At 28.7% G+C, this 70,046-nt stretch overlaps 1 protein-coding gene and 2 pseudogenes across 1 annotated transcript; all 3 read left to right on the forward strand.

Annotated features, from left to right (window-relative positions):
• The first annotated feature begins 8,340 nt into the window (after positions 1–8,340).
• Positions 8,341–30,397, forward strand: LOC132254266 (receptor-like protein 13; annotated as a pseudogene).
• A 151-nt stretch (positions 30,398–30,548) lies between these two features.
• On the forward strand, positions 30,549–32,255 carry LOC132254267 (cuscuta receptor 1-like). Its single transcript, XM_059739556.1, has one exon. The coding sequence runs from the start codon at positions 30,549–30,551 to the stop codon at positions 32,253–32,255; it is 1,707 nt and encodes a 568-aa protein (XP_059595539.1).
• A 2,672-nt stretch (positions 32,256–34,927) lies between these two features.
• On the forward strand, positions 34,928–38,024 carry LOC100244621 (uncharacterized; annotated as a pseudogene).
• The last annotated feature ends 32,022 nt before the right edge of the window (positions 38,025–70,046 follow it).

The raw sequence follows: 70,046 nt of genomic DNA on the forward strand, positions 1-70,046 counted from the left end.
GCATGGTTTTCGAACCACGTTAAAACCTTATGTACCGTTTGTGTCGAATTTTTTTATCTTTATTTTCTTGATTAATGAAGTTTGCATCAAAGCTTCCGTCAACGGAACAAACTTGTATCAAAGCTTGGGTTAAAGATTTCTGGAAGAGTAAAAGATCACAAAGCACACAAGATGAAACCAAAAGGATTTTTTAGTGAAAATGGAGTCGATTGCTCTCTTGTGGTGATATGATATAAAAAGTTTGTCTCATGGAAAGTTTGAAGATTGACTTCATGGAATTTGGTCCAAAATGGAGATTGTTAATAAGTGTCCCAAATTCCTAATTAGTATAGATTTTTTTTTTTTTTGTAAAGAATATTGTATAGAATATTTCTAGGTTGATATATTATTGTAATATTAGACTTTCTTATAGAATAAGGAAGGTTGTTGAAAATATCTTTATAAATATTCTAGGTCATGAGGAAAAAAAGTTATGAGATGAAGATGGGCCTGTAAAAACTATATGAGGTGGATAGAGATGTGAGGAAGAACGGGAGGTACTCAATGGAATGAGAGGGCTCGTGGTAGGGTATGGATACAAAGAGTGGGGAAATATGGGATGTTTTGGGAACCTAATAGTTGTATCTGGTTCTGTCATCTATAATGTTCTAGTTACGTCCTCTATAATGCTCTCTATTGTATAGTGGAATGATTCTCTTTCATCCATGGACGTAAGCATGGTTGTCGAACCACGTTAAAACCTCATGTACTGTTTGTGTTATTATTCTTTAAATTTTTTAATATTTGTTTCTTGATTAATGATGTGTGCATCAAAGCTTCCACCTACATAACAAACTGGTATCAGAGCTTGGGTTGAAGATTTTTGGAATAGTAAAAGATCACAAAGCACACAAGATGAAAACAAAAGGAATTTTTAGTGAATGTGGAGTCAATTGTTTTCTCGTGGTGATATGATACAAAAAGTTTGTGTCATGGAGGGTTTAATGATTGACTCCGTGAAATTTGGTCCAAGGTAGAGATTGTTAGGAAGTGTCCCAAATTCCTAATTAATATAAATTCCTCTTTGTAAAGAATATTGTATAGAATATTTCTAGGTTGATATATTATTGTAATATTAGACTTCCTTATAGAATAAAGAAGGTTGTTGGAAATATTTTCATAAATATTTTAAGTCATGAGGGAAAAAAGTTATGAGATGAAGATGGGCCTATAAAGACCATACGAGATGGATAGAGATGTGAGGAAGAATCGAAGGTACCCAGTGGAGCGAGAGGGCTCATGGTAGGACATGAATATGAAGAGTGGGGAAACATGGGATGTTTTGGGAACCCAATAGTTGTATCTAGTTCTGTCATCTATAATGTTCTAATTCTGTCATCTATAATGTTCTGGTTTTGTCCTCTGTAATGTTCTTTATTGTATAGTGGAATTATTCTCCCTCATCTGTGTAGGCAAGTTGTTAAACCACGTTAAAACCTCGAATACCATTTGTGTTGATTTTTTTTTAGTTTTGTGTTCTTGATTAACAATGCTTGCATCAAAGCTTCTACCAACGTAACAATGTGCAACATATTTGATATAACTTATATTTTCTTAAGTAATTGAACACTTTTTTTCTATAAATTTACTTGATTATCAATGAATACCTACATATGCGGTATTGACATAGTTTGATAAATATTTTAAAATAGTATTAGAATGGCTTTTCTTTTTCCCAATTAAAAAATTTATCAAATATATACATACACACACACACACACAATACTCATTAGTATGTCTTTTATGAAAAAACTATATTTGTTTATTTGAATTTAGTAGCCATTTAACTCCTTAGTTACTCATAAACTTTATATCACCTTCTTAAAGTCAAGTCATTTACAATTATTTCTATCTAGCCTTCTCCATTATGACAACTTTATAAGATAGTGATTGACTGGAAAAATCTACATGCCTTTGTTGATAGGATAATTGTTTTTCTTTTTTTCGTATTCAAAGAATCTTGCTTTTGTTATTGAGACTTTCAAATCCTTTATGTCTAGTGGTCTTATAATTCCCTATTCATTGGTCTTTCATATTACCAATCATTTTGCAAATGAGTTAATTTCATTCACATCCTCTGAGATTTGATGTAAATTCGCTTAGTTACCAATGATTTCAAATTTCATTAATTAGTACCCCTATAGATGTAATTTGTGTACAAAATTTATTTTTTAAAAGAATTTAGGTAAAAATATTTTAGGTTTATGTCTTTAACAATTCTCTAAAATAAATTTTACTTGCTAAAAAATAACTTATATAGATAGAATACATCTACAGGAGTTCTAACTGACGAAATTTAAAACTAATGGTGGTTTAGTGTATTTAAACTAAACATTAAGAAGGGTGACTGAAATTAACCCTCTAGGTATATATGTTTAACAAAATTTTTATTGTTTATTTTTCATTTAATGTTTGCATTTTTCAATAAACATTGAAAAGGAATTGTTTTTCCATATGTTAACAAAAAGAAATTTGAGCACCTATAAAAATGAAATCTTGTAGTAAAATTGAAGTTACATTATCAAACTTTTAACGAGTGTTTATGTTTAGAAAGGCCAATTAAAGCAAGCATGCATCTAGAAATTATAACTTAGATGCATCAAACATGAGCAACATATTTGATATAACTAATAGTTTCTTAAGTAACTAAACACTTCTTTTTCTATAAATTTACTTGATTATCGATGAATACTTACATATATTTACATAGTTTGATAAATATTTTAAAATAATATTAGAATAACTTTTTTTTTCTCAATTATATTAGAAAATAATATAAAGTTACTTATAAACTTTATATCATTTTCTCAAAGTCAAGTCATTTACAATTATTTCTATTTAGCCTTCTCCATTAGGACAACTTTTATATGATAGTCGTTGATTGGAAGAATCTACATGTCTTTTTTGATAGGATAGTTGTTTTTATTTTTTTTATTTTTTTTATTCCAAAAATTTGCTTCTATCATTGAAACTTTCAAATCTTTTATGTATATTACCAATCATTTTACAAGTGAGTTAATTTCACTTAGGGTAGATATACTTAGCCACACCCCTATAGATGTAATTTGTGTTTAAATTTTATTTTTTATTCAGGTAAAAATATCTTAGGTATATGTGTTCAACAATTCTCTAAAAAATAAATTTTCTTATCTAAAAGTTTATATAGACAAAATACATCTGTAGAAGTCCTAACTAATGAAATTTAAAATCAATGGTTGTTTAGTGTATTTACATTAAACCTTATGGGGTATGATTGAAATTAACTCTCTTACAAGCACTTGTAGCTAATATGTTTGTAGTTGTAGTGTTGGAAATTGATCATTTTCTTGAAGGCCTCTAAGATATTGGAAATATTGCCATAGTTTTAGACTTTTTTTTATTACACCTAATAAAAAATATTATTAATTTAACATATATATTCTTGACTTAAAAGTAAAGTCTCTCCATATTGTATAAGCCCTTAGGTGACAATATTAGGTGAAGTTTTTCTTTCGTTTATTAAAAAATATAAATAATTTATTATTGTATGATAAAATTTTATGTAATATATTTTTATAGATGTAAAATTATTAATTGGGTTTTATTTTATTTTTTTACTAAATTGTCATTTCAATATATAAAACTTATTTGTAAAAAGACAATTATAAACTATATGAAATTGAAAAACATTTAGTTTTTTTATTTAATTTATAATTTTGTTTGGATTAATAATTGATATTTGTAAGATTTTTTAATATTAAAAAAAGTTAGCATACTTAAGAAAGATATTCAAGATCGGGAGTGTTTGATATTGGATTAATTTCCTTATTTTCTCTATTTTAATAAATTTTCATGTCCATTACAAAATTTTTGTTGTTTATATTTTACTTCAATATTTTTATTTTGTAATAGACATTTGAAAAGATTTTTTCCTACATGTTAAAAAAAAAAAATGAACACTCCTAAAAAAGAAATATTGCAATAAAATTAAAGTTTACACTGTAGGACTATTAGCAAGTGCTATATACTTAAAATAGACCAATTAAAGTAGAAATACTTCTAAAATTTTAATTTAGGTAACAATAATATAAAAAGATAATATTTTTGAAACAATAGTTCTCTTGGAGTTTTGGGTACGATGGACTAGACTTTATGTAACAATAGATATATGAACTTTCCATTAACATCTTGAGAGACATGATGAGGAGCAAAGTCATCCTAGAAGGTACCATAGAGGTACCTTAGCTCCATTCATCTAGACTACATAATGTTTAAAGATCAAATTCAATGACTAGATTTCAAAAATCAATATAAGCTTTCTCATATTCTACTCTATATAAGACAATGGTATGATACATCTCTTGTGTCGTAGAATGCACCATGAAAACCTTATCATTTTAACATCAGTTTGAAACTTAAAAGTCACTTAGCACATTCTAGTTATTAATGTAAGAACATTAAAAGAAAATATAAAAAAAGTTACTTTATTCTTGTGATTTTGATCTAGGACTTTTAATGATATTAAAAAAAAAAAAAAAAAACAGAAAAATAAATGGAAATAAAATCAACAAATTAAACAATTGAATTAAGTTAGTTTAATTTTTGCATCGTTAAATGGGTAAATAAAGACTCTTAGATTTGATATTAATATGAACATCATGACTTTAGTGAATCTTACAAGAAAATTTTAGTTTGAAAGACTTCATTCATTAAACGTGTGGCACATATTAAAGTAAAACTAAGTCTTCTCTATAATTTGTACCTATCATAGTTTCTTTCCTCATAAATAGCCTTTTTTGAATATAATATAGACTTCAACATGTATGGTGGGGCCGATCAAACTACTAGTCAAGACAACTCATGGGCAACAACGATGTACCAACTATATTAAATACTCTTCATCTATTTGCATATCAAGAGTAATTTAGTAGTGTCTTTCTTATGTACCTCGTATCTAGACTTTCAATGGAGAGTTCTTCATCTAAAAATTTGACTTGGGTTTTCATATTAGTTTTGGTTTAGACATATGGATGCAAAGGTTGCATCAAAGAAGAGAAGTAGGCTAAATCATCTTACAAATTTTCAAGTTCAAATTAGATGCACCAAACATATGCAATATATTTGATATAACTAATATTTTCTTAAGTAATTGAATACAATTTTTTTTATTTTATAAATTTACTTGATTATTAATGAATAACTACTTGTATGATATTGACACAACTTGATAAAACTTTTAAAATAATATTAGAATAACTTTGCTAAAAAAAAGTAAAAATAAAAATAAAAATATGTCTATATATATAAAATTAAATAAAATTAAAAATTAAAAAAGAATATATATATATATATATATATTGTGTGTGTGTGTGTGTGTGCATGGTCCCACAACTCATTAGCTACTCATAAGCTTTATATCACTTTCTCAAAGTCAAGTCATTTTGTAATTATTTCTATCTAGCCTTCTCCATTACGACAACTGTATAAGATATTGATGGGTTGGAAAAATCTTCATGTCTTTTTTAATAAGATAGTTTTATTATTATTATTATTATTATTATTATTATTATTATTCAAAGAATTTGATTTTATTATTGAAACTTTCAAATCCTTTATGCCTAGTGGTCCTACAATTCCCTATTCATTGGTATTTCATATTACCAATCATTTTACAAATAAGTTTATTTCACCCGGTAAATATACTTAACTACTAATGGTTTCAAATTTAATTGATTAACACACTTATAGATGTAATTTGTTTTTAAATTTTATTTTTTTAGAAGAATTGTAGGTAAAAATATTTTAGGAATATGCGTTCAATAATTCTCTAAAAACAATTTATATAGATGGAATACATTCATGGAAGTTCCAACTAATGAAATTTAAAACCAACGACGATTTAATGTATTCTCACTAAATCTTAGGGGAGGTGTACTAAAACTAGCCTTTTTACAAATATTTGTAGCTAGTATATTTGTAGTTATGGTGTTGGAAGTTGATCATTTTCTTAAAGGCCTCTATGATATTGGAAATATCGCCAAAGTTTTGAACTTTTTGTTTCATCTAAAAAAAATATCATTAATTTAATATATATACTCTTTGCTTGAAAGTATAGTTTCTTCATATAGTATGAAGTTGTAGCTAGGTGACAATATTAGGTGAAATTTTTTTGGTTTACTACAAAATATAAATAATATATTTATTATATGATAAAATTTTGTAAAATATATTATTATAGATGCAAAATTATTAATGGAGTTTTATTTTTTACTAAATTATCATTTCAATAATAAGAACTTATTTGTTAAAAGAAAATTATAAAATATATGCAGTTGAAAAAATTTTAATTTTTTTATTTAATTTGGTATTTTATTTGAATTAATAATTGATATTTGTAAGATATTTTAATATTAAAAGAAGTTAACATACTTAAAAAAGACATTCAAAATCAAGAGAGTATTTGATATGAAATTAATTTATTTATTTTTTCTATTTAAATAAATTTTTACATCCATTAAAAAAATTTTATTGTTTATTTTTCACTTCAATATTTTTATTTTGTAAAAGAAATAGAAATAAAATCAACAAATTAAACAATTGAATTAAGTTAGTTTAATTTTGCCACCGTTAAATTGGTAAATGAAGACTCTTATATTTGATATTAACATGAACATCATGACTTCATTGAATCTCACAAGAAAATTTTAGTTTGAAAGATTTTATTCTTTAATCATGTGGCACATATTAAAGTGAGACCAAGTCTTCCCTATAATTTGTATCTATCACAATTTCTTTCCTAATGAATAGCCTTTTTGAATAGAAAATAGACTTTAGCATGCATGGTGGGGCCTAGCTATCAAACTACTAGTCAAAGCAACTCATGGGCAAGAATGATGTACCAACTAGATTAAGTATTCTCCATCTAGTTGCATATCAAGAGTAATTTAGTAGTATCTTTCTTGTGTACCTCATTTCTAGACTTTCAATGGAGAGTTTTTTATCTTAAAATTTGATGTGGGTTTTCATACTAGTCTTGGTTCAGATATGTGAATGCAAAGGTTGCATCGAAGAAGAGAAGTAGGCTAAGTCATCTTACAAATTTTCAAGTTCAAATTAGATGCATCAAACATGTGCAACATATTTGATATAACTAATATTTTACCAAGCAACTAAATACTTTATATATATATATATATATATATATAAATTTATTGATGATCAATGAATACACATGTATGGTATTGACACGGTTTGATAAATCTTTTAAAATAGTATTAGAATAACTTTGCTAAAAAAAGTAAAAATAAAAATAAAAATACATATATATATATATATATAAAATAAAAAATTTTAAAAGAATATATATATATTAGTGGTCCCACAACTCATTAGCTACTCATAAGCTTTATATCATTTTCTTAAAGTCAAGTCATTTACAATTATTTCTATCTAGCCTTCTCCGTTGCGACAACTGTACAAGATATTAATTGATTGAAAAAATCATCATGTCTTTTTTGATAGGATAGTTTTTTTTTTTATTCAAAGAACTTTCAAATCCTTTATGTCTAGTGGTCCTACAATTCCTTATTCATTGGTATTTCATATTACCAATCATTTTACAAATAAGTTAATTTCACTCGGTAAATATACTTAACCACCAATGGTTTCCAATTTGTAACACTCTTATAGATGTAGTTTGTTTTTAAATTTGATTTTTTAGAAGAATTGTAGGTAAAAATATTTTAGCTATATATGTTCAACAATTCTCTAAAAACAATTTATATAGATGGAATACATTCATGGAAGTTCCAACTAATGAAATTTAAAACCAATGATGATTTAATGTATTTGTACTAAATCTTAGGGAGTGTGGACTAAAATTAGCCCTTTTACAAATATTTATAACTAGTATATTTGTAGTTGTGGTATTGGAAGTTGATCATTTTCTTAAAAGGTTTACCATTGAAGTTAGTTGAATATAAAGTTAGGTGAACTTTACCATTGTTAAATTGGTAAATGAAGACTCTTAGATTTGATACTAACATGTACATCATGACTTCATGGAATCTCTCACAAGGAAATTTTAGTTTGAAAGACTTCATCTTTTAAACATGTGGCACATATTAAAGTGAGACCAAGTCTTCCCTATAATTTGTATCTATCACAATTTCTTTCCTCATAAATAGCCTTTTTGAATAGAATTAATATAGACTTTAGCATGCATGATGGGCCCCGTCAAACTATTAGTCAAGATAATTTGTAGGTAAGAACGATGGACCAACTATATTAAATACTCTTCATCTATTTGCATATCAAGAGCAACTTAATATTGTCTTTCTTTTGTACTTCATGTTTGAACTTTCAATGGAGAGTTTGTCATCTAAATATTTGATGTGGGTTTTTATACTACTCTTGGTTCAAATATGTGGATGCAAAGGTTGCATCAAAGAAGAGAAGATGGGTTTGCTTGAATTCAAGGCTTTTCTTAAATTGAATAATGAGCATGCAGATTTTCTTCTCCCTTCATGGATAGATAACAACACTAGTGAATGTTGTAATTGGGAGCGGGTTATTTGCAATCCCACCACAGGTCGAGTTAAGAAGCTTTTCCTCAACGATATAACGCGACAACAAAATTTCTTGGAAGACGATTGGTACCATTATGAAAATGTCAAATTCTGGTTACTAAATGTCTCCCTATTCCTTCCTTTTGAAGAACTTCACCATCTAAACTTGTCTGCAAACTCATTTGATGGGTTTATTGAGAATGAAGGTATGTTACCTCTCACCTTTAAAATTTCTTTTCACTTATACTCCAAACATTCTAAAGGAACTACTAGCATATGTTCTTAAAAGTGTTCAGGTGGAGACCAAATGGTCACTAGTAACTATTGAATTTAATATAAGAACAATTACTAATTATTAAAATTTATAATGTAAATTAACATTTAAACAAAACAATAAAAAAATTATTATTTTAGAAAACTATAGATTACATTAGCCTTATATATATAAGCATACTTGTAATTTATGCCATCATTTCACACTCAACCCAATTAGTGGGATTCAACTAAGAGTGAGCAATTTCACAATTATTAATTAACAAAAACACTTAGGCTCCCATATCCTTATCCTTTTTGCTGAATTGTCTTTCCTTATCTTCCATTCCTAAAAAGCTTGATTTCTATATTCCAAATTGATAGAGATTGGTTAAAGAAAGGTGATCACAAAATTTGACTATTGCTTTCAAATGAGGAATCACCATCTTCAAAATTTCACATTTAAAAAAAAAAAAAAAAAAAAAACTAGCCTCGGGTAAGGTCCAAGCCTTATTGTTTTAAGCTGATGTCGGGTTGGTTTAATAATGAACAGAGTAAATCCCAACCCATGACCATCTACGCATTTCCAAATTCCACCCATCCACAACCCATTAATATGACATTTTCAGGGACAAAATTTAATCAATTAAACCTATTAGATGGATTCTCCATACAATGTTAAAATGAATATAAAAACTTTAATTCAAAAAATAATTTCCTTTATTTAGTTAGGATTCAAATTATAGGGGCACAAAACATGAAAATTTTCATGTTTAAAATTCACAAAGATCACAAAAGCTCTTTGAAGCTCTATGGACTTTTTTATTTCTAACATTTAAACACAAAAATCACCAAATTGAATTAGAAACTTGGATGCATATTCTTATATTAAAGACATGTAAGCTTACATATTTAAATATGAAGATCTCAACTTGTAATTACATGCTTCTAATTAAAGTTATATTACTCTATTTTACAGGATTTAAAGGGTTATCAAGTTTAAAGAAATTGGAGATCTTGGACATAAGTGGTAATGAGTTTGACAAAAGTGCCTTAAAATCTTTGGGCACAATAACATCACTCAAGACATTGGCTATTTGCAGCATGGGACTGAATGGATCTTTTTCCATTCGAGGCATGTTATATGTCCACATTGTTTCTTTGAAATTAAGTAAAATGTATTTCTAACTTTTAATGTTCCTTAGTTAATCTCTCTTTTGATTCATGTTTGTTGCAGAATTAGCTAGTTTGAGAAATTTGGAAGTGTTGGATCTAAGCTATAATGATTTGGAAAGCTTTCAACTATTGCAAGGTACTTCATTAACTTGCTAAAAAAACTTATGATATTTTGTTATTAAATTAAAGGTAAGATTAACAAACAATTTCTTCCCATTAGTTACTTTTCTTTGTAATATCATTAAATTTGATATAAAATAGTCTAAATCATCCTTTCAATTTATAAGTTTTAATTAAAACGCATCAAGCATGCACAAGGTGTTTAATATAACTAATATTTTCATAAGTAATTGAATTTTTTTTATGAATTAATTAACTTGATTATCAATAAATACTTACATGTATAAGATTAATATAGTTTCATAAGTATTTTAAAATTGTCTTACAACACACACACACACACACAGAGGGAAAATGAAAGGTATGTGATACATTTATGCTATGTTTGGTTCCCAAAAAAATTGAGGGAAAATGAAAGGAGAAAAAAGTGGAGAGGAAAAGTAAAAGAAAAGAAAAAAAGTGAAGAAAAATATAAAATTGATTAAAGTAAATACATGTTACTTTAAACTTTTTTACTTATTTTAATTCTTCAATGTAAGGATGAAAGATTTGAAAATGCATAAGTTTCTAATTTTTTTATTTTATTTTATAGTTTTTACAATACAACCAAACATACTAAAATCATTTTCTTTAATTTTTTTTTCTTTTCTTAATACTTTTCACGAACCCTTAAGTTATGTTTGGTTTGCAGAAAATATGAGGAATAGCAAATAGAAAAGAAAATTAGAAGGAAAGAAAAAATGAAGTAAAATAAAAATAAATTTAAATTTAATAAATTATTTTTATATGCTACTTTAAGCTTATTTCACTTATTTTAAATTATTTAAACTCATTTCTAATAAATAATAATGGAAATTGTAGAGAAGTTTGTGTTATTCAAGCTTTGCAATGACTTTTCAAGGTGAAGGAAAATATTCTTGCTGAAATTGAAAAAGGAAATACCTTCTTAAATAGCCTATTGACCGAAAACACATTACCCTAACATATACACACACCTTTATTATTTATACAATCATGTAATACTTAATCCAGTTAGTGGGATTCTAGTGGTTGTTTCTATCTTGGTTTCCAATATTTCTGATTGATAGTGTTCGATTAATGAAATATCATAAATTTTGACCCCAATAAGGACCAATCCCTATTAAATGTAATTGGGTTAACCTAAGACTAAATGCTAGACCCAACTAATAAAAACCCATCTGTTTGTTGGAGTCTAAATAACCTGGCCTTAGGTAGAGCCCATGCCTTATTATTTTAAGATGTAGTCCAACTGGTTTAACACTAGATTGAGTAAAGCCCAACTTATGAGCATCTGTGCATTTCCATCCATCCACAACCTACTGGCATGGATAAACTTTGGTCAATTAAACCTATTATAACTGTATACAAAATTTTAAGTTCAAAAGATAATTTTCCTTATTTAGTTAGGATTCATATTAAAAAGGCACAAAACATGAATTTTCATGTTTAAATTCACAAATACCACGAAAGCTCCTTCAAGCTCTATGGACCATTTTATTTGTAACATTATATTACTCTTAATTATCAAATTAACCAACAAATTCTTCTCATTACTTATCTTTCTTTTGTAATGTCATAAAATTTGATGTAAAGTAGTATTGGTCATCATTTCAACTTTCAGGTTCCAATTAGATGCATCAAGCATGTGCAACATATTTGATATAACTAATATTTTTATAAGTAATTGAATTTTTTTTTTCTATAAATCAATTAACTTGATTATCAATGAATACTTTCATACATGATATTGATGTAGTTTCATAAATATTTTAAAATAGTCATAGAAGTCTTTTATCTGATTCACTAGAAAGAAAAATAAACTATTCTAATGAAAATACTTGATGATTTGAAGTGATTGCTTTTGATTTTATTTGATTGCTACCATTATTAATTGTTAGAAATTGGCAACAAATACCCATTTTGCATCACTTCTATATGCATCGGGGGAATGAATTATATTTCATAGAGCTAACAGGGCAAAACTCAAACTTTTGGAATTATGGAAAATGTTGCTAGAAAGCTAATTAACCATTTATATTATGATTAAGACTAGTTGGGTTAGAAATAATTCATATGGAGATTAAAAAAAACTATGTAATTTAGTTTAGTAGCTTGGGTGCTATTGTAATGATTAATGATCTGCAACTTGAACACATCTACTAGTGCTTTCTACTTGTATAGCTAAATTTATGTTACCACTTTGAACTAGAGTACTTACATGAGAAGAAAGCTTTTCCCTAGTGATAATGCAAAAGAAATTAAGTATCAATTTTTGTTAAAAATAACAAGTGATAGTTTAGATATGGTTTGAATACACTTTCTTTCTTCTATTTTTTTATTTTGAAAAAAAAAACTCTTTAATGAAATATAAGAAATCTTATATGTATAAAAATTAAAGACTTAAACAAAAAAATTTGAAATTTTGAAAATTTTCGAGAAGTATTTTTAAGAATTTGTATTTTTAGTATAATAATTCCTATATTTTGTATAAAAGTTTTTGTTTAAAAAAATAGAAGTGTATCCAAATTACAAATTAATTGTTAAATTAAGAATGTTTCTCAGATCAAGAGATAATGAAAGTTGTAGAGAGTTTGCATTACTCAACCTTTGCAATTACTTTTTGAAGGTAAAAAAAAAATACCTTCCTACATAACATACAATGGTAGGTTCTGGTTTGTAAGAAACTAATAAATGATTAAGAATATGAATAAGACTTCCTTTATAATAGATATGTAGAGAAGAATAGTGGATGATAGGTGGTGAAAATCTTGTAATAAAATATCAATATCGGTTATAAGATAATCAACATTTTCTCTATTTCTTGTACCTATGTGATTAAGAATCTTGTAGCTCCCTTATTGAAATATAATATAAAAATATAAATAAACTATTTAGAAGTGCATGTAGTTTTCAACATGAGGAAGTTCAAAAGCAAGTTAATTATGATAATTTTCCATAGTCTATATTGAACACAAATTATTTTTACTAAAGGTTCAATCGTTCTATGAAGGTTAAAAGTTTGAATTGTTTACATATGCAAATGTGAAATTTGAAAGTTTATAATTTTTTATAATTTTCTTGTAGATTCAAAAAGCTTGTCCATATTCAAAAAGCTCGAGACCTTGAACCTCAATTACAACAAGTTCAAAAACACTAGCCTACAACAATTGGATATATTTACATCCCTTAAAAATCTTTCTCTAAGATGGAACAATGTTGGAGGATTTTTTCCTATCCAAGGTATGTGTAATTATTATTATTATTATTTTTAATGATGAAATATTAGAATTGTCAACATCTTTTATCTTTTTTTCCCCTCAATGGTGTTGCAGAATTATGCACTCTGGAAAACTTGGTGATGTTAGACCTAAGTGGGAATTTCTTTTTTGGCATGCAAGGTAAATACAAAGTGAAGTTTTGGTTATATATATATATATATATATATATATATATATCATGTAAGAACATAACTAAAATCAACATTATTTGCCTATCAATTTGTGCATGACTATTATTTAGTTATTCTTCGTAACATAATTGAAAGAATGTCTAGGTGTACAACATTTAAGAATTTTACATGGCACAATGAAAAACATGGTAATCAATGTGTGCAATAAAATTCTAATAGTTGAAAAAGAATTTTCTTGTAATTTTATGTTCATGTATAGTAATCAAAGAGAAAATCATGAAAATGTATATTAGTTAGACTTTATATATCAATAGACAAAAAAGAAAGAAAAAAAAAGATTAGTTCCTTAACTTATCCTAAAATTTTCTAGATAACAAGGAGTTTTTTTATTTTGGGCTATAAGGTTTACAACCTGAAAAGTGAAGATGATTAATATTAGTAATAAAATTTTAAAATATAAAAATTAGTGAAATAATGTTCTCTATAACTATAACTCCAACTGCAACTATTAATAAAAGATAATAAAGGTACTTTAGACTTTGAATCCATGGTTAGGTTTGCAATTTTTTGATGATCAATAAAGCTACAACTTATGCTGCAAAAGGCTATACAAAATGTATTAGGAGCATTGCTAAGCTCATTTATCAATAAAGGAAATCCAGTAATACTTTGATTGGAAAAAACCTAGAATCATGTTTGATATATAATAGGTGAAGAAACAAAATAACAATTCCATGGTATTAGTTAGTTTGATATCTCTTTTGTTATATGGAATAACTATTCCATTTTAAAATAATTATTTCATCTTATCGCTAGAACAAAAAATTTCAGGCGATTATATGGGCTTTTGGGTTTCTTAAGAATTTAAGCATTTATGGGTCACCCATATATATATAGGAAGAATAAAAAAAAAAATATTCTATGGAGACAAGGGTAGACACCCATAAATGTACATATAATTATTTAAATAAAAATATCAATAAGAAACAATATACAACAAAATAGAAAATTTTAATCTTCCTAAATTTTAAAAATAGAAAATAAATGAAAAAAAATTAAAAAGTAAAAAAAAAAAAAAAAAAAGGTCAAGAATACAAATAGATAAGTAAACAAAATATAAAAAAAATACATAAATTAAAATTAAAATTTTTTTAAAAAAAATACATAGATTAATATGAACACTAAATGAGGTTTTTTGAGATAGACTTAGTTAGACTTGAACTAGATGGATATTAAAAAAAATAAAAATAAAAATTCAAAGAAATAAAAACTAATTAGATGCTAAATATTGGATTAAAATAACCAAATGAATAAAGAGTAATTATTAATTTTTAACATTTTTTATTCCTTAGAATTATTATTTTGTGTATTAAATGTATTATGAGTGTAGTGGTATAAAAAATGTAGTTAAGAATACTATGAAGAATAATAATGGTGATGATAATGGTGACGACACTTAATACCTTTTATTGTACATTTAGAAAAAATGAGGTTCTTGATCTTTATGAAGATTATCATTACTCATCCGCAAGCATGTTGATAGTTGAAACTACTCAATTATCAAAAATTGAATTTCTAACCTTCAATTTTTCTCTCTCAAATGTATATGTGGGTGAGAAAGCACTAGGTAGGTTATAAGGTCTCACATGTATATGAGTCATAGGATAAAAAATATAGAGACAATACTAGCATTTATTTGATCCAGTGGCAAATAGAGAAATATAACATAACCATAACCATAATGTTCTAACCTTATATATACCAGAACCATGTTTCCTTCATTCAATTTTGCAACTTTTTCTTTTCAAATTAGAATGTAACTCGTAGGATCCATTGTCCATCAAAATTTTGAATCGAATATTATAAGATATTTCACATTTCTACCTACTAAAGCATGAGCTTCAATGTTCTCATGCACTTTTGGCTACTAAGTTAAAGAACTCTTTGAGGGTTAATGGAGTTTCTATGAGTAGCAAAGCATTATAATCACAAAGTCTTATCAGTGATATGCAATTTAACCAAGAACTTATTCCCAACTATTTTATGACTTTTCTTGGCTACTTGTAGGCAAGCTAAAGAAATTTTCTGGTTTGTTCAAGTCTAAAAAGTGGTTTCAAGTTTAGGGCCAAGCTTGGGCTGCACCTAGGTCCTTGGGCCTTATTCAGCTCCACGTTTAAACCAACCTTGAGTCCATCTTTGTAATTTTTCTCCCAATTCATTGATTTATATTAGGATTTTATAAAGCCTATAAATTGACCAACTAAATAAAGTAGGTTCATAAACTTTTAGGTGAAAATTTTCTCTCTAATAAATGTTAATTCAAGAGTCTCCGTAATCTTTTTATATTCATATTAATTGGTATTTAAACTGACCTTACTATATTAAAGTCAAATACCAAATAGTGAACACTATATCTGCTACTACCACTATGATGGTCACAAACATAGAATGCTCCTTTTTTTAGAGTCAATTGATGCTTATAAACAACAACTTTGTTTGAAAATAAAATACATCGAGTGATTGCATCAAGAGATTGATGTAATAATTGCATACTTGATCTTGATAATGCTGAGTTGACTAAATAAATGAGTATTTACTTATAAGGTAGCCCATAGAACATTATTTGTGGAAATATTCATGCACCTCTACATATGTTCATGATAACTTAGGTTGATAAATTTAAGAAGAACAAATTCATAACCTTGGGCATAGTTAGTAAGAAATTTCACCAATAGAGTTTGGTATCATGATTCTAATTGTTCAAATTGTTTTAAAGGAGTATTTTAAATTGCATGTTAATTTGCTTCTAATAAATGGAGAGAAACCAATTCAAGAAGAGAATTGTACTCAAGCTATGTATAACATTCATGAAGATGTAGAAAATATTGATGAACTTACTTTTGAGCAAGTTGAAATCATAATTAAATAAAAGAACAAACCCAAGGGTTAAGATTGTCAAGTAAAACTTTAACTAAAATTTATTGATTTTTTAAATGCCTATTAGAGGGACAATAGAAGTTCTAGATAAAAAGTAAGAACTTTTCTAAGGAATCACTTGTTAGATTTTAAGTGATCAATAAATATAATGTCCAATTTAAAACTTTTATAAAAGCAATGCTTCTAAAGAATAACTTGATTTGAATTTAAAGTTATTATTGATATTTGTTTATAATGGATGTAGTTAATCAACTGAACATAGTAAAAAACACATAAATTTTTCAAAATACCTTCTAGTTGTTGGGTATATTTAAATAGTCATCCATATCTCATTATCTTTTCACTCACATACTAATCTCCTTATTGAGTATTTACCAATTACAAGTAGGTTGAAAGTTACTTGAATTTAAGTCACTAATCAATGTTAACTTGATAACAAATAAGTCTCTCTTTGAAACTTGTTTTACAAGATAGCGAAATGTAGTCGATCAATCATCAAAACAATGTTCAAGCATTAGGATTTAGTTGTTAATTTTTATTTTTATTTTTTGTGCTTAAACAAAGACAAAAATGATAAAAACTCCTTAAAAGTACATAGTAATTGAATTTAATTTATACATCAAACAAGAACAAACTAGTCTTGGATTTAAAATTCATCAGGTTTTGTAATTATAATTCCTAAAAATTTGTAAGACAACAAAATTATTGGGCACTAGGTTATTGGGTGTGTATGACTAAGAGGTGAAGGAGGGTTCATCTTATACAAAGGATGATTTGATTAATTTTAAAGATTGGATAAACAATAATTGCATATTCAAGTAAAAATAACATTGCTAAAAAGGAAAATAAGTATTTTAGTCCTCAAACCTAAAATGGCTAAAAATTTTAATTAATACAATACAACTTCACCTACAAAAGAAAAAAAAAACCCAAAACTTTTCAATAGCACAACTAAGTCCATTTATCAAAAAAAAGAAATATAAGGAAGTTGGACTCATTTACTAGCAATTTAACATATGACTAAAACCTATTGAAGAATTTGCAATAGCACTTACTTTGGTCATGTCCAAACTTATTGCACATGGTGCAAAAAGGGGTAGTGCTCGAGGATGCTTCCACATAAGAAAGACCCTACTTAACTGTTACAAAGGTTATTTTCCCACTTGTGGGAATGCTAACCTTGCTAATATATTATATGCCATGTTTATCATATACAAATTTTTCTTTACTAAATATTTCTTTAATGATCTTGGACCTAAAATTAAATATTTCATTAGTATTGGTCATGTCGTTCCTCAACTTTTCAACTTTTAGAGTTAAATCTTTATCTTTATCATTGATAGTTTTATGTTTAGTCCCTAGAAACTTCACCTTATTAACAATATGTTCATTTAATATTTTGATATTTTTAATTTTCAAAGAATCATAGAGCTCATTAATTTTAATGTCTTTTTATTCACTTTTATGCTTTCAACCTTTGTTTTTAGTTTTCCTATAATAATGCATCATAGACCCCATGTATATCATTAAAATAAAACTCATTTTTTTCATTAGGATTCAATTAACCCAATGGATCATAATCAAAATTAGTTGCATATGAACAAAAGCAATAAGATTATCATTTTGTACATCTTTACTTTCATTTGAGTTCTTAGCCCTACAATCATCAAACATGGAATTACTCCAAGTTACCTACATAGCCTTCATACCTAATGTTTTTAAGGCAAGGACAATCAACAACCATGTGTCCCATTCCCCCAATGGTTCACTACGAAATCAAGGTACATATGTTATGCTTTCTTTGTTTCATAGTGATTAGAGAGGATAAACATTGTAAAAAAAAAAGTTGTCATAGTTAATGTAAGCTAAAACTAAAAAACTTGCTTTTTCAATTGTGTAAGCATGTTTTGTTCTTGATGAATATTTACAACATTCAGAGTTACTAATGTTTATAATTCACAGAGACCTCATTAACAACAAGTAACAACTAATTGTAAGTAACCATGAAAAAAAAATAAGGAGAAAAATAAAGGAAAATCAAGGAAAGTGTCAAATTTTTTCATCCCCATAAAAAATGCTAAGGAAGAAAAATGTGAAGAAAGTTTAAAGAAAGTATATTTTTCAAAAATTGAATTTTCTTTCCCTTAAAGTTGGTATGGACAACCAAACAAGAAAATGATTTTTAAATTCTTTTTTGACCTTTTTCTATCATTCTTTTTTTTTTCCCCCTACTCTATTTCCTTTCCCTCAAACTTTCTAGGTAGTAAACATTACCTAAGATAAATAGGGAAGAAAATATTTTATCATTTATTTATTTAGTATTTTTCTTACCTTTTTTTGTATTTTATCCAAATATAAGAAAACTACTTTTCTTTATTTTTTCTTTTCCTTGTTGCTTTTCAAGAATCAAGCATACTTTAAACTCTAATTAAGAGTTACATAGATTTACAGAGAAACAATGCAACTAGTAACAAAAAATTAAGGAAATTTAATTTTTTAATTTTTGAGAGTAAGTATAATAAGATTGGTTTGTTTGATACAAAATTTGAATAAAAATTATTTTAATGAAAATTCAAGGAAAGGAAAAAAAAAAAAAAAAACTTGATCTCTAGACTATAATACTAAATCAATTAAAAAATCTCCTAACATCGTTTATGTTCATCTTTTTTTTTTTATGGATTTGAAAAACCCAATAATTTGGAGAAAACTGATTCAAGGAAGAATAATTTTTAGAATAAAATATTATTATTTAAGAAGATCATAAATTTTATAGTCATTGTTGAAAATGATAAATGATTAAAAAAAAAAAGGTAGTTGGAAATTTAGATACTTTTATAAGACAAATGCATTTTTCTAGTCTGGTATGAAAAAAGGTAAAATGATAGGCTTTGATCATTTTTCAAGTTAGTTTGTTTAAATCATTTTAATTTATTTTGATTTAAGAACAATAACTTTTATTACACTAGTTATTTTGATTTTCTTTTGATAGATTTTGCAAGCTTAAGCAATTTGGAGCTATTGGATTTGAGTTATAATTTATTTAGTGGGAGCATTCCATCATCTATAAGATTGATGTCTTCTATCAAGTCTTTATCCTTGGCTGAAAATTACCTCAATGGTTTCTTAGCAAATCAAGGTACATATATTGTGATTACAGGTTTTTCTATTTTCTTTTTTAATATCTTGTTTGTTCTTTATGCCAATTAAGTCATGCATGTCTATTAATTTTTGGTATTTAATGAAAAACTTTATTCTTAATTCATAAAGACCTCATCAACTATAAGTAACAGTTAGTTCTAAGTTTGGGGGCATTGACAAGACGAGGAGATGATTGGTTACATGTCTTATTCTCTTTTGTTGGCTTTTGCCAATTGAATAAGTTTCAAGAATTAGATTTTTCTTACAACTTATTCCAAGGAATCCTTCCTCCATGTTTGAATAATTTGACATCTTTGAGGTTATTGGATCTCTCTTCCAACCTATTCTCCGGAAATCTTTCTTCCCCTCTGTTACCTAATCTCACATCCCTGGAGTACATCGATCTCAGTTACAATCATTTTGAGGGTTCATTCTCTTTCAGCTCTTTTGCTAATCACTCCAACTTTCAAGTGGTCAAACTTGGAAGGAATAACAACAAATTTGAGGTAGAAACTGAATATCCAGTTGATTGGGTTCCCCTATTTCAGTTGAAAGCTCTTATGCTATCCAACTGTAAGCTCATCGATGACCTTCCTGGTTTTCTTCGACACCAATTAAGATTAACCGTGGTTGATCTCTCCCATAATAACTTGACTGGAAGTTTCCCCATTCAGCAGCTTGAAAACAATACAAGACTAGGATCTCTAGTTTTGAGGAATAACTCTTTAATGGGTCAACTACTTCCCCTGAGACCTAATAGTCGTATCACTTTATTGGATATCTCAGACAACCGACTTCATGGGGAACTTCAACAAAATGTGGCCAATATGATTCCAAATATTGAGTTTCTAAATTTATCCAACAATCTTCCCCTTCATTTCATCCATATTTGGATCTACCTTTAAATCTCTATTGCATACAACCCATATATGATTCCCTCTAAATTTAGCCTTCATTTCTTGTTAAGAGGTTTTAAAAGCCAGCAATTTAATTTACTTTCATCCTCTATATAGATGAGAACTCTTATATTTATCCAATGATAGGTAACATTTTTGCAAATGCTTTTATTTGATTTTTTTAATTGGTCTTAAAAATAAGTGTTAATAAAGATCCACAATATAAAATAATAAATTATATCTCAATTGACCTCAAGATACTATTTACTTCTACTAACTCATTTTACATCTCAATTGTTCTTAAAAAGTCTATAATGGTAATTAACTATAGAATTCAAGTTTTAATTATGCAAAAAATATATAAAGGTTTTTAAAATTAATAGAAAAAAAGATTCTAATAAATAATAAGTAGATTGAAACATTTATTTCTAGAAGTAGAGAAAGATGGAGGATCATAAAAGTTGAAAAAAGAATAATTTGGAAGTCATAAAATTTTGGAAAAAGAATAATTCATAGAGACCTCATTAACAACAAGTAACAACTAATTGTAAGTAACCATGAAAAAAGTAAGGAGAAAAATAAGGGAAAAGCAAGGAAAGTAGCAAATTTTTTCATCCCCATAAAAAAATGATAAGGAAGAAAAAAGTGAAGAAAGTTTAAAGAAAGCATATTCTTCAAAAATTGAATTTTCTTTCCCTTAAAATTGGTATGGACAACCAAACAAGAAAATGATTTTTAAATTCTTTTTTGACCTTTTTCTATCATTCTTTTTTTTCCCCCTACTCTATTTCCTTTCCCTCAAACTTTCTAGGTAGTAAACATTACCTAAGATAAATAGGGAAGAAAATATTTTATCATTTATTTATTTAGTATTTTTCTTACCTTTTTTGTATTTTATCCAAATATAAGAAAACTATTTTTCTTTATTTTTTCTTTTCCTTGTTGCTTTTCAAGAATCAAGCATGCTTTAAACTCTAATTAAGAGTTACATGGATTTACGGAGAAACAATGCAACTGGTAACAAAAAATTAAGGAAATTTAATTTTTGAGAGTAAGTATAATGAGATTGGTTTGTTTGATACAAAATTTAAATAAAAATTCTTTCAATGAAAATTCAAGGAAAGGAAAAAAAAACAAATTTATCTCTAGACTATAATACTAAATCACTTAAAAAAAACTCCTAACATCGTTTATGTTCATCTTTCTTTTTATGGATTTGAAAAACCCAATAATTTGGAGAAAACTGATTCAAGGAAGAATAATTTTTAGAATAAAAGATTATTATTTAAGAAGATCATAAATATTATAGTCATTGTTGAATATGATAAATGATTAAAAAAAAAAAAGGTAGTTGGAAATTTAGATACTTTTATAAGACAAATGCATTTTTCTAGTATGGTATGAAAAAAAGGTAAAATGATAGGCTTTGATCATTTTTTAAGGTAGTTTGTTTAAATCATTTTAATTTATTTTGATTTAATAACAATAACTTTTATTACACTAGTTATTTTGATTTTCTTTTGATAGATTTTGCAAGCTTAAGAAATTTGGAGGTATTGGATTTGAGTTATAATTCATTTAGTGGGATCGTTCCATCGTCTATAAGATTGTTGTCTTCTCTCAAGTCTTTATCTCTGGCTGGAAATCACCTCAATGGTTCCTTAGCAAATCAAGGTACATATATTGTGATTACAGGTTTTTCTATTTTCTTTTTTAATATCTTGTTTGTTCTTTATGCCAATGAAGTCATGCATGTCTATTAATTTTTGGTATTTAATAAAAAACTTTATTCTTAATTCATGAAGACCTCATCAACTGTAAGTAACAACTAGTTGTAAATTTGGGGGCATTGATAAGACGAGGAGATGATTGGTTACATGTCTTATTCTCTTTTGTAAGCTTCTGCCAATTGAATAAGCTTCAAGAGTTAGATTTTTCTTACAACTTATTCCAAGGGATCCTTCCTCCATGTTTGAATAATTTGACATCTTTGAGGTTATTGGATCTCTCTTCCAACCTATTCTCCGAAAATCTTTTTTCCCCTCTGTTACCTAATCTCACATCCCTGGAGTACATCGATCTCAGTTACAATCATTTTGAGGGTTCATTCTCTTTCAGCTCTTTTACTAATCACTCCAACCTTCAAGTGGTCAAACTTGGAAGGAATAACAACAAATTTGAGGTAGAAACTGAATATCCAGTTGGTTGGGTTCCCCTGTTTCTGTTGAAAGCTCTTGTCCTATCCAACTGTAAGCTCATCGGTGATCCTGGTTTCCTTCGACACCAATTAAGATTAACCGTGGTTGATCTCTCCCATAATAATTAGACTGGAAGTTTCCCCATTTGGCTGCTTGATAACAATACAAGACTAGGATCTCTAGTTCTGAGGAATAACTCTTTAATGGGTCAACTACTTCCCCTGAGACCTAATAGTCGTATCACTTTATTGGATATCTCAGACAACCGACTTCATGGGGAACTTCAACAAAATGTGGCCAATATGATTCCAAATATTGAGTTTCTAAATTTATCCAACAATCATCCCCTTCATTTCATCCATATTTGGATCTACCTTTAAATCTCTATTGCATACAACCCATATATGATTCCCTCTAAATTTAGCCTTCATTTCTTGCTAAGAGGTTTTAAAAGCCAGCAATTTAATTTACTTTCATCCTCTAGATTGATGAGAACTCTTATATTTATCCAATGATAGGTAACATTTTTGCAAATGCTTTTATTTGATTTTTTTAATTGGTCTTAAAAATAAGTGTTAATAAAGATCCACAATATAAAATAATAAATTACATCTCAATTGACCTCAAGATACTATTTACTTCTACTAACTCATTTTACATCTTAATTGTTCTTAAAAAGTCTATAATGGTAATTAACTATAGAATTCAAGTTTTAATTATGCAAAAAATATATAAAGGTTTTTAAAGTTAATAGAAAAAGAGATTCTGATAAATAATAAGTAGATTGAAACATTTATTTCTAGAAGTAGAGAAAGATGGAGGATCATAAAAGTTGAAAAAAGAATAATTTGGAAGTCATAAAATTTTGGAAAAAGAATAATTCATAGAGACCTCATTAACAACAAGTAACAACTAATTGTAAGTAACCATGAAAAAAGTAAGGAGAAAAATAAAGGAAAATCAAGGAAAGTGACAAATTTTTTCATCCCCATAAAAAATGATAAGGAAGAAAAAGGTGAAGAAAGTTTAAAGAAAGTATATTTTTCAAAAATTGAATTTTCTTTCCCTTAAAGTTGGTATGGACAACCAAACAAGAAAATGATTTTTAAATTCTTTTTTGACCTTTTTCTATCATTCTTTTTTTTTTCCTTACTCTATTTCCTTTCCCTCAAACTTTCTAGGTAGTAAACATTACCTAAGATAAATAGAGAAGAAAATATTTTATCATTTATTTATTTAGTATTTTTTTTACCTTTTTTTGTATTTTATCCAAATATAAGAAAACTATTTTTCTTTATTTTTTCTTTTCCTTGTTGCTTTTCAAGAATCAAGCATACTTTAAACTTTAATTAAGAGTTACATAGATTTACGGAGAAACAATGCAACTGGTAACAAAAAATTAAGGAAATTTAATTTTTGAGAGTAAGTATAATGAGATTGGTTTGTTTGATACAAAATTTGAATAAAAATTCTTTCAATGAAAATTCAAGGAAAGGAAAAAAAACAAATTTATCTCTAGACTATAATACTAAATCACTTAAAAAAAACTCCTAACATCGTTTATGTTCATCTTTCTTTTTATGGATTTGAAAAACCCAATAATTTGGAGAAAACTGATTCAAGGAAGAATAATTTTTAGAATAAAAGATTATTATTTAAGAAGATCATAAATATTATAGTCATTGTTGAATATGATAAATGATTAAAAAAAAAAAAGGTAGTAGGAAATTTGGATACTTTTATAAGACAAATGCATTTTTCTAGTATGGTATGAAAAAAAGGTAAAATGATAGGCTTTGATCATTTTTTAAGGTAGTTTGTTTAAATCATTTTAATTTATTTTGATTTAATAACAATAACTTTTATTACACTAGTTATTTTGATTTTCTTTTGATAGATTTTGCAAGCTTAAGCAATTTGGAGGTATTGGATTTGAGTGGTAATTCATTTAGTGGGATCGTTCCATCGTCTATAAGATTGTTGTCTTCTCTCAAGTCTTTATCTCTGGCTGGAAATCACCTCAATGGTTCCTTAGCAAATCAAGGTACATATATTGTGATTACAGGTTTTTCTATTTTCTTTTTTAATATCTTGTTTGTTCTTTATGCCAATGAAGTCATGCATGTCTATTAATTTTTGGTATTTAATAAAAAACTTTATTCTTAATTCATGAAGACCTCATCAACTGTAAGTAACAACTAGTTGTAAATTTGGGGGCATTGATAAGACGAGGAGATGATTGGTTACATGTCTTATCACTACTACAAAAATTGAAATTAATGACGCTTTATTTTATGACGCTTTCTAAAAGCGTCATTATTGAGGGTATACAATGACGCTTATAAGAAGTGTCATAGTTGTATTATTTATCTTGATACTGATTATAAGTGTCATTATTTGATGTCATCTTTTTCCTTGTAACTGTGTATATAATGACGCTTATAAGAAGCGTCATAGTTTTATTATTTACCTTGACACTTATTATAAGCATCATTATTTGATGGGTATGTAATGACGTTCTTGAGAAGTGTCATAGTTGTATTGACTTTTAAAATTTTTGTTTTTAAGTTAACTTATACAAATTTTGATATTAGAATATTATTCTATAAATTAATTATGGTAAATTGACATTAATATTAATGACATAAAGTTGCTACATTAAGGTTTTTTTAAAAAAATTTGGATATAAATAAAATAAAATCCTAATAAATTATTTTTTTATTGTTTGATATTAATTTTTTTATAGTTTGTATCAATACAATCTATTTTCATAAACTATTTTTCATTTTTATTAAATTAGAAATTATCTTATATTTCATTTAAAAATAATTTGTTAATTTATTTGTGGACCACAAAAAAGTGGCCTATTTTGAGCACTTGTTCGAGCCTTGGGCCACATTTATTGGGTTTAACCCTTTTATTTGAGAAGGTTTTATAGTTAATGAATATAAATTTGAAATTATTTAACTAAAATGAAATAAATTAATATTTAAATTAATTTAATGATGATTAGACTCACAATAAAACTAAATGCAATAAGAATATTTATAAAAACTTTCTAATATTTATGGGAATTAAGCTCATTCTATTAAATTAGTTTTTTTTTTAAATATCAATATTCAAATTAAACCAATATCAACCTAAAATATCAAATAATTAAACAATATAAATTTATTATGAGTTCAATATATAAAAATTATTATTGGAAGATGAAATAAAGAATACTATTTTAATTTATTGAAAAAGGACATGCATGATATTTTAGAATTTGTTATAAAGTCTCCATTGAAAACCCTAACTTTTGGAAGACAAGAAAGAAGGGAGAGAGCCACCGTTTTTAGTGAGAAAGAAGAGAAGAGAGAAAAATGCAAGTTTTTCTCATCAGGCCCAGATTTCATCAAAGGTCTGATCCCACTTTGTCCGTGGTCCGATCGAGCTGAAATTTGGAGGAGAGTTTCGTGACTCATTTATCTTCAATCTGAACGGTGAAGATCGGATTTGGAGTTTCGGAAAGTCATTAGAAAGAAAGAGGAGAAGAGAGAAAAACGTAGGTTTTTCTCATCATGCCCAGATTTTATCAAATGTCCGATCCCGCTTCGTCCGTGGTCCGATCGAGTTGAAATTTGAAGGAGAGGTTTGTGGCTCATGTATCTTCAATATGAACGGTGGAGATCTGATTTGGAGTTTCGGACAGTCATTAGAGAGAAAGAGGAGAAGAGAGAAAAACTTAGGTTTTTCTCATCGTGCCCAGATTTCATCAAATGTCTGATCCCGCTTCGTCCGTGGTCCGATCGAGTTGAAATTTGAAGGAGAGGTTCGTGGCTCATGTATATTCAATATGAACGGTGGAGATCGGATTTGGAGTTTTGGACAGTCATTAGAGAGAAAGAGGAGAAGAGAGAAAAACAGTGGTTTTTTTATATCATGCCCAGATTTCATCAAAGGTTCAATGCCGCTTTTTTCATGGTCTGATTGAGCTGAAATTTGGAGGAGAGGTTCATAAGTCATTAATCTTAAATTTGAACGGTGAAGATCGGATTTAGAGTTTTGGAAAGTCATCTTTCAGCCAAAAACAAAACCTTTATTTTATCAAAGATGGCGCTTCCTGAAAGTGTCATTGTTGCCTAAGACATACAATGACAGAGGCGAAGAGGACGCTTTAGAGAAGCGTCATCTGTTACCTTTCTTGACGCTTAAAAAACGTCATAGTTTCCCATTTTTCTTGTAGTGTATTCTCTTTTGTAAGCTTCTGCCAATTGAATAAGCTTCAAGAGTTAGATCTTTCTTACAACTTATTCCAAGGGATCCTTCCTCCATGTTTGAATAATTTGACATCTTTGAGGTTATTGGATCTCTCTTCCAACCTATTCTCCGAAAATCTTTCTTCCCCTCTGTTACCTAATCTCACATCCCTGGAGTACATCGATCTCAGTTACAATCATTTTGAGGGTTCATTCTCTTTCAGCTCTTTTACTAATCACTCCAACCTTCAAGTGGTCAAACTTGGAAGGAATAACAACAAGTTTGAGGTAGAAACTGAATATCCAGTTGGTTGGGTTCCCCTGTTTCTGTTGAAAGCTCTTATCCTATCCAACTGTAAGCTCATCGGTGATCCTGGTTTCCTTCGACACCAATTAAGATTAACCGTGGTTGATCTCTCCCATAATAATTAGACTGGAAGTTTCCCCATTTGGCTGCTTGATAACAATACAAGACTAGGATCTCTAGTTCTGAGGAATAACTCTTTAATGGGTCAACTACTTCCCCTGAGACCTAATAGTCGTATCACTTTATTGGATATCTCAGACAACCGACTTCATGGGGAACTTCAACAAAATGTGGCCAATATGATTCCAAATATTGAGTTTCTAAATTTATCCAACAATGGTTTTGAAGGTATTCTCCCATCCTCAATAGCCGAAATGAGTTCCTTACAGTCATTATATTTGTCTGCTAATAGTTTCTCAGGGGAAGTACCAAAACAATTGCTTGCGGCAAAATATTTGTGGCTTCTGAAATTATCAAATTATAAATTTCATGGCGAAATATTTTCAAGGGACTTTAACTTGACTCAGTTAGGGTTTTTGCATTTGGACAATAATCAGTTCAAGGGAACACTGTCAAATGTAATCTCCAGAATCTCTAGGTTATGGGTGTTGGATAGGTAACATGACCGATTTGACTACACTGGTGTTGGGCAACAATAGTTTTAAAGGCAAATTACCACCTGAGATTTCTCAATTGTTGGGGATGATATTTCTTGACGTTTCTCAAAACGCTCTTTTAGGATCTCTTCCTTCTTTGAAGAGCCTGGAGTATTTAGATACCCAGAGATTGATACCCAGAGATTTTCTCAATTCCTCATATCTATTGACTTTGGATATCAGAGACAACAGGTTATTTGGAAGTATTCCCTATTCAATCTCTAGACTTTTAGAGCTAAGAGGAAACCTTTTAAGTGATTTCATTCCATATCAGCTTTGTCATTTGACTAAAATAAGCTTGATGGATATTTCAAACAACAATTTTTCTGGGTCAATTCCCGGATGCTTTGGTCATATCGGATTTGGAGATTTCAAAACTGAGCACAATGTGTATATACCGATGTTGGATTCGTATTCAGAAAGCAATCCTTCTATATATACGGGTTACTTAATAAAATATTTATTTTTCTCTAGTGAACTCCCTGATGAAGTAGATGAAGTTGAGTTTGTTACCAAGAATAGGTATAGCTCCTACAGAGTAGATAAAAATATTTGTTGGGAATTTAGATATTTTTATAGGAAAGTAGACAAGTATTCTAATTTATAAAAACAATGCATTTCTTTAGTTTGGTATAAAAAAAAATGAAACGATAGGTATTGGTATTTTTTTTAAAGCAACAAACGTTTTATTTTATTTGTATTTAAGAACAATGTCTTTTCTTATACTAGTTATTTTAATTTTCTTTTGACAGATTTTGCAAGCTTAAGCAATTTGGAGATACTAGATTTGAGTTCTAATTCCTTAAGTGGGATTATTCCATCATCTATAAGATTGATGTCTCATCTCAAGTCTTTATCCTTGGCCGGAAATCAGCTCAATGGTTCTTTACAAAATCAAGGTACATATGTTATGATTTGTTTGTTTCATATGGATTAGAGAAGATGAATATTGTAAAAAAAAAGTTGTAGTTAATGTAAGCTAGAAATAAGTATCTTGCCTTATAAATTATATGAGCATGTGTTTGTTCTTAATGAATCTTTACAACATTTAGAGTTACCAATGTTTATAATTCATAAAGACCTCATTAACCGTGAGTAACAACTAATTGTAAGTAATTGTGGAAAAAGTAAGGAAAACAAAATGAGGGAAAAGCAAGGAATTAGGAAATTATTTTGTTCCCATTAAAAAATGCTAAGGAAGAAAAAGGTAAAAGAAAGTTTAAAAAAAGTGTATTTTTCAAAAATTTATTTCTCTTTCCTTTAATTTTGCTATGGACAACCAAACAAGAAAATTATTTTATAATTCCTTTTTTATTTTTTTCATTCTCTCTCTCTTTTTTCCCCTACTCTATTTCTTTTCCCTCAAACTTTCTTGGTAGTAAACACAACCTAAGATAAAATGGGGAAGAAAATTTTCAGTTTTTTTTTTATTTTTTTAGAATGTTTTCTTACTTTTTAGTATTTTATGCAAATATAGGAAAATTATTTTTTTTTCTTTTTTTTTCTTGCTCCTTTTCGGACATGAATCACACTTTAAAAGAAAATTAATTTTTAATTAGGAGTTAAGATAAATTTAAGGAGAAACAGTGAATCACGAATAACAAAAAAATAAGGAAATTGAATTTTTGAAAGTAAGTATAATCAAATTGCTTCATTTGATACAAAATTTGAATAAAAATTCTTTCAAGGAAAGGAAAAAACATTTTTGTCTCTAGATTATAATACTAAATCATGTAAAAAATCTCTTAACATCATTTATATTCATATTTATTTTTGTAGATTTGAAAAATTCAACAATTTGGAATAAACTTATTCAATGAATAATAATTTTTAGATTTAAAGATTATTATTTAAGATCATAAATATTACCATGATTGTTGATGTCTAAGAAGATCATATTCAACAATTTTTTTAATATGTTGTTTTTTTATGGTAATTAATTGATGTCTTGTAATTTTTAATATTTAATGAAAAACATTATTTTAATTCATCTAGAGCTCTTAATTCATGAAGACCTCATTAATGGTGAGTAATAGTTGGCTGTAAGTTTGGAGTCAAAGACATGTCAAGGAGATGATTAGTTACATGTCTTATTCTCTTTTGTAGGTTTCTGTCAATTGAATAAGCTTCAAGAGTTAGATCTTTCTTACAACTTATTCCAAGGGATCCTTCCTCCATGTTTGAATAATTTGACATCTCTAAGGTTATTGGATCTCTCTGTCAACCTATTCTCCGGAAATCTTTCTTCTCCTTTATTACCTAATCTCACATCCCTGGAGTACATCGATCTCAGTTACAATCAGTTTGAGGGTTCATTCTCTTTCAGCTCTTTTGCTAATCACTCAAAGCTTCAAATGGTCAAACTTGGAATGAATAACAACAAATTTGAGGTAGAAACTGAATATCCAATTGGTTGGGTTCCCTTGTTTCAATTGAAGGCTCTTTCGCTAGACAGCTGTAAGCTCACCGGCGACCTTCCTAGTTTTCTTCAATACCAATTCAGGTTAGTGGGGGTTGATCTCTCACATAATAACTTGACAGGAAGTTTTCCCAATTGGCTGCTTGAAAACAATACGAGACTAAAATCTCTAGTTCTGAGGAATAACTCTTTAATGGGTCAATTACTTCCCTTGGAACGTAATACCCGTATCCATTCATTGGATATCTCACACAATCAGTTGGATGGACAACTTCAAGAAAATGTGGCCCATATGATTCCAAATATGAAATATCTAAATTTATCCGACAATGGTTTTGAGGGTATTCTCCCATCCTCAATAGTTGAACTAAGAGCCTTATGGTATTTGGATTTGTCTACCAATAATTTCTCTGGAGAAGTACCAAAGCAATTGCTTGCAGCAAAAGATTTGGGGGTTTTGAAATTATCAAATAATAAATTTCATGGTGAAATATTTTCAAGGGACTTTAACTTGATTAGGTTGGAAGTTTTGTATTTGGGCAATAATCAGTTGACGGGAACTCTGTCAAATGTAATCTCTAAAAGCTCTTGGTTGGGGGTGTTGGATGTGAGCAACAACTACATGTCAGGTGAAATTCCAAGCCAGATAGGTAACATGACCTATTTGACTACACTGGTGTTGGGCAACAATAGTTTTAAAGGCAAATTACCACCCGAGATTTCTCAATTGTGGGGTTTGGAGTTTCTTGACGTTTCTCAAAATGCTCTTTCAGGATCTCTTCCTTGTTTGAAGACCATGGAGAGTTTAAAGCATCTACATTTGCAAGGGAACATGTTTACAGGATTAATACCCAGAGATTTTCTCAATTCCTCACATTTATTGACTTTGGATATGCGAGATAACAGGTTATTTGGAAGTATTCCCAATTCAATCTCTGCACTTTTGAAGCAGCTAAGGATTTTTTTGCTGGGAGGAAACCTTTTAAGTGGTTTTATTCCAAATCATCTTTGTCATTTGACTGAAATAAGCTTGATGGATCTTTCAAACAACTCTTTTTCAGGGCCAATTCCCAAATGCTTTGGCCATATCCGATTTGGGGAGATGAAAAAGGAAGACAACGTGTTTGGACAGTTCATTGAAATTAGGTATGGAATGGATTCTCATCTTGTATATGCAGGTTACTTGGTGAAATATTGGGAGGACTTAAGTTCAGTATATAAGGGAAAAGATGAAGTTGAGTTTGTGACCAAGAACAGGCGTGACTTCTACAGAGGTGGCATCCTTGAATTCATGTCTGGATTGGACTTATCATGTAACAACTTGACAGGCGAAATACCTCATGAACTTGGAATGCTAAGTTGGATTCGTGCATTGAACTTGTCTCACAATCAATTGAATGGCTCCATTCCAAAGAGTTTCTCCGATCTTTCTCAAATAGAGAGCTTAGACCTTTCTTATAATAAATTGGGTGGAGAAATTCCTCTAGAGCTAGTTGAACTCAATTTTTTAGCGGTGTTTAGTGTGGCTTACAACAACATCTCTGGTAGAGTTCCAAATGCCAAAGCACAATTTGCAACATTTGATGAAAGCAGCTATGAAGGTAATCCTTTCCTTTGTGGGGAACTATTAAAGAGGAAATGCAACACAAGTATTGAGTCACCATGCGCACCATCACAGTCTTTTGAAAGTGAGACAAAATGGTATGATATCAATCATGTTGTTTTCTTTGCAAGTTTTACTACTTCATATATCATGATCTTGTTAGGATTTGTTACCATCCTTTACATCAATCCTTATTGGCGTCATAGATGGTTCAATTTTATTGAGGAATGTGTATATTCCTGCTATTATTTTGTTTTTGATAGTCTTTCCAAGTTCTCAGCATATTTGTATAATTAGATACTTTTAATTGGATGATGTTTGCATAATTAACTACTATTTGTTTCCATGGGATAAAAAGAAATGGGATTATAATTGCTATGAGTTGAAACTTACATACTTTGCTCAAATTCTAACATCTTTTGATTTTATTTTCAAGTTCCGTTATTTATTATGTATTGTTTAATTCAAGATTTAACCATATTATGCTACTCTTATAAAAACAAATTCAAATTTTTAGGAACTTAGCATTAAAATAATTTCATAGTCAGATTTTTAAAAATAAAGAAGAAAGAAAATAATAAATAATTAGAAAAACAATTCAAGGGAGTATTAAATTATTATCTTAGAATTGTTTGGCGTAGTATGGGAATTCAAAAATAATCTTTCAATTTGTTAGAAATGTTTATTTATTTATTATAGCAATGATTGAAATATCAATCACAAAGTAATGTTTTCTTTTCTTTTGTAGGGCACTAACATTTTTTCTTTGATTGTAATAATTGATAAATATATTACACAATTATTTGTTTTAAAGAGGGGAGGGATGACAAACATAATAACATGTGAAATATTTCTAAAACTGTGATGGGAAATAAACCATCTAATTAGGGTGCAATATTATTCATTTTAATTTATATGAATTTACTTATTTTTATTTCCATCATATTTTGAACTATTTTTTGAAATTAAGGGAGATTAAAACATCATGAATTTCTTAGTTTAATTTATATTTTTAATAATAAAGCATGAAATATTTAAAAAAAAAAAAGAAAATCATGAATTTCTTTAATTCCTTAGGAAACCAATATATAAAAAAAGTTGAATATATTATTATTTTATATCCTAAATTTCTAAATTTGTTCATCACGTATTTATTTTTATATTAAATTTATTATCAATAATTATTTATTATATATTATTATTTTATATTTAAAAATGTTCATAAATAATTAAAATTAATAAATATAAAAAATGAAATATTAAAAAATTAAATTAAAAAGATTTCATCAAGCTAACATATTTTGATAAAAAAAAAAAGAGTAAAAAAGAAGATGGGGATATTATAGAGGTGGGGAAAAAGATAAAAGAAAAATCATGTGGTATAATAATTGCCACGTGTTAAAGTTATTTTCTTTAAAAATTAATTATAGTAATGATGAACTCATTTGTCTTATCAAAGTAAATAAAAATAAATAAATAAAAGAAAAAAAGAAAAAGAAAAAAAGTGGTGGTTGATTGGAGGTTAGAGAGGAGGGTTTGAAGGTAAATTTGGAATATTGATTATTTTCACTAAGTAGATATTTTGAAAGTTATTTTCAATGTTTTAAAAACCGGACCGGCCGGTCCGACCGGTCCAACCGTCGACCGGTCACCATTCCGGTCCGATCCGGTCATTTGGACCGGATTGAGATCGAACCGGAGTTGAACCGCTCGAACCAGCGGTTCAACCGCTGAACCGGACAAACCGATCGGTTCCAAGGGAACCGGCCAATTCAAATAATTTTAATTTTAAAAAAAAAATTACACAATAAAAATATTACTGTGGGTAAGCTGCAAGCATGAAAGGTAGGATTCCATGTTGGGCCTGTCTTGTGACAAGCCCACACACCCACTCCAATTACCCTGGGCCTCTTTTTTGAGCCCACAAGATCATGCCAAGGCTTTGCTGAGGATGGCTTTTATAGGAGTCATTTGACTCCTTGTTCCTCTCATATTCCGATGTGGGATTGCATTTTATCAATGAAAAAAAACATAACAAACATAACAAAACTCCACCAACAGAATTTGAACCTTGGACCAATCTTTAACTCTAGTCCACCTAGGAAACCACTCGGCTACATGTGTTTTATCATCTAATGTGCCAAACAAAATAATATATATTAGATTTTAAATTTTTTTATAATATTAAATAAAAATAATATAATATTTTTAAAAATTATGAAATTAGTTTAAATTTTCATTTTTTTTATATTCACATTTAAATATTATACATATTTCATTTAATAAAATTTAAAATATTAATATGATTTAATTTGATAATATCAAAGATATAAAATAATATTATTGATGTTTAATTTATTCATATATATTTTAAAATTTTTTATAATTATTTTTAATTTTAATAATATATAAATTATATATTTATTACGTCACCGGTTCGATAGCGGTTCGACCGCCGGTCCGACCAGTGAACCGTGAACCGGTAACTTTTCCAGTTCGATCACCGGTCCGATTCTGAAAACATTGGTTATTTTGCCTGAAACCCATATTGTTTGAAAATAAAAAATCAAAGTTTTAAAAAAATACAATTTTTTTGAAATGATGCATGATTATATCATTCCCCTAATAGATTATTTATTCCTTTAAACTTTACTTCAAATAAAATAGTTTTAATTATTTTCTTTTTGGAATTATATTTAACATATTATTAAAAATATAAAAAACATTTTAATAATATTGTTAATGAGTTTATATATATATATATATATTGTAAAATAATTAAATTTAAAAATATTTAAATTTAGTTATGGGCTGCCCATTTCAAAATAATAAGAATCTCGTAACCTAATTTTTCCAAATTCCAGGTAAATATGCTAATCTAAAAATAAAAAATAAAAATTAGGTTTTTATGCTCTCCAATCTACCACTTAAGCATCCGACATGGCTAAAATAAATTACAAAAAAAAAAAAAAAAAAAAAAGGAAAAAAAACAAAAGTGTGTGATCCTCTTTCTCGAGTCTTCACATTTTGAGACACTGAAACCAAATCAAAATTAATCCTTCAAATTAATTTTCACCTCCAAACATGGCTATCCGAAAAACCCTAACGTCTGCCTCCTCTTCCTCTTATCCCGGAAACCTAAATTCCGTGACCCTAACCCCTTCTCTTTCCGAAAACCCTCCGGAATCGGAAGATTCATAATTCTTCAGAATTAATTTTCACCTCGAAGCCAAACCCTAACTGCCTCATCTTCCTCTCATTCATATCCCAAAAGTAGCTTCAACAGTCAGGCCTGTAGCCATGAAAGCCGTAGTGATCACTACTTCCGGTGATCCCCAAGTTCTCCAAGTGCAAGAAGTCGAAAACCCTGAAATTGGAGATGATGAAGTTCTAAGTAGAGTGGACGCCGCTGCCATTAACCGAACAGATACGCTCCAGAGGAAGGGCTTGCACCCTTCCTCAAAGGCGGCAGTCCCTACCCGGGTCTCGAATGTTCTGGAATCATCGAAGCTGTTGGAAAAGCCGTCGTTCGATGGAAGGTTGGCGATCAGGTATTTCAATTGCCTAATATTTTGATTTCGTTTCTGTTCCTCTGTTTTTCTCGGCTATCAAACACTAGGAACGTGTAAATAAGGAGGTTAGTTGATTGCGAAAACGGGAATTTTTTGTTCGTGTCTGTGTTAAGGAGTCTTTGTTGAGAATTTTGGGGAAATTTATGATAGGTTAAATTATTGAGCTTATTGGTTTTCAAATTTATGGTTGTAAGAAAATTGGTCAGTGTAAGGTTATGGGTTCATTACCAATTTGCTTAGTGAAAATTTTTCCACATATTGTGGACCGGTTTGGTAGCAGAAATAAGAACTGTGTTTTGTTTTTCAAAACGGAAATGGATGCAGAAAACATGTTTGGTAGCCTACTTTCAGAACTTGTTTCCGAAAATATTTCCTGAAAATGAATTATTTCAGAACTTGTTTTTAAAAAATTCAAACACTTTATCAATTTAAAAGGTTCTGAAATGGACATGTTCATGGTCTTCATTTTTTAAAATTAAAGCTTTTATGAAAAAACCATTTTCCCTTCTACTAAACAAACAGGCTCTATATTGTAACAGATCGATTGGCCATTTCCTTTGTCATGTTTTGTGAATCATGGCAACACTGGAATCCACTCCATTACCATCTGTTAGTGATTAGAAGACAAAGCACCAATTTTAATGATATCCTTTATGTGATTTTGCTTCCTCCTGAGTACAAGTTCATAATATACATGGTACATGGTGAATCTGTATGACAGTTCATGGTATACAGGTGTGTGCTCTTCTTTCTGGTGGAGGGCATGCTGAAAAAGTGGCTGTTCCAGCTGGGCAAGTTCTCCCTGTCCTATCTGGTGTTTCTCTGAAGGATGCTGCTGAGGTTGCATGTACTGTTTGGTCAACTGTTTTAATGATGAGCCGACTGTCTGCAGGAGAAACATTCCTGGTGAATTTTTTGTCTTTTTTATTTTCTGATGCCTGATATATTTACCAGCACAAATTTACCCTGTTGCTGTTTAATGTGTGTGCATCAATATTGGATTAGGGAGGTAGAAGAGCCATGGTTCTAATTAAATCATTACATCATCATATTCTTATTTAGATACATTGTATCCCACAATTTCATTGCATCCAAGGCTATGTTGTTTTTTATTGCACGGTTTGTCATGGTAATTTCTCAACCCTTCTCTGGAAAATTATGTTGGATGGCTGCTATTAATTACCCCAAAAGAAGAAATTTTATGTTGAAGTAAGATGAGTAGCACAAAGAGTTACTTGTGGTTGATCCTATCATCAAATGGGCGATTGATGCACAATCCAAATGGTAAATTTTTTTCCCCCTTTATCCAGATGGAATTTTTATGCATGGTTGAATAGTGAAATGAGAGGACTGATAATATTTCAGGTTCATGGGGGTTCAATTGGAATTGGTACCATCTATTCAAATAGCGAAATACCGAGGAGCAAGGGTATTTGTTACAGCAGGTTTGCCATCACTGTTCTACCTCATCTCACAGAATGCTTATCTCATGGCACCAATTCCTTTTCTTCACATGTTTTCAACCATTTTTTCCACCCAGGAACGAGGAAAAATTAGCTATTTGTAAGGATCATTGAGCAGATGTGTGCATCAATTACAAGACTGAAAACTTTGTTGCATGGGTGAAGGAGGAAACAGGAGGGAAAGGTATATTCTATTGTATCTTAACGATAATTTCAATTGAAGGTGGAATTGCTTTTTATTTTTTAGTGCACCAAATCCACTAGTCTGGAATGTTTGAAAAGATAAATAGTCATCTTCCACTTGATTCCGATTGTGAAGATCTAACCCCAAAAATGTTGAATGACAGGTGTTGATGTTATACTGGATAATATTGGAGGGGCCTACTTTTGGGGAGACATCAATGGTTTAAATGTTGATGGAAGGCTTTTTATTATTGGTTTTCAGGGTGGAACAGTGGTACAAGTAAATCTTTCAGGTTTACTTGCAAGGCGCCTTACAGTGCAAGGTACTGCTTTCTCTGTAGAAGATTTTTCTGTAGTTTTGGAGTTGAATCAATTTGATTAATCTCATCCAAGTTCAGAACTGAGGTGGATTCTGGCAAGCCAAGGAAAAACCAAATTACCATAAATTCTTTTTTTTTTTTCTGGATCGTTTTACTTCTTGGAAATCCTGTTTCTCGATCTGTTAATCACATGGTTTGTTTTTCTTTATTGTCCCTCTTTCTTTTCTTGTTGGTACCAAATCCCTAAGATGTGGAAGCCAAGTGAGCACTTTCTATCTTTTCTTGTTTCAATCTCTCATCCTCTTGTGCACATTGAGCAATAAGCTCATTCAAAGTCCATTTTTCCTTTTGTGTGTTGTAACTGATTTTGAATGGACTGAATTGTGTAGGCAGAGAGATCAAGACCAAGTGCACGAGTATGTCTTCCGAAAACTCTAACTTTAGTGCCTTTAGTCTAGTCACAAGATTAGACATTTCCATAATATACTCCCTTATATTCTCTTTCCCTTTATACCGCATAGAGACAAGCTTACTAAGAATAGTGTTTGTCTCAACCTTTTCATTTGCAGCGATCAATTTGCTATCTGGTCTAAGAATGCCTTGGCTCGAGTTTTCTCAGGTATTGCACCCCTTATAACTTTTGGAATTGAGTGCTTCGTTATTATTAGACTCATGCGATTGGATCGCTCCCATTTTTCCATAGTAGACCTTTGCTCAGCAGTGCTGGCACTAGTAAGATCTGGAGGGCGATCCTCTCTTAATGCATAGTCTAAATCCATGCACCCGAGCACAATTATAGCGTGTTCCTTCCATTTCTTGAAGTTTGTGCCATTAAGGGCAGGAATGTTATTGACATTTGCAGATATAGAATATGTTGAATTCATAATAATAAAGCTCACAATCAGCCACATAAACATCATACATACATGAAAAATAACATCATACAAGATACCTAGTACAAACATTAATATTCTGTCTTTTGACAATAAATATTAACTTGTAATTGGTATCCTTATACAAAATTAATTCATAAATATTGACAATAAAACCAAAAACAATGTGCCTCTCTTTGGACTAACATATTGAATGCAAGATAAACTTTATATGTCACATATTTATGACTACTTTATTTATTATTATATTAAAATAATCTTTCTTTGGGTCGCTTATTTTAAATAATAATAATAACATGTTTAGATATTATAAAATAAATAAATTATATAATATAAGTTACTTTGGCAACTAACATACATAATTCATTTATTTTTTGTTGTTTCCTTCCTCTTGGATCTTTTGTTTGTGTTTTAAAAAAAAAAATGTTTCAGTGAAAATGGGAAATGCAACCAGGCTCTAATACCATTTTGTGGGACGTTCATTCTCCATTATCATCGAACACATGCAGGATATATTTATATATATCTATCAATTCATTCAAAATATGCCGATGGGAAGCCAGAGAGAACAAGTTCTATTTTTATTTTGAAAACATTGTTATCCTTAAAGAACAAACACTATTATTTGGATTTATACTCTCCTGCCTTAGGGACCATACCCTTTGGCTATTAGGCCTCACGAGTCTTAGGCCCATCATCTAAGGCTCGTGATGGCACTGGGCTCTACATATAAGGTGGCCCATACTCTGGAACGAATATAAATCATATGTATATATATGGATAGCTAAATCCTGAATAATGGTTAATATGATGTCGGTTCACATTTATTATATCATATAGACTTCCCATCTGAAGAAAATCGACAACAAGTAGCTTTGCCATTCTTAGTTCGTATACAACCAACCTTAGCAAGGGTTGAACCCTTTTATGCTTAGTTGTGCCATACAGATCCTTACCACCGCCTACAACATGTAATTGAAATGATTCGATAATATCATCTAGTGAACCAATACCTCCAAATGAGAGACCATTGCCTCAGTAACTAAGACTCACGACTGAGAATTGCGTGAACCCCTTTGCTTGGGTTGGAGCTTGACTGATGCACAAAATATTCATAGGCCTCTTCCCATAACAGGCACCTTGTGTTTGCAACATAATTGAACATGTATTGAAGTGAGTTTTTTTGCATCTTTTTGTAAGAAAATTCTAAACAACAAAGATTGCTTAGTGTGCCTGACTCCTCAAGGAATCAAGGTTCATTCCTGTAGGGCCAGTTTTTTCACAGTCGAACTAGATAACATGGAGAGTATGTTGCAATGCTTCAACGGGGTATTTCTTAGGAAAATCCACCTGAAGCTGGTACAATTCGTTGGCGTACTGAGTTCCTAAAGCTCTATTGACTTCAATCACCCATCTCTGTAGATTATCGGTGACTTTATGCTCGGATCCTGTAGGAGGATTGACTTGACATTCCACTAGTTTTTTCTGGAAGGCGATTTTGTTTAACACCTTGTGAGAAGAGGCAGGGGAACTGGTCATTGTTTCTTCGAGAAGATCAGTGGCCGAGGATGGGTTTGGACCAGAATTGCTATATGGGTTTTCTTTGGGTGAACCAATTAGTGAAATAGGTGGCTATATAGCAACTAAAGGGTGGTCATACTAACGAGGAGCTATTATTTCATGCATGTGGAGAGGAAATGACTAGCTTCTTCAAGGATATATGATTATTCATCTCTAGCTTACGTTGACTATCTCCTAACAAATTTCTGCTTTGAAGCTCCCTTAGTTTCACTACAGCTAATTGGCCAACTTGGTTTCATCATGTTTCCTACAACCTCTAAGCAAAGCATGCCAGATCACCGAATCAGGTTCTATTCGCATTTTGTCCATAAACTCCTTTGCCTATTGACAATAGACTGCCCCTCAAAATTTGATGAGATAACATCAACGCTGACATGTTGGCCATCCCCATAAGCATCTTTATAGAGATTGATTCTATGTTTAGATATTTCTCTCTCCTCAAGTGAGTTCAACTTTTCTGTAGCATCCTTCTCCTTCTCTACTAATAGTCTTAGTTGAACATCCAACCTATGTTCCCAAAGTGCCAGCATCTCATATCTGATGACAAGCCAACAACCTTGCCCTTGCTGAGACCCAAATAAGTATCCAGAACCATCAACATCAACCCTTTCATAGGCCTTTGTATTTGAAGGTCGGATTGGGATTGCTTTGAATGCACTGGCACTACAATACACAATTGTTTCTTCTCCGATAAAAACACCACAAAGAGGTGAGGGGACTGGTATTAGCAAAGAAGTGTTGTTATCTATATTGTTCTAAGCCCGATTACCCTCAACAAAATCCTCATCCTCATCTGTACTCTTCCATTACATCCCTAGGCTTTTCAATGTGATCCACATGGCTTACAGGAATCCAGAAATACTGATCTGTATAAAAGTTGCTCTTATGGGGCTCTCCTAGAAAACATCCCAATCAAGATGATCAACCTAGCTTAGATGCTCAGCACCCCAAACTTACCAGAAATAGAGGAATAAAAAGCAAGGATAGGAGCCAAAGTAAAAACTAAGGGAAGAGCAAATAGGAAATCAAGCAAAACATGAATGTACAGAGCCTCATTTCAGGTGACATCTTTGGGCTAATAATAGGTGGAATTAACAAAGTAGATAAGCATGATTGTTATAAATATCAAGTTCAAGGATGAAGTCGTGCATCAGCTACTTATAGGGGGAGTCAAGGAAACCAAGATAAGATCAAAGAGAGCATGTATGCAAATAAACAGATACGACAAAATAGACCAAACAACTCGTGAATATCCTCCTACAAAAAACTACTACACGTGGCAAAAAGTGATGAAACAAAAAGAGTTGGGTCCGCATATACATATCCTATTCTATCCTATTCCTTCAAATCCAAAGCAACCTGTATTTTCAATGGGATTTGTTGTGATGAATTTTACTGGATTGTAACATGTAAATATGTTAAAAGAGGCTTGGGACATTCCTATATAGTAACGCATAAAGGTACTTCCATTGTGAAGTTGTCAAAATTGCAAATTTAAATTACAAAATTTGAAAACATAGAGATGAAAGATGATGAAACCTTCTTTGAAATTTTATATTGAACTCATTAATATTATTAATTTTCATTTCAGTCTAGGGGAAAGAATTCTTTACTCTAAAGTGGTCACAAAAATATTAAAATTCCTTGTCGAGAGATTTAGACCTAAAGTGATCAATATAGAAGAAAGTAAAAATATTCTAAGTGTAGGTAAACTTGTAGACTCAAATGACTCTACCTTCTCATAAAAAATCCTCAATTTTATAAATTATATTGATTTCTTCATTTGATACAAAATTTGAATAAAGATTTTTCAAATGACAACACAAGGAAAGGGAAAAAAAAATTCTCTCCAAATCATATTATTTAATCACTTAAATTATTTAAAAATAAAAATGTTTACTGCTAACATTATTTAGGTTCATCTTTCTTTTGATGGAGGTTAAAATTCATAATTTTGAGGAAAAAGATGAGGATTCTCATTTTTTTTCCATATATGAATGGGATTCTCATTGTGTATATGTGGGTTACTAAATGGCAAATTTGGGGGCCACCAGAGTCTGCAATATGAGGGAAAAATGAAGTTGAGTTTGTCACCAAGAATAGACATGGTTCCTACAAAGGTGGCATCTTTAATTTCATGTTTGGATTGGACTTGTCATGTAACAACTTAACAAGTGAAATCCCTCATGAACTTGGAATGTTAAGTTTGATTCATGCATTGAACTTGTCTCGTAATCAACTAAAAGGCTCCATTTCAAAGAGTTTTTGCAATCTTTCTCAAATAGAGAGCTTAGACCTTTTTAATAATAAACTAAGTGGAGAAATTCCTCCAAAATTGGTTAGACTAAACTTTTTAGCAGTGTTCAATGTGACTCACAATAGCATCTTCGGAAGAGTTTTAGATATGAATACATAATTTGCAAAATTTGATGAAAGTAACTATGAAGCTAATCCTTTCCTTTGTGGACCACCATTAAAGAGAAAATGTAGCATAAATGTTGTTGAACCACCTTACCAACCATTAGAGTCTTCGGAAGAAAGTGATGCAAAATGGTATAATATCAATCTTGTTATTTTCTTTGCAAATTTTACTACATCATATATCATGATATTATTAGGAATTTCAACCATTCTTTACATTAACCCTTATTGGTGTCAAAGATGGTTCAATTTTATCGAGAAATATATATACTTTTGCTATTATTTTGTTTCCTATACTCTTTCCAAGTTATTAACATATTTTGAATAATTAGAGATTTTTGTTTTCAATAATATTTACATAATTAACTACTATTGGCTTCCATGACATGGAAAGAAATGCGATGAAGGCAACAACCACTTTTTTTTCTCCTCTACTAGTGCATGATTGATATGAGTTAAAACTTGCACCCTTATCTTTGCTTAAATTTTCTCAGCTTTTGTTTCAATTCTTAATTATCATTTCTTTTATGTATTGTTTAATACAATATCCTAAACACATTGCTTTGAAGGTTACTTATTTATTAAGCATGATATTGATTTTCATAAAAACAAATTCAAGTTTTTTAGGAATTTTTAGAATTATTATAATTTGGAGTTCACATTAGAGGAAAAAAGGAAAGAAAAGAATAGATGATTAAAAAAACAATTTTAGTAAGTATAATTTGTCATCTTCGGTATAACAAATGGGAATTCCAAAATAATATTTCAATTTGTTAGTCTATTCCTTATAGTATTAATTGATATATCAAATAGGAAGTCACGTTTTGATTTTTTATTAGCTTGAATTGCATGTCACATATATTTTAAAATCAAGCATACATCAGCCGGGAAGTTCTTGTAACATGCATGAACATGATATGATGAATTGAATAATTTTCTTAATATATGTGTATATACTACACATTATTAAATCATATATGTATATTTATAGTCGTATAATATATTTATATAAGTAACAATAAATTATATTGTATAAGGTATCGGTAGGAGTTTTCAATTCCCTCATACAATAATATCTATCAATAATTGGATTGGACACCTTGCTGGCCATGAGAATGGACTTGACATTAACACATAGCCTTGAGTGGTGTTGATATTATTACTTTGAACCAGAACTGCAGTCATCTCAAAAACTATATTATATAGAAAAGCAAAATAAAAACATTAGTTAAAACAAATGTCAAGATCCTTGAAATCACGTTTCAATATGTTAAATTACCATTTTTTTAAATAAATATTTTATAGGTTGTGTGAATAAATATAATTGCTATGAAGGTTTCAATTTAATTTTACTAGCAAATCCATAATAGGTGAAAAGACAAAACTACCATTTTTGTTTTTTTTTCTTTATTTACCTTTTTTCTCTCGTAACCTTACTCCTTTCACCTTTTTGTTTTTTCCTTTTTCTCAACTAACTATTTTTTTCTTGTAATTGTTATTATCATTTTTTATTATAAATATTATAACCTTATATTATAAATTTTTAATTATATTTAAACTAACTAATGTTGTGGTTTTAATTGACATGGAAAAGAATGTGGTTATACATGTGATTGTCGCCTTTTTTTTTTTCCAATTAGTTAACTATTGATACAAGTTAAAAGTAAAAATTGCAATATTATCTTTATGTCAATTTCACCGATCTTTTGTTTTTATTTTCATGTATCATTCCTTTTTTGGTTATTTAATTAAAAGGATTAAAAAAAAAAAATCACATATTCACAAGAATAACCTTCATATTTTAAAAACATAAATTTTTATAAAAATACCCTCCAACTATAATTTTTATATGTCCCTATTTCAAATTCAAACACTTCTTTTAATAATAATAATAATAAAAAAGGGCAAAAATGTCAAACTGGGATTATATTTATAATTTTCAATAATTAGAGGTTGTTTTTCCAAAGTAAAAATTATTTTGTTCCTTTGGCACAAATATTTCTTTCTTTTTTGTATTTTTTTATTCAAAATATTAAACACATTACCCTCAAGGTTACTATTTATTATGAATGGTGTTTACTTTACATTACGACAAATTCAAATTTTTTAGAATTTTTTAATGTTAAAATAATTTGGAGCTTAATAGGGAAAAAAAGAATAAATAATTAGAAAAGCAATTCAAAAAAATAAAATTTATCCTCTTAAATTGGTTTTGTGTAATACTATAGAAGCCATTTCTTGAGTTTGATATGGTAGAATTTGGATTCATATTTATTTTAAAATCAAGAAATTCAAGTGTTGGTAGCATCAATAGAATCTTAAAAAATTTGCAAAAAAATATTTAGGTAGATCACATTTAAATATAACTAATAGAATAAAAAATTAGTATTATTAGGAAGACATGATCAATTAAATCTTTTTTCTTATCTATGACACCGACTTTATTTTTTTACATAGTCAATATAATTTATTACAACTTATATGTCATTAAATTATACATGTTTATATTAAATATAATATAAGATCATTAATGGAATAATTATGCAAGTAATATAAATTGTATATAATATAAAAAATTTAAAGTCCATCAAACTAATGGAATCTATTATAATAAGTAGACTAGACACCATGTTGGCCCGAGTTGGAGGCCTAGGCCAGATTTTAAAGGCTGGGCTTTGAGTTGCCCGTGGGCCTGAGCCAAGGCCTTCTCTTGGTATCATCATTTTGAAGAAATAAATTGCTGATACAGAGAAAAAAACTATACTAAATAGAAAAATAAATAAAAGCATTGACTAAAATGAAGGCCAAGGTCCTTGAAAAATAATCTTAAAATTGTTGCATATATAATTTCAATAATGCATAAATAATTGCAATATATATGATGTGATAAAGAATTTGGAATTAAAAGAAGATTGATCTATTTTAAATGTGGTTGGAATATTTCTAAATTTGTGATGGGAAGTTAGACAGCCAATTAGGGATCCATATTATTTATTTTCAATGATATGAATTTATTTACTTTTATTAATATTCTTAATGCAACAATATAAAATATGTCAATTTTCTAAAATTAAAAAAGTAATTGTAAAAGAAAATTTTTAATTATTTTTATGAAATTGAGTTTATTATAGCATTTTTCTTTACATAAATTTCTTTTTTATTTTTATTTTTTTAAAAATGAGATATGAAAAAAAAAGATCAATATTAGTAAAAGTAAAACCCAATATATAAAAAATATGAATAAATGTTTATGAAATAAGATTTAAAAGTGAGAAGGTAATAATTTTTTTCTCTTTTAATTCCTATTCAATTCATTACAAAAAATATTTTTGGTTTTTATGCTAAAATTTATTGTTTATTAAAAAATTCTAGTATATCTAGCTATCATAGAAGAGCTCCAAAATTTTATTGTTTAAGAGAATATGTGTTGCCACTTTAAAAGATTTATATGCAAAAGGGATTGATATTTTTTTCCTTTGGATATGTTTAGTTCCCGGAAAATTTGAGGGAAAATGTGAGGGAAGAAAAATAGAGAAGAAAAGTATAACGAAATAAAAAGTGAAGGAAAATGAAAAATAGATTTAAAGTTAACAAATTATTTTCATTGGTTTTTTCAAACTTATTTTACTTATTTTATTCTATTAAATAAAGATTAACTAATTTTAATTATATTTGGTTTGATTTTTATTATTTTTCAAAGCAAAACCAAATATGAAAAAAAAAACATTTTTTTTTTTTGTTATTTTTTTCTTTCCTTATTACTTTTTAGGACTCAAACATAGCTTTTAGATTTGGAGCATGGAAAGATAAGAGTATTGAATAATGGTTCTATATATGCCCATGCCCATGCCCATGATACCATTGAAAAAAATGGAGAGAGGGTGAAACCTTTACTAGATGATAAATTATTCTCTTCAATGGAAATCAAATATAATTATTTTTATCTTGTATTAATTGAATGTTATACTCCATAAACTCAAAATTAAAATAAATAAAAAATTTAAAAACTAGGACAATCCCATTTTTTTTCAATTTCTTAAAAAGAAATTAAATTATATTTATTTATATCTATTTTCATCCCTACCCAACAAAATAAAAAAAAATTAACAAGGTGGGACATGTATGAGAAATTCTCACACTAACTCTCACTAGTTTATTTTTTTTTAAAAAAAAAAATAAAATCAATTTCTTTTAAAAAAATTAAACTACATAAAAAATAAACAAATTTTACAATTTTTTTTAAGAAAAGTAAATTTCTTATTTTATATATGTTAAAAATAAATATAATCTTTTATTTTTTATATATATAATCGGGTAAGGTAGAGTGGGACAAAGAAATAATCCCCTTCGATTCCAATCCGAATTTTTAAAATATAAAATAAAAATCTTAAACTCATCCCTAATCCATTTATTTTTAATCCTAAACTTGTCTTATTAAGAATAAGGCAAAGTGAGTACATGAAAACACTTCTTTTATCATCATCTCTACAAGTTCTAATGTTTAGATTGCAATCCATATCAAAGATTTATAAAGAAAGAACAACAATGAATTTCATAAACATTTGAAAGCATAAACAAAGTTTTAAATAATATTGCTTGAGGTGCAAATATTATTTGGCGCACATGTTGAGGGACTTCAACTGGTGTAGTCTAGGTTTTTTACACTAGTAAGTAATCTTGAATATCTAGAGTAACTTGATCAAAATCTCTTTAATTTTATTTTCTTTGATGGTTGTATGATGAATTAGAATGCTTATATAACATGATTAAAAATTTTAAGAAAAAAAAACTAAGAAGAAAGAAAGAAGCATCGATCTTCCAAATATTGCTTCCACTTTAATATCTAGTAGGCTCTAAGAAAAGAACTTTATTCATGAATCATAACCCAAGTCGAAAATAAATTGAACCCATTTTCTAAGTTAAATTTTGAATTTTTTACTAGTGAATGCAAATTGGGAAAATGTATATAAATATAATCAAACTAGAATAGTAGATTAGGTTTGTAGGTGGAGTTTGTTTGAATTGTTGGAACTTCCAAGTCGTTGTGGGTCTAGTGGTCCCATAGCTCTCTATTAATTTCCACCATCAATTTTTTGCAATAAAGTCAAGTCATTCCTAACCCTTATATTAAGTTGGCCTTAAAAGTCAAGTCATTGATCATAGTTACATTCATGAATCACAACCCAAGTCGAAAATAAATTAAACCCATTTTTCAAGTTCAACTTTGAATTTTTTAGTAGTAAATGCAAATTGGGAAAACATATATAAATATAATTAAACTAAAATAGTAGATTAGGTTTGTAGGTGGAGTCTGCTTGAATTATTGAAACTTCCAAGTCATCGTGGGCCCAATGGTCCCATAGCTCTCTATTAATTTCCACCATCAATTTTTTGCAATAAAGTCAAGTCATTCTAACCCCTATATTAACTTGGCCTTAAAAGTCCAATCATTGATAGCTAAATCCCAACCCAAGTCAAAAATAAATTGAACCCATTTTCTAAGTTCAACTTTGAATTTTTTTTAATTGGAAAAATGTATATAAATAGAATTAAACTAGAATAGTAGATTAGGTTTGTAGGTGGAGTTTGCTTGAATTTGTGAAACTTCCAAGTCGTCGTGGGTCTAGTGGTCCCATAGCTCTCTATTAATTTCCACCATCAATTTTCTGCAATAAAGTCAAGTCATTCCTAACCCCTATATTAAGTTGGCCTTAAAAGTCAAGTCATTGATCATAGTTACATTCATGAATCACAACCCAAGTCGAAAATAAATTAAACCCATTTTTCAAGTTCAACTTTGAATTTTTTACTAGTGAATGCAAATTGGGAAAACATATATAAATATAATTAAACTAAAATATTAGATTAGGTTTGTAGGTGGAGTCTACTTGAATTATTGAAACTTCCAAGTCATCGTGGGCCCGGTGGTCCCATAGCTCTTTATTAATTTCCACCATCAATTTTTTTGCAATAAAGTCAAGTCATTCTAACCCTTATATTAATTTGGCCTTAAAAGTCCAATCATTGATAGCTAAATCCCAACCCAAGTCAAAAATAAATTGAACCCATTTTCTAAGTTCGACTTTGAATTTTTTTTAATTGGAAAAATGTATATAAATAGAATTAAACTAGAATATTAGATTAGGTTTGTAGGTGGAGTCTACTTGAATTTGTGAAACTTCCAAGTCGTTGTGGGTCTAGTGGTCCCATAGTTCTCTATTAATTTCCACCATCAATTTTCTGCAATAAAGTCAAGTCATTCCTAACCCATATATTAATTTGGCCTTAAAAGTCCAGTCATTGATAGCTACGTTCATGAATCCCAACTCAAGTCAAAAATAAATTGAACCCATTTTCTAAGTTCAACTTTGAATTCTTTTAATTGGGAAAATGTATATAAATACAATTAAACTAGAATAGTAGATTAGGTTTGTAGGTGGAGTCTGCTTGAATTTGTGAAACTTCCAAGTCGTCATGGGTCTAGTGGTCCCATAGCTCTTTATTAATTTTCACCATCAATTTTCTGCAATAAAGTCAAGTCATTCCTAAACCATATATTAATTTGGCCTTAAAAGTCAAGTCATTGATAGTTACGTTCATGAATCACAACCCAAGTCTAAAATAAATTGAACCCATTTTCCAAGTTCAACTTTGATTTTTTTACTAGTGAATGCAAATTGGGAAAACATATATAAATATAATTAAACTAGTATAGTATATTAGGTTTGTAGGTGGAGTAAGCTTGAATTGTTGAAACTTTCAAGTCGTCGTGGGTCTAAGGGTCTTATAGCTCTCTATTAATTTCCATCGTCAATTTTTATGAATTAAGATTTAAAAGTGAGAAGGGAATAAATTTTTTCTTTTTCAATTCATTACAAAAAATATTTTTGGTTTTTATGCTAAAATTTATTGTTTATTCAAAAAATTAAAGTATAAAAATATAAAAAAAAATATATATCTTGATATTATAGAAGAGCTCCAAAATTTTTGTGTTTAAGAGAATATGTGTTGCCACTTTAGAAGATTTATATACAAAAAGGATTGATGTTTCTCCTTTGACTATGTTTGGTTGCCAAAAATTTGAGGGAAAGAAAATAAAAAAAAATAGTAAAAAAGAAAAAATGAAGGAAAATAAAAAATAGTTTTCAAGTTAATAAATTATTTTTATATGTTTTTTCAAACTTATTTTACTTATTTTCTTTCATTATATAAAGATTAAATAATTTTAAAATGCATAATTTCTAACTAATTTTAATTATATTTAATTTTTCTTTTATATTTTTTAGACGGGATCCGACACATGAAAAAATCCTTTTTTTTAGCATCTTTTTTTCTTTTCTTATTACTTTCCAATAACCAAATATAACCTTTAGATTTAGCCTTTAGACTTGGAGTATGGAAGGATACTGAGTATTGAAAGAAGGTTTTGTATATGGCCATGATACCATAGAAAAAATGGGCGAGAGAGAAAAAACCTTTATTAAATGATAAATTATTTTACTACTTACTACATAAATAGATATTCATGGAGTGCATTCTCTAAAAAGCTCCAGTCTCATGAAAATGGAAAGATGGACCGGCCAGTGGACCGGTTCGAGTTTGGATTTATGGGCTGCCTCAGCCTAACACGCATGATAGGCTGTTGCAGGTGAAGAACTAATTAATTTAAAGCCTTCTTCTATCCTCTCCTATTCCTCTTTCACTCCAAATTTTCCACATGATAATGACAATTCTTTTGTTAAATGGTAAAAAAAAAAATTTAACAATTAATTTAAAATCATTTATAAAATCATGAACTTTGGCATCCTAATTAATGCAATTTAAACTTTTTTTGTTTACAAATGAAATAAGAGGCAACATATAAACCCAAAAGTTAATTTTCCTACCATCTCTATGCACCATTTTAGCTTTACTCCAATATATTTTCTATGATTAATTATTTTCATTCAAACAATAATATCAAAATATTTTAAAATTAGACATATCATAATCAAATATCATTATATTATTATTGAATAATATTTAATGTAATTTAATAATCAACGTATACTTATAGAATTTATATTTTTTATTAATGCATATAATATTATTATCAAATATGATAAATTATATATATATATTTCTTTAACAAAACAACTTTAAAATATCTATTATACTTTTAATTTCATCTCTAAGAGGTTTTTTTTTTTTTCTTTTTTTTTTTTACATTTTTATAAGTTTTGATCAATTGTAGGCTAACCAATATTTTTTTATCAAAATATCCACCAATATATCTCCGATATATTAGATATATCCGTAACATCGAAATACCAATATATCCGCGATTATCGATATTTTTATCCTTGAGGGATAACAACTAATATAGTTTTTGCACTTAATGATATTCCTCAACATTTAGATTGATTTGACCAAAATCTTTTTAATTTTATTTTCTTTGATGGTTATATGATGAATTAGAATAGTCATATAACATTAACAGATTTAAGAAAAAAAGGATAAAAAAGCTCGTATTTTTCAAATATTGGTTTCAACTTTGAATATTTTTATTGGTAAATGAAAATTGTGAAAAACCTACTAATGCTAATACTTTTCACCACATAATTAAATATAATAAACTAGAATAGTGATTCATTGATGTCTTATAAAGACACATGCCTTCTTTGACTTGTTAGTTGATTTTTGTAGGTGGAGTCCATTTCCATTTGAATTGTTGAAACTTCCAAGTCCTTGTGGGTCTAGTGGTCTCTCTAATAATTCCCACCATTAATTTTTTGTGATGAAGTGCAGTCATTGATAGCTACTATATCAATTTGCTATTAAAAGTCAAGTCATTGATAACTAATATTCAATCTTTTTCAATATGGAAATTGGAATCTCTAGCACTACTCTTCTCATTGTTCATTTTTAGGTAATGTGAGAATGTGTGAACATAAATGTCTTCTAATCAACCAATTTTTTTGAAAAAAACATGTACAAAATTGCAAAACTTGCAAAATCAAACTTTCTTGTTGAATAACCATAGCTTGATGGTTTTGAAGAATCAAAGGATGAATCATAAAAGGGTATTTGATAAAAAATAAAAATTTAAAAAGTTAAAAGACAACTACTCCCTTAAGTGTAATAAGTGTATTTGGTAGCACAAATTTCCTACCACTTATTATTTTTTCCTTTCTTAAAAAATTATTTACTCTATTAAATAAACTAACCTTGGCTTAGCACTTATAGCAAAATAGGTTAAGTAGTTTTTAAAATTTTATAATATTAGATTTACATTTTTATCCTTCAAAATTTCATTAATGCTAGATTCTTCTATATGCTTAACTAATAAATAATTTTTAGCATTTTTCTTTTCTTATAAACATAAAAAAATAAAAATATTATTAACTTATTGGTATATTTTAAAATTTTAATTAGATTTAAGCTTTTATTTGTTTGGATTACCAATTATACATATAAATCCTTTGTTATTATTGTTATTATTGAAAGAAAGGGGTTGAATAGGTAGTCCCTCAATCCCCAAATTAAATTCTTTATTGCCTACTTTTGGTTTATTCCTTTACATGAATTCCTTGGTGAGAGTAAACATTTCATTAATAGATAAATAAAATTGATTCCATATCATAGGGTATAATGTGGAAAAATCACCAGTCTCATGTGTTCCTTAGTGGATCCTTTGGAGCCCTATCAAAGTTTCATGATGAAACCATTGACTTTTGTTTAACCCAAATGTGCTTTCAAGACAAATCTTGAAAGATTTGAGAGATGGAGGTTCAAGTCTTTTATGAACGACCATGTTCTCTTAGGGTTCATGAAATTCACACCTTTTGATAAATAAAACTTATCTATTTATACGTCTAAAACCCAGTATTTATTTATTTAATTATAGAAAGTTTCTTAGTTTTAAAAACATTTCAAAAATCATTTTTAGAATCAAATAAGAATTTTAGAGATAAACACAATATTAAAATTTAACAAAAACAAATTTTCGAATTAAAAACACAATATAAACTAAATTACAAAATATAAAGTAATTTTTACCCTAATTTCTTGTTGCAAAACCAAATGGAACACCTAGAAGGGGAGTGAATGGGTGATTTTAAATTTTTTCAATAATTATTTATAAGTTATACCCAATTCTTTTACCCTGCAAGTTGTTAGGGACTATCAATTCTTTCATTTTGGCAATTCAAACAATATATCAAATAATAAAAAGATATAAATAATGAGACATAAATATTTTTACGTGGAAAACCCCCCACACTAACCATGGAGATAAAAAGCCATGGAGTCTAAGACCTATTAATCTAAATTCACGGTACGAAATCAAGTTACACAAATTTATTTGACAACTTTACCTTAAAGACTTACTCTACAGTACTGACAACTTGATTCACATCCACGACGTAGCAACCCTCGATTACTCCAATGGATCACTTCAAGCTTACTAAAAGGATGAAGGCCTTCAAACCAAGATTCAAAAATCAATTCCTTGAATGAGAGATCAGGAATGGTGTGCCACTTTAGGCTTTCTCTCTAAGAACTCTAAAATGATCTCCTCAATGAAAACCTTTTAAACAAAATGAGATATTTCTCCACAATCTCTAACCCTCAAGGGGTTATAATGAGATATTTATAAGCAACTAAGTTGAAGAGTTTCGGTTTTGGAAGGTTTCTCAATTGAATTTGTGTGAAAAACTCGACAGAATCAACATGACCGCTCGAGGCAGCACACTTCCCACTTGAGCGTTTCGGGCACTTGAGCGGTAAGGCTTGCTTGAGTTGTCCTAAGCGCTTGAGCATTCCAGGCTACTTGAGCAATCTTGCTCTATTTCAAAAGTTAATTTTAAACCATTTTAAGTTCAAAACAAAATTGATTCCCTTTATACCTCAAAGGAGCCTAACTTGCCACAAACCAAACTTTTTTAGATATACTTGTGACTTCCTGGTTGGACGAACAACAACTCTTAATCTTCAATGGAGAGCAAGTCACTATCTAAAAAGATTTATATGGTCAAACATAAAAAAACAAAAAAATTGCCAACATAACAACAAGACTCAATGTCCATGCATGGTCACCTGAAAGGTGACTCCGACCACAATATAATGCATGTTCTCATAGAACATGTGAACAAGATGGGGATAGGAAGTCCCCTAGAGAGAAAACAGAGTCTCCTAACCCTACTCTTGAATGATGATAGGGAAGACAGTGTCCTGAAAAGCTTAAAGGTTAATGGCATGCTCAGGCTCGACACACCGATATGTGAAAGAAGCGTAATAATGGTCCCGTGCCACCTGGTAGTGAAAGCGCTCAACCGGAAGTGCATCTAGGTTAAAAAGACCCTAGAGTGGGATGCCCTAGACGGTTTCAGTGACCTAGGAAAGGTCACCTCCCTTTGACATCTATGACTAGCCATATCTAAGGTATATAATATGAAAAAACAAAAGCTAAAGAAAATCCAGAGAAAAGCTAAACCACTAAAAATGTTAAACTCAATGCGTCGAACAATACTATACAAATGGAAATGAAAAATATGAAGCGAACTGACCTCAGAAGACAAAAGGACAGTAACCCAGAGGGCTCGAAGAGGAATAGGAAAGATTGAAATGAATATGGCGTGATGGATGACCTTTATATAGCTTATAAGAGTGCTTGATGCAGATTAGCACTTGAGCGTCATGACTAACTTAAATCAAATTATTTATTAATATGGAAATATTTTAAAAGTTTCAAAGGAAGTATTCAATTTAGAACCTTTTTAGAATTTTTTTGAAAGAAACAAAAATAAAGCGTGAAATATTATGTGTTAAAGGTGTTAGAAGACAATATTGTCTAATCCAAAGCCTTACACATTCCTAAAAAAAAAAAAAAAAAAAAAGGAAAAAGAGAGATATTATATAAGATTTTGATCACATCTAATAGAAACTAATATTTAGCAACATATCACCAAGCACTATCTTATCAGAAAGCTCTAACATGTTGGAAATTTATGTAAGGTTCCATAACAGCTAAAAACTTTTTCTGACGACTCGGTAATGGACCATTTGCACTTTAACTACATTATTGAATTTAAATCATATTAGAATTGTAATTGACTTCTCTTTTGTGAGACTACATATCTTGTAGGATGGGATAGGTGATTCATTTCATATATGAAATTTACTTAATTTAGTAATGCTTCCAAGTTCATTATGAATCTAATGGTATCACAACTCCTTTAATATTTGTAATTTTGTAATCTTTGTTTCAACTTCTCAAGTCTAGTCATTTTATTGGCATAACTAGTTTGCTTCAATTATCTCTCAACTTTATTATAAAACTAAGGGAAAGGATTATCACGCATTTTATATTAACTTAACCAAACATCTTTATATATCTTACATATATATATTTTTTGTAAATTTAGGAAAATTTCATCCATTAGCCATAGTAAGTAAGAATCAAATAAGGGATATGTAAGCCAATGGTGATATTGATGGCGTCAAATCAATGACATAGTAGAAAAGTGGATTGTCTATTTTCAAACCTTTATATTTTCATCCAATAGTAAAAAGGTTTAGGCATCACTTGAAAAGTAGTTCGTTTTTTACCTTGGACTATGATTTATGAATAAAGTTCTTCTGTTGTATACCTTTTGTGATGCCCCAAACCTAATTTAGGGGTAAAAAAATAATTTAGAAAAAAATAAATAAAAAGTTAAATAAATTTAATTAAGGTAAAAATGTATTTTTGTATTTAAAATTCCTAGGTATCAATTATATATTTCTTGTCTTCTCTATTCAAAAAACCCTATTACACAAAAATCAAATATCAGAGAACATAGGACAACGCAGGGTTGAAGATTTGGAGGTTTAGGGTTGAAGATTAGTTTTCCAGGTAAGATTCTAACCCTTAAATTAGTATTTTAGATTCGTTAATTAGTTTGAACACTTTAGATATTCTTTGAAAAATCTGAATCTACGTTAGGGTTTGTTAATTTAATTTTTAAATAAAAAAGATTCAAAATTTATGAACATAAGTAGAGTTATTATTAAAGATTGAAATTTTTTGAATATTTGAATTAAAAATCTAGAAAAAAAAAGAAGAAAATAAATTATAGCTTTGGATGTGGAAAAAAGTTAATATTAATAAATAAATAAAACTTATGAGTACGGAGGTAGAAAAATATGAGAGTTGAAAGCAAAGAAAAAAAAAAGAGAATAAGGTTTTGTGGTTGTACGTGTCTCCTTAGTGGAAAAAAGAAATACAAGGTTGTTTGCAATAGGATATGACAAAGAGAGAGAGATAAATGCTTAGATGTTGATTTTTGTGGGGAAAAAAAGATTGGGTAATGTAGGAGAGAAATAGGTAGCACTTGTAGAGTTGGTGGGGTTGTTGTAAAAGCTCGTAGGGTAATTGTTAGGTAGTAGTAGGGTATGAGATTAATTGTTAGGAAACATTAGGACTTGAAATAATAATAATTGCTTCTAGTAAAAGTTTTAACTTAGTTTAAGTATATAAAAGAAATAGATGATTAGAATAAGATTTGGAAGGAATATGAATTCATAAAAATTTCGAAATTTACTAATTTAGATTATTATTTTTTTGGAAGTTGAATATAATATAGGTGGTAATATTATTAATATAGGAAATGATTAAGATTCTCAAACCTACAATTTTAGATAAATAGTTAATAGTAATAGTTGATTTTTTATTTTTTTTATTTTTTATTTTTTATGTTATGTTAAGTGAATAATGGATTCTTTGATTAATTCTCTAAGGTTTCTAAGTGCTTCTTTAAGATAAGGGATATTAATACTGATTTTGTAAATGAAAATATTTCTTTTTATAAGTTATTTTAAATTATGAAAAATTTTATTTTTATTTATGCATGGATCAAATATATATTTTTTCATGAGAAACATGTTTGGGCAATTTCTTTGTTTATAAATAAATAAATAAAAAATGAGAACTTTGGAAATATAATGTTTTGTTTTGCAAGTTTAAAATAATGAAATAAAGTTTTTGACTCTGGTTTATATGACCTTAGTTAATGGGTTATAATTGTTGACATTTTCAGCTCTCCAATCAATGATTATAATTGTTGAGATTTTCAACCCTAGCCAACGGGTTATAATAGTTGACCTTATAGCCCTAGTCAACAGATATAATTGTTAACCTTTCGTTTTTCCCATCTTAAAAAGAACAAATTTAAGGCTAACCATTTATTTGTAAAGTCCCACCTAACTAAGTACCATTTGTTATTTAATAACCAGAGTAAAGATATTTTGAATGTATTTGATATGAAATTATTTTGATATAAATATGAAAATGTTTGGTTGAAAAGTTCAAATGTTTAATGCATGTTGAATTCAAAAGTTTTTATGAAAATGATTATATGTTATATCTCCTATTTGTAAGTTTGATCCATAAAACTGTATTAATATTCCTTATTGGACTTTGAGCTCATTCCCCTTTGTTGAGAATTTTTTTTGGTATTCTCAGTTTGGGCAAGGAGTGATGACTGGGTTGGGGAATTTTCTTTACTATGATTTTGGTTCAATCTTTATTTTGGACATTGTAATTTAATTCCCATTTAAATTATTTGGGTTTGGAGTTATTTGGACGATAACACTTTGATTGATGTGTTAGTTTTAAAGTTGAGAATTGAAAATTATAGAATTTATTTATCTTTCTACTTTGAATAGAAATTTAGTAATTGGAGATCATCCAGTTACAAGATGAATATTAGATGAATATTTGTGTCGTTTCCACATTGAGTGTTCAGGCTTAGGGTGTGAAATGACCGTTATGCCCTTGGAGTGGGTATATTGTTTATTTGAATTTAATGGTCCCCGAACTCCTTAATTACTCATAACTTTATATCACCTTCTCAAAGTTAAGTTGTTTTACAACTACTATCTAGCTACTTTTCTCTACTATGACAACTTTATTACATAGTGATTAATTGAAAGAATCTACATGTCTTATTTCATAGGATAGTTGATTTTTTTACTCAATGAATCTTGCTTTTATTATTGAAAATTTCAAATCATTGTAGTCCAACAATTTACTATCCTTTGGTAATTTCATATTACATTTCCAAAGTCTAATCATTTAAAAACACTTGTAGTTAATATATTGGCAATTGCATTGTGGGAAGTTGTTCACTTGATTTTAATGTTGAAACTTTCAAATTGTTGTAGTCCAACAATTCCCTATCCATTGGTAATTTCATATCACATTTTCAAAGTATAATCATTTACAAATACTTGTATATAGTATATTTGGTGATTGTAGAGTGGAAAGTTGATCGTTTTCATGAAGACCTCTAAAATAGAAATTTTTTTCATTCCATTTAATAAAGAATTTCATTAATTGAACATATATGTTTTTTTAACCGGAAAGTAGAGGCCACATTATACGAGGCCTTAGGTGACAATACTAGGTGAGGGTTTTTTTTTTTAATTTATTTATTACTAAATATAAATAATATTATTTATTGTATAATAAAGATTATTATAATATATTTTTTATAGATGAAAAAAATATTAATTGAGTTTTATTTTTTTAAAATAATTGTTTTCAATAAATAACTTATTTGTAAAAAGAAAACTATAAAATATATGCATTTGAAAAATATTTAATTTTTATTTGATTTAGTATCAATTAATATTTGTAATATTTTTTAATATTATAGAAGTTAACATACTCAATCAAGATATTCAAGATCAAGAGAATATTTAAGATTGAATTAATTTCTTTATTGTTTATGTTTTAGTAAATTTTTATATCCATTACAAATTTTTTATTGTTTATTTTTCATTCAATGTTTGCATTTTTTAATAGATATTAAAACGATTTTTTTTCTTGTATGTTAAAAAAATATTTCAATGTCTTTAAAAATAAAATATTGCAGTAAAATCAAAATTACATTGTGAAACTTTAAGCGAATGTTTTATACTTAAGAAGTGCCAATTAAAGTAAGCATGCATCTACAATTGTAATTTAGATGTCATACTGAAACAATAGTTCTCTTTGACTATATCATAAAATTTGGTTCGAATTACTTTAAGTCGTCTTGTAGATTTTCAAGTTCCAATGATATGCATCAAGTATGTGCAACATACTTGATATAACTAATATTTTCTTAAGTAATTGGACACTTTTTTCTATAAATTTACTTGATTATCAATGAATACTTTTATGTAAGGTATTGATATAATTCGATAAATATTTTAAAATAGTATTAGAATAGCTTTGCTCTTTCCCAATTAACAAATTTACTAAATTAACTTATATATATTTGTTTATTTGAATTTACTGGTATTTGACTCAAATTGTTATTATTTTTAAAATTATAGGAAAACCATTATTTATAGAGTTTAATTATATTTGGTAAATTATCTTTTTAAGTTTGGCTAGGATTAGGAAACTATTAATTTAAGATTAATCCATAAGGCTCTATAAATTTGCAGTTTTATTTAGGATTTAAAAAAAGAAAGAAAAAGTAAGAAAAAGTGAAGAGAGATAGGCAAAGAGTGCATTGGGTTTTAAATAAAGAAAGGTTGAGAGAGTTTTGATTACTACTCAAAAAGAACATATTTTAGATAGTAATTCTCATGGGTTTCACATCTTTTGAGTATTAATTATGCCTAAAAATGCTCAATTAACATGTTGTTGCCTTTGCAAGAGTTACTAACAAGTTTTATAAAGTTTTGGAGTCATTTCAAGTTATGATTTTAATAAATTGGTGACGAAAGAGATGAATTGATTTGAAGAAGGCAAATAATATTGATGATGATCCAAATGCATAATGAAAGAAGCAATATAATTAGTTTGATCGGGATTTGCTGCTAATTTGGAGGTAGTTAAGGTGGAGTCAAAAGAAGAAAATGGAAGAAATGACAAAGAGGAGCTTAAAAACCAAATGTTGCAGATTTGTATGATCATGCAAAAATTACATGACTATGCGAAATGGATTAGAGAAGGAAAATTGACTATAGTATAAGGAGGATGCTTAAGTTGATTTCGCATGAACATGCGAAAATTTTGCACAATCATGCGAAATGGTCCAGAAAGCTCTCTAATGTTGTTGTTGCTCCACTAATTTCACACCACCATGCGAAATTGATCTTTTCATGCAAAATGGCTGAAGCTCATGTGAAATCATGATTTTGATGCTAAACTCTAGATTTGTGAATTTGGAAGGTTTTAGAAGATCAATGAGAAGTTGCCAAGTGTCCACTTGACCTTGGTCTATAAATAGAAACTTGAATTTCCCATGTAAAGAGCTTTGTGATACTTTTGATTTTAGATTTTTCTAGGAACTCTTTCTCTAAATAGAATTCTATATTTTCTTTAATTTTCTCTCATTTTCTCATTCGCCAAACATGCCTAGTGAGACCAAATCTCCAAGTATGAGTGGCTAAATCTCGTTTTTCTCAAAGGAATGAGGATCTAGAGTCAAGATCTATGGTGAATTATAGAAATGAGTTTTAATCGGAAATGCAATTTGATTCAATTGATTGATTAATTGAAATTTGAGGATTTTTCTCTTCAAATTATCCTAAATGACTATTACATTGCAAACTAGGTAGATTCATTAAATTCTTAAAGCTAGATTTAATGAGACTGAATAGTTGCATTGTATGAATCATTGGAAGATAATTTAAGATGAATTGAATATATAATTTAAATTGATCTCTTGGATTAAATAACCTAATTTGAAGAGAAATTAGGTTTAGACTTAAAGGTAAATCTAAAATCGATTTAGATAAGAATTTAGGTTTTCAATCTAACTTGATGAAAAATAAATCTCAACATCTATTCACCATGGAAATTGTTTTCTAAAAAATATTAACTCCGAGAATTCCTTTTCCTTATCAATTTTCTTATATTCTACATTATATTGTTCTTTTCGATTAGAAATCATTGTTATTTTGATTTTTCATGAATTGTCAAATCAATTTCACTTGACCATAATCATTTCTTTTCCTCCCATTTAAGCCTTAATTATCGAGAATAATCCATCCCAATAGAAGACACCTAAGACCACTATACTACCGTAGCTTTTGCTAAAAAACCTTTTTGATCGGGCAAGAGTTACCTTAGCATAGTTGAATTAGGTTATAATTTTTTTATCCAATAAACAACAAAAAAAATCAATCGATCAAGTTTGCATTGTGTATTCTTGAATTTTATTAATAAATTTGATCCCCCTTTTTGAAGCGATTACACCAAACCAAGTAAATATTTTATATACTTCATTTGCTTTATTTTTTCTATTAAGTTTAGGTGTTGCAATTTTCAAGAGTCATGGTGAGAAGATTGTGGGAAAAATTATTTTAAGGATGGAGTCGAACATAAAATATGAAATTGAGTCCTTTGATGGAAATAATAATTTTAATATTTGATAGAGTATTATTAAAGATGTTTTGATACAACAAAGACTTCTCAAAGCATTACAAGGCAAAAAAACTAGAGAGCATGACAAATAAAGAAATGAAAGAATTAGAAGCAAGAGTTGTAAGTACTATTTGTTTAAGTCTTAAAAATGAAATACATTGTTTTGAATGAAAAAAATATTCTTTTAGGGGTGTCAATTGCTCTTTTAGAGACCAAAAATATTAAGCAGTCAAGTAGTTCATCTCATATTGGACAAACTGTTATGATGAATTCTAAACCACATCATCATAGGAGTAAATCGAAAGAAAGTATCTGATAGGAGGATGATCATTCCATTCACACTTATGGAGGAATATGAAGTATTATTACTGTGAAAAAAAAAACATATCAGGAGATATTGTAAAGAATTGATGAAGTACCTAGAAGAAATGAAAATTTTTAAATCCCAAGAGACTTCAAATTTTACTAATATTGTTGATGAAAATTTTGAAATATTGTAGTAAATTAAAAGTTACATTATGGGACTTTTAGTGAGTGTTTTATGTTGAAGAAAGGCTAATTAAAGTAAACATGCATCTAAAACTATAATTTAGATGTTGTACTCAAATAGTTGCTCTCCTCGATTATATCATAAAATTTGGTTTGAAGTCTAAGTCATCTAATAATTTTCTAATTCAAATTGCATGCATCAAACATGTGTGTTAGGAAGTGTTGCAAATTACTAATTAATATAGATTCTTTTTTTTTTTAAAGAATATTGTATTGAATATTTCTAGGTTGATATATTATTGTAATATTAGACTTTCTTATAGAATAAGGAAGGTTGTTGAAAATATCCCTATAAATATTCTAGTTCATAAGGGGAAAAAGTTATGAGATGAAGATGGACCCATAAAGACTATACAAGGTGGATAGAGACGTGAAGAAAAACGAGAGGTACCCGGTGGAGCGAGAGGGCTCGTGGTAGGGTATAGGTACAAAGAGTGAGAAAACATGGGATGTTTTGGGAACCCAATAATTGTATCTGGTTATGTCCTCTATAAGTTCTAGTCCTGTCATCTGCATTGTTCTCTATTTTATAGTGGAATGATTCTCTTTTATCTGTGGACGTGGGCATGGTTTTCGAACCATGTTAAAACCTTGTGTACCGTTTGTGTTGATTTTTTTTTTTATCTTTATTTTATTGATTAATGAAGTTTGCATCAAAGCTTCTGTCAACGTAACAAACTTGTATCAAAGCTTGGGTTAAAGATTTCTAGAAGAGTAAAAGATCATAGAGCACACAAGATGAAAACAAAAGGAATTTTTAGTGAAAATGGAGTCAATTGCTCTCTCATGGTGATATGATATAAAAAGTTTGTGTCATGGAAAGTTTGAAGATTTACTTCATGGAATCTGGTCCAAAATGGAGATTGTTAATAAGTATCCCAAATTCCTAATTAGTTTAGATTTTTTTTTTTTGTAAAGAATATTGTATAGAATATTTCTAGGTTAATATATTATTGTAATATTAGACTTCCTTATAGAATAAGGAAGGTTGTTGAAAATATCTTTATAAATATTCTAGGTCATGAGGGAAAAAAGTTATGAGATGAAATGGGCCTGTAAAAACTATATGAGGTGGATAGAGATGTGAGGAAGAACAAGAGGTACTCAATGGAATGAAAGGGCTCGTGGTAGGGTATGGATACAAAGAGTGGGGAAATATGGGATGTTTTGGGAACCTAATAGTTGTATCTGGTTCTGTCATCTATAATGTTCTAGTTATGTCCTCTATAATTGATTCGTTCCCAATTGGTGTCTCAGCTGATTCATGTCCTCTCCATGGTCCCTGATAGTGGTGCCATTTGATTCATGTCCAGCTGGTGTCCCTTGATTTTGGTCTTCAGGGAGTAATCAACAAAATTTATAACCTATTACACCATGTACTAGGATAGCCTTAGCTAGCATAGCATAGTGGCTCTAGGGTCGTTCACTGGGATGGGTTTTCACTTCACAATTGATATTAATTCAAAGATGAATTGGTGCTTTTTCATTTCAAGGTTAGCTTTAAAAGAAAACATAAAGATGTTTGAATGAAAAAGGTTTTGTTTTAAACTAACCAAAAATAATAACTGATTTTACTTACAAAGAAAAGTGTTTCTTGGAGTTTAGATCACTGGGCTCAGATTCCTTGTACAAAAAGGGAGTTCCGGTCACTTGTTTCTTTTCCTCGCATTAGAGAATTAACATATAGTTAATTCTCTAACCGGTGTGGTACAGATGCTTCCCCTTAATGGGTTCAAACACTAAATCCCTCTCACTGATGCAACTTGCAATGGCTCGTGCCTCTCACCTAGCATTTGCCATTCAAGGTGATCTTTAACCTTGGATTACCCTTCACAAGCTCGCAAGAGATAACTAATGGATGTCTCCTTAGAGTCCAAAAGCTTACCAAGTGTTGGCAATTCTAGAAAATCATACCTTCAAACCACCTCCCAAAAGCTCGCAAGAGGTAAACCAGTGCATCTCCATTGACGGAGATCACTTGCCTAACCAAGTGTTGGCTCAAGTGAATTGAAGGTGTTTTAAGTTAACTAAAAAGATAAAAACCATTAACGGGTCACACTTTCTCTTCATTAAAAACTAAAACAACAAAACTTCCAATTTATGCATGAGGAAACTTACCCGGCTTTCTTTCACTCCAAGAGACGAAGAGCCTAGCCTCTCATCCTCTGAGAAAAAATCCTCAGAGTTTGATTGGCTAGAAAGAAAACTAACGAGAAAACAAAAATATATATAAGAAGCAGAGCAAAAGCTCTGTTCGTTGATTACATATATGATATATGATATATGATGGATCCTCTTCTTTACATTGGTTCAAAGATATATATAGAGAAGATATTTTCTAAGAAATATCCCAATAATATCTTTGACTAATTACAAGGAGAAAATAGAAATTTACACAAAATATCTTGAGAGAAAAAATCTAACTTAGTCGGTGGCAAATATCAGGAAGCTTCAGGAGAATATCGCGTCACTGTGCAAAAATCCGGGTAATCTGAAATGCCGGCCGCGGATGCTCTCCGGGTTAGCGCTATTAGAAGATCCGGACATGCCTGTCTGGGGAGGTTGAAATGCCTCTTCTTCCATCCGGCGTCAGGCGTCGGATTTGAAATATCTGATCAGAGGATCCTGACATGTCTGACCGAACAGAATTTCAGATGTGAGATATCCGGACGTCGCAAGGGGGACCGTTTGCGTGTACAAGGTGTAGAGACCCTTCCCCCTGATGACACGGAGCACGCATCGCTATCCAGAGCAACTCCATCCGGATTTCCCAAGAGGACACGCACCGCCATGCTATCCGGCACTCGTGAACATCACACTCCGGATGATAGCATATCCTATCCGGATATGTTGTCTGGATCATTGACTAAAGTGAGCAAGCCTTACTACAGCCCACGTTCCGCCGCTCTTCCAATGGTGTGTCCGGACGCCCTGTCTGGACATCTTTTTCCATGGATTCCAAAGAACTCTCCTCAATCTCGGATTGCTTTGGTGATAAAAAAGCTATCAAAACACCAAAACTTAACACAATTTGATTAGAATTGATTGCAAGGGTCCTTAATATGTTAATTGGGTTAAAAAGTGATAACTACTACTCAAAAGTGTTTAAAAGAGTTAATTACAAGCTATGAAATAACACTTTTTGAGTAGTAATCAATAATGTTCTCTATTGTATAGTGGAATGATTCTCTTTCATTCGTGGATGTAGGCATGGTTGTCGAACCACATTAAAACCTCGTGTACTGTTTGTGTTTTTTTTTTAAAAAAAATTAATCTTTGTTTCTTGATTAATGATGTGTGCATCAAAGCTTCCATCTACGTAACAAACTGGTATCAGAGCTTGGGTTGAAGATTTTTGGAATAGTAAAAGATCACAAAGCACACAAGATGAAAACAAAAGGAATTTTTAGTGAATGTGGAGTCAATTGTTCTCTCATGGTGATATGATACAAAAAGTTTGTGTCATGGAGGGTTTAATGATTGACTCCATGGAATTTGGTCCAAGGTAGAGATTGTTAGGAAGTGTCCCAAATTCCTAATTAGTATAGATTTTTTTTTTATAAAGAATCTTGTATAGAATATTTCTAGGTTGATATATTATTGTAATATTAGACTTCCTTATAGAATAATGAAGGTTGTTGGAAATATTTTTATAAATATTTTTAGTCATGAGGGGAAAAAGTTATGAGATGAAGATGAGCCTATAAAGACCATACGAGATGGATAGAGATATGAGGAAGAATCGAAGGTACCCAGTGGAGCAAGAGGGCTCGTGGTAGGGTATGAATATGAAGAGTGGGGAAACATGGGATGTTTTGGGAACCCAATAGTTGTATCTAGTTTTGTCATCTATAATGTTCTGGTTCTGGCATCTATAATGTTCTGGTTTTGTCCTATGTAATGTTCTTTATTGTATAGTGGAATTATTATCTCTCATCTGTGTAGACAAGTTGCTAAACCACGTTAAAACCTCGAATACCATTTGTGTTGATTTTTTTTATCTTTGCGTTCTTGATTAACGATGCTTGCATCAAAGCTTCTACCAACGTAACAATGTGCAACATATTTGATATAACTTATATTTTCTTAAGTAATTGAACACTTTTTCTATAAATTTACTTGATTATCAATGAATACCTACATATACGGTATTGACATAGTTTGATAAATATTTTAAAATAGTATTAGAATGGCTTTTCTTTTTCCCAATTAACAAATTTATCAAATATATACATACACACACACACACACACATAATACTCATTAGTATGTCTTTTATGAAAAAACTATATTTGTTTATTTGAATTTAGTAGCCATTCAACTCCTTAGTTACTCATAAACTTTTTATCACCTTCTTAAAGTCAAGTCATTTACAATTATTTCTATCTAGCCTTCTCCATTATAACAACTTTATAAGATAGTGATTGATTGGAAGAATCTACATGCCTTTGTTGATAGGATAATTGTTTTTCTTTTTTTTTCGTATTCAAAGAATCTTGCTTCTGTTATTGAAACTTTCAAATCCTTTATGTCAAGTTGTCTTATAATTCCCTATTCATTGGTCTTTCATATTACCAATCATTTTGAAAATGAGTTAATTTCATTCACATCCTCTGAGATTTGATGTAAATTCGCTTAGTTACCAATGATTTCAAATTTCATTAATTAGTACCCCTATAGATGTAATTTGTGTACAAAATTTATTTTTTAAAAGAGTTTAGGTAAAAATATTTTAGGTATATGTCTTTAACAATTCTCTAAAATAAATTTTACTTGCTAAAAAATAACTTATATAGATAGAATACATCTACAGGAGTTCTAACTAACGAAATTTAAAACTAATGGTGGTTTAGTGTATTTAAACTAAACATTAGGAAGGGTGACTGAAATTAACCCTCTAGGTATATATGTTTAACAAAATTTTTATTGTTTATTTTTCATTTAATGTTTGCATTTTTCAATAAACATTGAAAAGGAATTGTTTTTCCATATGTTAACAAAAAGAAATTTGAACACCTATAAAAATAAAATCTTGTAGCAAAATTGGAGTTACATTATCAGACTTTTAATGAGTGTTTATGTTTAGAAAGACCAATTAAAGCAAGCATGCATCTAGAAATTGTAACTTAGATGCATCAAACATGAGCAACATATTTGATATAACCAATAGTTTCTTAAGTAACTAAACACTTCTTTTTCTATAAATTTACTTGATTATCGATGAATACTTACATATATTTACATAGTTTGATAAATATTTTAAAATAATATTAGAATAACTTTGTTTTTTCTCAATTATATTAGAAAATAATATAAAGTTACTTATAAACTTTATATCATTTTCTCAAAGTCAAGTCATTTACAATTATTTCTATCTAGCCTTCTCCATTATGACAACTTTTATATGATAGCCGTTGATTGGAAGAATCTACATGTCTTTTTTGATAGGATAGTTGTTTTTATTTTTTTATTTTTTTTATTCCAAAAATTTGCTTCTATCATTGAAACTTTCAAATCTTTTATGTATATTACCAATCATTTTACAAGTGAGTTAATTTCACTTAGGGTAGATATACTTAGCCACACCCCTATAGATGTAATTTGTGTTTAAATTTTATTTTTTATTTAGGTAAAAATATCTTAGGTATATGTGTTCAACAATTCTCTAAAAAATAAATTTTCTTATCTAAAAGTTTATATAGACAAAATACATCTATAGAAGTCCTAATTAATGAAATTTAAAATTAATGGTTGTTTAGTGTATTTACATTAAACCTTATGGGGTATGATTGAAATTAACTCTTTTACAAGCACTTGTAGCTAATATGTTTGTAGTTGTAGTGTTGGAAATTGATCATTTTCTTGAAGGCCTCTAAGATATTGAAAATATTGCCATAGTTTTAGACTTTTTTTTATTACACCTAATAAAAAATATTATTAATTTAACATATATATTCTTGACTTAAAAGTAAAGTCTCTCCATATTGTATAAGCCCTTAGGTGGCAATATTAGGTGAAGTTTTTCTTTCGTTTATTACAAAATATAAATAATTTATTATTGTATGATAAAATTTTATGTAATATATTTTTATAGATGTAAAATTATTAATTGGGTTTTTTTTTTACTAAATTGTCATTTCAATATATAAAACTTATTTGTAAAAAGACAATTATAAACTATATGAAATTGAAAAACATTTAGTTTTTTTATTTAATTTAGAATTTTATTTGGATTAATAATTGATATTTGTAAGATTTTTTAATATTAAAAAAAGTTAGCATACTTAAGAAAGATATTCAAGATCGGGAGTGTTTGATATTGGATTAATTTCCTTATTTTCTCTATTTTAATAAATTTTCACGTCCATTACAAAATTTTTGTTGTTTATTTTTCACTTCAATATTTTTATTTTGTAATAGACATTTGAAAAGATTTTTTCCTACATGTTAAAAAAAAAAATATTTGAACACTCCTAAAAAAGAATATTGCTATAAAATTAAAGTTTACATTGTAGGACTATTAGCAAATGCTATATACTTAAAATAGACCAATTAAAGTAGAAATACTTCTAAAATTGTAATTTAGGTAACAATAATATAAAAAGATAATATTTTTGAAACAATAGTTCTCTTGGAGTTTTGGGTACGATGGACTAGACTTTATGTACAATAGATATACAAACTTTCCATTAACATCTTGAGAGACATGATGAGGAGCAAAGTCATCCAAGAAGGTACCATAGAGGTACCTTAGCTCCATTCATCTAGACTACATAATGTTTAAAGATCAAATTCAATGACTAGATTTCAAAAATCAATATAAGCTTTCTCATATTCTACTCTATATAAGACAATGGTATGATACCTCTCTTGTGTCGTAGAATGCACCATGAAAACCTTATCATTTTAACATCAGTTTGAAACTTAAAAGTCACTTAGCACATTCTAGTTATTAATCTAAGAGCATTAAAAGAAAATATAAAAAAAGTTACTTTATCCTTGTGATTTTGATTTAGGACTTTTAATGATATTAAAAAAAAAAAACAAAACAGAAAAATAAATGGAAATAAAATCAACAAATTAAACAATTGAATTAAGTTAGTTTAATTCTTGCATCGTTAAATGGGTAAATAAAGACTCTTAGATTTGATATTAATATGAACATCATGACTTCAGTGAATCTTACAAGAAAATTTTAGTTTGAAAGACTTCATTCATTAAACGTGTGGCACATATTAAAGTAAAACTAAGTCTTCTCTATAATTTGTACCTATCATAGTTTCTTTCCTTATAAATAGCCTTTTTTGAATATAATATAGACTTCAACATGCATGGTGGGGCCAATCAAACTACTAGTCAAGACAACTCATGGGCAACAACGATGTACCAACTACATTTAAATACTCTTCATCTATTTACATATCAAGAGTAATTTAGTAGTGTCTTATTTATGTACCTCATATCTAGACTTTCAATGGAGAGTTCTTCATCTAAAAATTTGACTTGGGTTTTCATACTAGTTTTGGTTTAGACATGTGGATGCAAAGGTTGCATCAAAGAAGAGAAGTAGGCTAAATCATCTTACAAATTTTATAGTTCAAATTAGATGCACCAAACATATGCAACATATTTGATATAACTAATATTTTCTTAAGTAATTGAATACAATTTTTTTTTTAAATTTACTTGATTATTAATGAATAACTACATGTATGGTATTGACACAACATGATAAATCTTTTAAAATAGTATTAGAATAACTTTGCTAAAAAAAAGTAAAAATAAAAATAAAAATACATCTATATATAAAATTAAATTAAATTAAAAATTAAAAAAGAATATATATTCTCTGTGTGTGTGTGTGTGCATGGTCCCACAACTCATTAGCTACTCATAAGCTTTATATCACTTTCTCAAAGTCAAGTCATTTTGTAATTATTTCTATCTAGCCTTCTCCATTACGACAACTGTATAGGATATTGATTGGTTGGAAAAATCTTCATGTCTTTTTTTATAAGATAGTTTTTTTATTATTATTATTATTCAAAGAATTTGCTTTTATTATTGAAACTTTCAAATCCTTTATGTCTAGTGGTCCTACAATTCCCTATTCATTGGTATTTCATATTACCAATCATTTTACAAATAAGTTTATTTCACCCGGTAAATATACTTAACTACTAATGGTTTCAAATTTAATTGATTAACACACTTATAGATGTAATTTGTTTTTAAATTTTATTTTTTTAGAAGAATTGTAGGTAAAAATGTTTTAGGAATATGTGTTCAATAATTCTCTAAAAACAATTTATATAGATGGAATACATTCATGTAAGTTCCAACTAATGAAATTTAAAACTAATGACAATTTAATGTATTTGCACTAAATCTTAGGGGAGGTGTACTAAAACTAGCCCTTTTACAAATATTTGATATGAAATTAATTAATTAATTTTTTCTATTTAAATAAATTTTTGCATCCATTAATAAAATTTTATTGTTTATTTTTCACTTCAATATTTTTATTTTGTAAAATAAATAGAAATAAAATCAACAAATTAAAAAATTGAATTAAGTTAGTTTAATTTTGCCACCTTTAAATTGGTAAATGAAGACTCTTATATTTGATATTAACATGAACATCATGACTTTATTGAATCTCACAAGAAAATTTTAGTTTGAAAGATTTTATCCTTTAAACATGTGACACATATTAAAGTG

Source organism: Vitis vinifera, chromosome 9, assembly GCF_030704535.1.
Source record: "Vitis vinifera cultivar Pinot Noir 40024 chromosome 9, ASM3070453v1".
NCBI classification, from domain to species: Eukaryota; Viridiplantae; Streptophyta; class Magnoliopsida; order Vitales; family Vitaceae; genus Vitis; species Vitis vinifera.

Bases quoted from the DNA above. Each gene is read 5' to 3' on its own strand.
- LOC132254267 (XM_059739556.1), top strand. From the start codon at position 30,549: ATGGGTCAATTACTTCCCTTGGAACGTAATACCCGTATCCATTCATTG.